Raw genomic sequence first — 71,681 nt, 5'->3', positions numbered from 1 at the left:
ATTAAGTCATGGGTCCTTTGCATTATACCCAACATCGACTGCCACTCCCTGTTCAGGGCACCATTATGCTGGGATGGCTTCACGGGTGGGAGACAGAGGATCAGGGACTCGTGGCTCAGCTGAGAAGCAGTATCTTTCTATTCATGGGGAAGGCCACACAATCTAAGCGATCTAAACTATCTATAATCTCAATCCTGTCCTTATATATATATACTCGCCAAGTAGGGTGGAAACAGGCTGTGAAGTTGAGACGGTGGAGTGAAAAGCCACTGGTGCAAATCAGGCTGTGCTACTAGACGGGGGGCGGAGCAAAAAAGACATCATGAATGAGTGGGGATTAAACAAATGCCCTGCAGGCTGGGCAGTGCTTAGTTAACAGTGGTTACGTAAATAGAATACAGTGTGAAGCAGGGGGGGATTAAAGCAATGGAACAAAAGGGGATTTAGAAGCATACCAACAATAGTCCTACTTGCTCTTTCCAAAACAGAGACTCCACATCTTCACTTGCACTATGCCAGCCTTTAGGTTCGTGGTTAATCAACTATTAGCTGTGCTTTTGATCGACCTTAACTCTTTTTCAGCCACCAGCTTCCACATAGTACCATCATGCCAAGCTGGATTTCTTTGGTAGAGGACCCCACCATGGGTCTTAGATCTCCACATCCCCAGATCCCTGCACCACTAGGGAAATTGACACAAAACCTGGGAGTATGCATCTACCTGGCAACACACATCATCTGTCGAGAAGCACTTTCAGAGGCCAGACCTTCCACCTTCTACACCCCCACAAGGATCCTGGGCCCATCCTCTCTTAGGGTTAAAGAATTGGGAAGATTGCAAGGGCGGGATTGGATAGGGAGCTCTAGGGGTGGGAAAATTTAGGAAATGTACCCCCCGTAATCAATAGTCTTGACAATATTTCCACGTTATCAATAAGTTAAAAAAAAATGTCCACTAATTTACACTGACTACCATGTCCCTAAAATACAATTCAAAAATCTGTACTATGACATAATCACAGGAGTCACTCGGTAGAATGCAGTTTTTAAGACATGAAAACACTAACGATAAAGGAAACAAAGTTTGAATCTGTGGCATGAGCAAAGGCCATAACTCACCCAGTTCTGATAGAAAAGAAGGAAACAGAAATGACATGAAACATAATAGGAATGTCAACAGAAGGTGTGCTAAACAACGACAGTCGAATTTCACTTCTCTTTCCAATGTAAAAAAATAGCTGATGTCCAATACACAGTAGATGTCAAATCGTTGGAAGCAAATAGTAGGTTCTCTATTCCTAGACACTATGCCAGCACATTGCTGATGAGAATAGGGTTTGCATTAGAGAAGCCTGTGTCCAGGAGCCTGAGGGCATATAGAGGGGGATGTAGTGCAAAGCACAGAGTGGGTGTGTCTGTGAGGGGATTTCTATTGGCTCTAAGGAAACTGAGGGGGGGTATAAAAAGCCAGGTCAATGGGCTGTGTCTCAGTGCATCCAGGAACAGAAGGAGTGAAGATGGCAGCGTTCAGTTCTCCTCAGGGTGAGTCTGGGCATCCAGGATGCAGGGGGACTGAGGGTTGTAGAGAGGGGATGACACTGGGCTCCCCACTAAGTCTCAAGTCTGACCAATTGGACTTCTTGGGCTCATCGGAGCCTATCTTCCCCACACTAGGAGTGTTGCCAATGCAGCAGAGCACCCTGAAGCAGAAGAGGCGAGAGCGCACTTTCTTCACAGATGAACAGCTGCAAGAGCTTCGGGATTACTTTGAGCACAACAGGTACCCCAGGTTCTGCGAGCAACAGGCCCTAGCACAGAAACTGAACCTCAAGGAGGACATCGTGAGGGTAAGACCTACCCCCCCACCAAAATGCTGCTTCCTCTCTATTTCTGCCTACACCCAATGTGCCTCAGAGAGGCTTCTAGTCGGCCCTGTACACCTAATGAGAGGCCAGACCCCGAGCATCTTCACTGACCACGCTTTACGAACAAGGGCTCCATCCCCTTAGGGCACCCTCCAGAGTCTCTGAGGGTGCCATCTACCAGTGTGGGAGAATTGAACCAAGAATCCCAGCCCAGCCCAGTCCCAGAGAGTCTCTGATATTGAACTCCAGTGCCGGCAAGCACTGAAACCACCACCGGGACCATCTTGGAGCAGAGCTGAAGCAGGGAAGCTTCCAACTCTTTCAAGACTCAGGGCTCTGCCCTGCACGGGGGTGTGGGGTATTTTTCTACACACATATTTGTGTGTGTGTGTGTGTGTGTGTGTGTGTCTCTGTGTGTGTGTGCTCATAGGGAAGTAGCAATAAGCATCATAGTCTTGTGGCTTTCACAGGCTACATGTTCCTCCCCTATTTCTGTAAAGAATGGTACAATACTTAACATCTCGCGCTGTTCTCGGGGGAGGTGACACTTAGAATTGTTGTTGACTTTTGCTGAGGGCTCTTTCTATCATTAATCTTCTATGGGGGGCATACGGATCTTTGCCTAGTCGTGGGCCACTGCTCATCTAGATCTGGTAACGTTTAACTATTAATCTTTCTTTGTTTCGATACGTCAACTTGTACCTGGGAGGCCTCAATCTCTGCATTCTTTCTTTGAGGGGCACGTCATAACATGACTTCTTTCGTCTCTCTATGTGGACCCATTTTCATAATGTAACTTTCTAATATGCCCCTGTGTAAGGGAGAGGGGGTGCTTCAGACTCTCCCTTCCCACCAGGCACTGCCAAAGTGTTATGAATCAATTGTGACAGTATAATTATTGGTAAGAATAATGGGGGGAGAATGCGTCGTCCCAATTCTCACCCTTTCTGCCCAGCTTCCGGGAAGTCTGAATGCAGGTCCAGAGGAGATGACGGTGTCAGGATCCCTGGCGAACTTGATGGGGTGCCGCACGCATCTGACGTCACCCTTGATGGTAAAGCCAGGACGGCCTGCACTGCACAGACTGCCATGGTCTAACAGACCACACCTTAGGGTCTCCAGGAGCTGGAGACTCCCTGGAGACTGGCCCTCAACAGAACCCTAAGGGAAGAAAGAGACTGTGCTCTCTCCATTCAGGAATGTTCCAGAGTCATCCGGGAGTCAGTGCTTCTGACAGTCTCGTGTTTGGACACTGCATGTGCTTAGGCCTCTCACATAGCCCTTGCGTCCGTCCTTTCTCTGCAGGTTTGGTTTAAGAACCAGCGCGCCAAGCTCTCGAGAGCAAAGAGCAAAGCCCCAGGACCAGCACAGGGGCTGGTGGTGCACCAGCCCATCACCACAAATCCTGCTGTCCTCCAGTCTCCAGTGGGCCCTACAACCGACAACCCAAGCGCCGAGTGCTCAGCTCCTGCTGCTTGGGTGAGAATCCAGAGGGCCACCCCCGTTGCCCCAGCCCCTCCCTGCATGGGGCAGACCAAGACCCAGAGGAAGCGCACGTTCTTCACTCAACAACAGCTGCAGGGGCTCAAGAGCTCCTTTCAGCACAACCAGCACCCAGGCTATGGAGAGATCCTGGCCTTGGCACAGAGGCTGCAGCTGAAGGAGGACCGAGTCTCCGTAAGTATGCACACTGCCCTCTCCCCTCGGGCTCCAACACACACACCCTCAGTATCACCCAGTAGGTGACTGCCACCTCCAGAGACCCCAGACAGGCAGCTGAGAGCCCAACCCAATGAAACAGTCCCTTGTCAAAGAGTCCCCGCAGTGCAGTCAACACAGGGTCTCCCTAGTCTCATACAGCCCATGGTCTCCGTTGGAAACACAATAGTTGGATGAGGTCTCTGAGCCCAACTCTCAGGGCCTCTCCATAGAGAGCCTCTAGGGAGACAAAGCCTGGACCAGTGTACTGAGGATTGAGTTCTGCCTCCTCTCCCCAGGGCTCAGGGCTCAGGCCTCCAGTTAGGATGAAAGTGTAGGGGTGAGGGGAGGTGGGAAGCTGGCTCTCTCAGAGCACATTCTTGAACGGGGGTTGCTGTGAGCCCAGGCCGCTCACACACTCTTTGTATCCTTACTCTGCAGGTGTGGTTCTCCAACCACAGGGCCCGGGCAAAGGACAAGTCGACGACTCAGCCTCCAGGCCTTCAGGATACCCATGTTTATTTCCCAGCAATGACCCCCACTGATGGACGTCCCCTGAGGCAAACTGCTGCTGTGCACCAAAGCCCTGGATTCCAGGTTTCAGAAGAGCCCATGGTTTCAATGGACCCAGCACCTGCCTGCGGCTCCAGAGCCATACCATCAACTCCAGACCCTGCAGGCCCCACCAGCACAGAGTGCCTGGAACCCAACAGTGGCAGCACCCCATTCTGGGGCCCTGAGAACACAGTGGACCCTTCTCCGTCACCATCCACCGCCTATCCTGTGGACCCCTCAGACCTAGGATTATTACCGCCGGATAACCAGCTACTCTACAAGGAAATCGACGACCTGCTGGCATACTATGATTTGGACTCCCGCTTCCCCTCCTCAGTTGAGACCCCTGACATAGCGGATGAGATGGCTTCTTGCCCGCAGAAGGCTGAGACCCTGGGCCTTGGAGATGTGCAGAGCCCATATGCCCCCGGCTTGTGCTGGCCTTTCACCCCAGCATTGGCCCCTTCCCCTGTGGAGCCTGCCTTCTCAGCTGCCCCAGTGGCCTGTGGTCTCACTCTGCTCAGCCCTGTGGCCAGCTGCTCCACCCAGGAGCCCAGTCTCTCTATGCAAGGCCAGGCCTTGGGGGTGCCTTTTCAGGGAGCCCAGGCATACCCTACCCCTGACTGCAAGGAAGAGGACACCCCGAGGCCACTCCTCCCCCTGATCCCACTCGTCTTCCCAGACCTCCTGCCCGACATCCAAGACCAACACATCTTTGACTGCTTCTGGGAGCAGATATATTCTGCTGGGTTCTCAGGGGAACCCTACATTCCCCTGACCTAGACACCTGAATAACCCCGAGACAGCTGCCCCTGTGCTCATTAACCCCAGGTGACTGGACCCCAGAACGAGCTGATGGGAAACCTGCGAGGGAGGCCTTGCCACTCCCATGAAGACATGTTATCTCAGGCTACTTCAGGCAGGGCTTCTACTGGTGTCCCTCCTAAGCAAGGCCTAGCCAGTCCTGGGGACACCGTGGATGCCTCCCTTCTACCTGGAGACCCTGGACATCATCTCAGCCTGAGATGTCTGCCCACGGAACTTTGTCAAGAACCCATCATCCACTCAGTCGTCCTCTGAACCCCAACCCCAGGAGGGAGTGCACAGTATGGACTAGAAGAACGGAAACCTGCCTGACTTGGGCTGCCGCCCTGTTTGGGGAGTTCCTCAGAGCAAGGCCTCTTCCTCACAGGGGAGCTCTTTCCATGAGCTCCCTGGGGAGGGGCCCCAGGGCTACCTGGAACCTCTGAGCTCTGCCTTCTCTGACCAGGTGCTGACTGACATCTGGCCCTTTCTGGGATTTGAAGGGCGCTGGGGGGGTCTTGACTCATGGACTTGCTTGTTTGCCTGTACTACACAGTCTCCAGTGCCTCTGAAACACTCACTGCTCTTTGACTGTGATTGGTTGCTACTGTGATTGAAACTCAAAATCCGGTGCTTGGGGGACGTGGGGGGGGGAACTGTGGAGGCGAATGCCACTCCTCTCAGACACTCATGTCCATGTAGTGTGTCGATTTTACCATCTATTTTGTGCTGAGAACTCAGTTCACGTTCCACTTGTTTCCCTTGTCTCTTGTCCAGACATTGGAGTGATAAGCACTGACTCCAGACATTGGAGTGATAAGCACTCAACTCAATAAAGTTTTGAACATAAACGGCTGTGGTCATTGTGTCTCTTTCCTTGACTCCACCTGGAAAGAGTCCCAGGATCTGGATCTGCAGGTTGAGCCCCCAGTTTGGTATGAACACCTTCGCCCCCTCGCTGGTTGGTTAGGCTTCTTGCATTTATGGCGGCTCTGTGGTTGCTGTGTGTACTACTGCACATGAAACTGAGCTTTCACCACATCCCCCACCCCTTTCTTCTCCAACACCCATGCTCAGCTGTCAGCATCAGATCCTAAGCTCCCAAACCTCTGTTTCTTCTGGTTTCACAATAAGGATTTATACCCATTAGTCTGCCATTTGCAAAAGTTCATTGCCGCTTGGTGCACTTCCCTACCTACCATAGCTGAGAGAAGCAAGAGAGACAGAGACGCCACAGCACCAGTCCCACAGGCATGGAGTCTGTCTTGCTGTCCTCTACGGTCCTGCCATGAAACAGGCTGTGGAATCCATCTAGAAACCCCCCCATCCCCGCACAACCCACTCATCATTAGGGTGCAGTGGCTCTCCATTGCTTGCACGTGGGAGCGGTGAGACGTTTATTTCCCTTTCTTAGGGAAATCGCATTTTCTACTTTGGAGACGTGATTCATTTTTCAGGGTGTGTACATCTAGCACGATTTGATTTTACTCTTACTCTCGAGATTGTCCCTTATGGGACCTACAGCCTCCAACCCTGCTGCCGGAGTCCTGCTCCCCTGTGTCCTCTTTCGGGCTTTGTGTGCTGCACCCTAGTGGTCACAGTGCGTTTCACACTCTGACTCTGCCCTGTGTCCTGGGAGCTGATGCTCCATCCTCTGTCTCTACACAGCTGTCTTAGCAGAACATGGAGAATGAGCAGGCCTGGGCATGGACTGGGCACTGCCTGTGTCTGTATGGAGGTGGCCACAGCCATGGATCCTGAGACTACCATGCTGCACAGACACCCAGGTGGGATGGGGCTTGAACTCACAAACGTACAAACTGTGGACCACCCAAACAGTGAGAGGAAAACCATCTGCCACACACACAAACACACACATAGACACACACTCACCCACAAACAGTGAGAGAGACACACACACAAACCAAGAGAGACACACACTCCTTTCCCCAAGTTTCTGAGCAGGTTCAGTACTCTCAGCTGTGCTGAACAGCTCTCCTGCTTTGTGTGGCTGAGTGGAACGGGCTGGCGATGTTGGTTAGGATGCTATCTGTATCCCTCCCTGCGGGGCTAGCTTCTCGGCCAGGAGTCACACGACCAGGGACTCAGGCCTGAGTCAGACACAGTTCAATCTTTATGACCAGGCTAGCATCGAAAGACACAGACCCTAGGCCTCTCGGAGCCAGAAGGCAATTCGATATATGTTTCATCAGAAGAGCAGCTTTATTGATACTCGCCAAGTAGGGTGCAAACAGGAAGTGACATAGAGTGGGTGGAGTGAAAAAGAATGCAAACCTGTGGTGGAAAAGAGGTGTGAGCAGGAGAGGGGGCAGAGCAAAAAGAGAGTGCAAACCAGTGGGAAGAAACCAATGGCCGGCAGGCAGGGCGATTCCCATGTAACACAGTGATTGTGACATAGACCACAGCGTTAAGCAGTGCAACAGAAGTGGTTTTAGAAGCAGAAGTTTAGAAGCAGACCGACACCTCCCTCCCCAGCTAATAGTAATGGTGCCCTCAGACACCCGGCTGCTGGCTTCACTTCTTGGGAAAATGATGAAGATCCACTGTGATGGGGAGCACTTTACTCTCTCAGGCCCTTCTTTCTTCTGCCTGATTTTTGTAAGTCTGGTCTGCTGGCATGTTAGCATTGATTCATAGGTGCCTCCACCTACACTTGCAAGTATGAAGCAGAGAAGAGAAATCACCTATTGTGTGTACCGCACTCAGGGTGCGTAACCATATAAATCATTAAAAACCCTTGGGTCCTTTCTTCGTTTCATGGATTCTATTGAATTTTCTCTTGCATTTCATTTCCTTTCATTCCATTTCATACTACTTCAGTTGATTCCACCTTCCTTTGTTTTGTTTGTTTTGTCTTATTTTCTTTTATTGTATTTCTTCCTCTGACATCAACAATTGGGCTCTGCAACTCTACTCCCAATCCCCTTCCACGGCCAGCCATCTTTTTCCATTTTATTGGATAGGACAGACAGCCAAAGAGAGAGGAGGTTGGAGGGAGGGAGGCAGGGAGAGCCAAAGAAAGTCACTTGTTCAGGAAGTGGACCCCTTCATGTGTGGACAGGTTCTCAAACCCACACCCCTGTGCAAGTCCTTGAGCTCTGAACAATGTGCACTGGACTCAGCGTGACACCACCCGGTCCCTACTCATTTCACTTGCAGGGTAAATTATCATATAAATCCAAGCACCCTAAGGACATGCATCTCAAATATTACAAAAGAAAATCTATACAAGTTCTGTTGGAAAACCACTATCAATATACATTGTTAGAGAATTTGTAGACACTATCAGCATTTGCTCTATTTTGAGAAGTAAACTTCTTTCCATAATAAGAAGGAGTAGTAATACCTGGCAATAACGTATAACCGTTGTAATAAAAATCACTCTCTCTTCTCTCTCTCTCTGATTTGACATTTCTCTCTCTCACTCTTTCTATCTCTCCTTGTGTGTGTATGTGTGTGTCTTTGTATGTGTGGTGTGTGTGTGTATCTCATATGTCACTCTGTGTCACTTCTACTCTCAGCGTTCTATTTGAGCAGATAAATATTCATTGTAAAGAACTGTTGGTATGCATGAGACTCCTTCTGTATCATTTGGTTTAAATCCCCCCTGCTTAACACTATTCTATTTACATAACCACTTCATTCTATTTACATAACCACTGCTAACAAGTTCCACCCTCCCTCCAGGGCATTTGTGGTTCAGTGATAGGATTCTTGCCTAATCTGCCCCTCCTTATCACACTCTGATTTTCTCCAGTCACTTTTCTCTCCACTTTTCTCTCTATGTCACATCCTGTTTCCACCCTACATGGCAAGTATATATATAGACAGCATTGTGAGTTTTACAGTACTGTACTTTGAGTTTAACTTAGCTCGTCTTAGATTGTGCTGCGTCCTGCGTGAATAAAGAGATACTGCCTACAGCTCAACCATGAGTCCCTGGTCGTCTGTTACCAGCCGGTGAAGCTAGCCCGGCGAAAACAATAAACCCATTGAAAAAAACCAAGAACTATCATAATCTCTGGAATGTCGGCATGAGATTGTACTTGACTATGCTCCCTGGATGAAGCCCATGATAGTCTTTGAGAGAAAGAACTGTTCTATCACATAATGATAGGAGACCTAAGCTTCATCAGACCTTACACTGGCAGGCTAGTGTTGTGAGAGAGAGAGAGAGAGAGAGAGAGAGATTGAGAGAGAGAGAATGAGACTCCGGGACTCATGGAATGGGATGGGAATACAATGCTATCCTATATTGATCAGAGAAAAATGCCTTTGACATCTTCTGTCGAGAAAGTGGCAGTTGCTGCCGGGCTAGACTGAGGGTGCTTCTTCTCGAGCAAGTGCTCTCTGGATTGGAGAGAACTCAACTGAGCCAAGCTATGCTCCTGCGTGGGAGAGGGATCAGGAACTCCTGCCGAGCTAGCATTGCAGAAGATAGACTCTGGCACTCTCAGAACCAACCGGAATGCAATCCCAAGTGTTTTTACTCCGAAAAGCAGCTTGTCTATATACTCGCCATGTAGGGTGGAAACAGGTTGTGACATCGAGAGGGTGGAGCCAAAAAAAGGCTGGTGCAGATCTGGTGTAGTAGGAGGGGGATGGGAGCAAACAGACATCGTGAATCAGTGGGGATTAAACCAATAGCATGGAGACAGGGTGGCTCTTAGTTACCATTGGTTTATGTAAATAGACTGCAACTTTAAGTGGGATGAACCCAATGACCTGCAGGCATGCCAGTGCTTTGTTGAGCAGGGTTAGAGACAGAAGCTTTAAGCCGGAGGAGCTGGCATACTACCCAACAAGTGGGAAACGGAAATGGCTAGGAAATGAGGTGGAGCACACACACACACACACACACACACACACACACACACACACACACAAGAGCACGTGGCTGCCATAGTGGCTGTATGGCGAAGGTTCTAACCCGTGGGGATTAAACCAATACACTGTAGGCAGGGCGGGGCTCATGCAAAACGGTGATTATGTCAATAGACAATAGCAATGCAAGGCAGGTGACCTGGTGGGATGACCTGAAGACGTCTTTAGAAGCAGAATAGGCCAAGGGAAAAATGATGACCAACATTGCACAACACTCAAGGAAAAGTGAACTGAAGCAGACCACCTTCTGGGAGAGAGGTAATGTGACCACAGTCACATTTCACACAGCGGGAAGAAAGATCATGCCAAAGCAGTCAGAGCACTGCTAAATACAGGCTTGCAGTGCTGCTGTGGATGGATGCTGCGACCTCAAGCCTCAGGCTGGAAAGTCTATGTGCATAATCGCTCGACTTTCTCCCCAGCCCAGAGAACTGACAGCTTTTGAAGGAACCCCCATGGGAGAGACCAATCCCTGCCAGCAGTGGGTCCAGATTCACAAGTGGTGAAGCATTTCTGCCAATGTTGCTCTGAATGTCTTCCACGTGGTCAGCCCTTATCAAATACCTATCAATGATTTGGTGAATATCCTCGCTGAAATCTTCCATCATGACTGAATCATTACAGGGGACAGCAACAGTACTCCAACTTTGATACACGACATTACTCGGCACTAGGGCTTTGCTTTGAGCTCTCTTTTCTAAACCTGGAGCATGCATGCAGTCACTGGTCCTGGGAAACTCTCCATTCCAACCAAACTGATAGAAAGACTGCAAAGACATTACACAAAAGGTTCCCTACGCTCATAGGCTGAATTGGGACCCTGGTCAAATCAATGGGATTTGCAGTCAACAATTGTTACAAACATATGCCAGTTTTGGGGAGCTACTCTCTTCCCTGATCCAGCTTTCTTGCCCCTTTTCCAGCCAGGACACCCTCTCTCCAGACAAGAGCCTGGGGCCACCTGCATATTAGATATGTGGCTCAGGCCACAATTAATTAAGTCATGGGTCCTTTGCATTATGCCCAACATCGACTGCCACTCCCTGTTCAGGGCACCATTATGCTGGGCTGGCTTCACGGGTGGGAGACAGAGGATCAGGGACTCGTGGCTGAGCTGAGAAGCAGTATCTCTCTATTCATGGGGAAGGCCGCACAATCTAAGCGATCTAAACTATCTATAATCTCAATCCTGTCCTTATATATATATACTCGCCAAGTAGGGTGGAAACAGGCTGTGAAGTTGAGACGGTGGAGTGAAAAGCCACTGGTGCAAATCAGGCTGTGCTACTAGACGGGGGGCGGAGCAAAAAAGACATCATGAAAGAGTGGGGATTAAACAAATGCCCTACAGGCTGGGCAGTGCTTAGTTAACAGTGGTTATGTAAGTAGAATACAGTGTGAAGCAGGGGGGGATTAAAGCAATGGAACAAAAGGGGATTTAGAAGCATACCAACAATAGTCCTACTTGCTCTATCCGAAACAGTGACTCCACATCTTCACTTGCACTATTCCAGCCTTTAGGTTCGTGGTTAATCAACTATTAGCTGTGCTTTTGATCGACCTTAACTCTTTCAGCCACCGGCTTCCACATAGTACCATCATGCCAAGCTGGATTTCTTTGGTAGAGGACCCCACCATGGGTCTTACATCTACACATGTCCAGATCCCTGCAACACTAGGGAAATTGACACAAAGCCTGGGAGTATGCATCTACCTGGCAACACACATCATCTGTCGAGAAGAACTTTCAAAGGCCAGACCTTCCACCTTCTACACCCCCACAAGGATCCTGGGCCCATCCTCTCTTAGGGTTAAAGAATAGGGAAGATTGCAAGGGCGGGATTGGATAGGGAGCTCTCGTGGTGGGAAAAATTAGGAAATGTACCCCTCGTAATCAATAGTCTTGACAATATTTCCACGTTATCAATAAGTTTAAAAAAAGTCCACTAATTTACACTGACTACCATGTCCCTAAAATACAATTCAAAAATCTGTACTATGACATAATCACAAGAGTCACTCGGTAGAATGCAGTGTTTAAGACATGAAAACACTGATGATAAAGGAAACAAAGTTTGAATCTGTGGCATGAGCAAAGGCCATAACTCACCCAGTTCTGATAGAAAAGAAGGAAACAGAAATGACATGAAACATAATAGGAATGTCAACAGAAGGTGTGCTAAACAACGACAGTCAAATTTCACTTCTCTTTCCAATGTAAAAAAATAGCTGATGTCCAATACACAGTAGATGTCAAATCGTTGGAAGCAAATAGTAGGTTCTCTATGCCTAGACACTATGCCAGCACATTGCTGATGAGAATAGGGTGTGCATTAGAGAAGCCTGTGTCCAGGAGCCTGAGGGCATATAGAGGGGGATGTAGTGCAAAGCACAGAGTGGGTGTGTCTGTGAGGGGATTTCTATTGGCTCTAAGGAAACTGAGGGGGGGTATAAAAAGCCAGGTCAATGGGCTGTGTCTCAGTGCATCCAGGAACAGAAGGAGTGAAGATGGCAGCGTTCAGTTCTCCTCAGGGTGAGTCTGGGCATCCAGGATGCAGGGGGACTGAGGGTTGTAGAGAGGGAACGACAGTGGGCTCCCAACTAAGCCTCAAGTCTGACCAATTGGACTTGTTGGGCTCATCGGAGCCTATCTCCCCCACACCAGGAGTGTTGCCAATGCAGCAGAGCACCCTGAAGCAGAAGAGGCGAGAGCGCACTTTCTTCACAGATGAACAGCTGCAAGAGCTTCGAGATTACTTTGAGCACAACAGGTACCCCAGGTTCTGCGAGCAAGAGGCCCTAGCACAGAAACTGAACCTCAAGGAGGACATCGTGAGGGTAAGACCTACCCCCCCACCAACATGCTGCTTCCCCTCTATTTCTGCCTACACCCAATGTGCCTCAGACAGGCTTCTAGTCGGCCCTGTACACCTAATGAGAGGCCAGACCCCCGAGCATCTTCACTGACCAGGCTTTAAGAACAAGGGCTCCATCCCCTTAGGGCACCCTCGAGAGTCTCTGAGGGTGCCCTCTACCAGTGTGGTAGAATCGAACCCAGAATCCCAGCCCAGCCCAGACCCAGAGAGTCTCTGATATTGAACTCCAGTGCCGGCAAGCACTGAAGCCACCTCCAGGACCATCTTGGAGCAGAGCTGAAGCAGGGAAGCTTCCAACTCTTTCAAGACTCAGGGCTTCTGCCCTGCATGGGGGGGGGTATTTTTCGACACACATATTTGTGTGTGTGTGAGTGTCTCTGTGTGTGTGTGCTCCTAGGGAAGTAGCAATAAGCATCATAGTCTTGTGGCTTTCGCAGGCTACATGTTCCTCCCCTATTTCTGTAAAGAATGGTACAATACTTAATATCTCGCACTGTTCTCAGGGGAGGTCATACTTAGAATTGTTTTTTACTTTTGCTGAGGGCTCTTTCTATCATTAATCTTCTATGTGGGGCATACAGATCTTTGCCTAGTTATGGGCCACTGCTCATCTAGATCTGGTAACGTTTAACTATTAATCTTTCTTTGTTTCGATACGTCAACTTGTACCTGGGAGGCCTCAATCTCTGCATTCTTTCTTTCTTTTTTTTTTTTTATCCTCCAGGGTTATTACTGGGCTCAGTGCCTGCACCATGAATCCACCACTCCTGGAAGCCATTTTTCCCCCTTTTGTTGCCCTTGTTGTAGCTTCGTTGTGGTTATTATTATTGCCCTTGTTGATGCAATTCGTTGTTGGATAGGACAGAGAGATATGGAGAGAGGAGGGGAAGACAGAGAAGGGGAGAGAAAGATAGACACCTGCAGACCTGCTTCACCGCCTGTGAAGAGACTCCCCTGCAGGTGGGGAGCCGGGGGCTCGAACCGGGATCCTTACGGTGGTCCTTGCGCTTTGCGCCACATGCGCTTAACCCACTGCGCCAATGCACGACACCCCTCTGCATTCTTTCTTTGAGGGGCAGGTCATAAGATGACTTCTTTCGTCCGTCTATGTGGACCCACTTTCATAATATAACTTTCTAATATGCCCCTGTGTAAGGGAGAGGGGGTGCTACAGACTCTCCCTTCCCACCAGGCACTGCCAAAGTGTTATGAATCAATTGTGACAGTATAATTATTTGTAACAATAATGGGGGGAGAATGCGTCGTCCCAATTCTCACCCTTTCTGCCCAGCTTCCGGGAAGTCTGAATGCAGGTCCAGAGGAGATGACGGTGTCAGGATCCCTGGCGAACTTGACGGGGTGCCTCACGCATCTGACGTCACCCTTGATGGTAAAGCCAGGCCGGCCTGCACTGCACAGACTGCCATGGTCTAACAGACCACACCTTAGGCTCTCCAGGAGCTGGAGACTCCCTGGAGACTGGCCCTCAACAGAACCCTAAAGGAAGAAAGAGACTGTCCCCTCTCCATTCAGGAACGTTCCAGAGTCATCAGGGAGTCAGTGCTTCTGACAGTCTCGTGTTTGGACACTGCATGTGCTTAGGCCTCTCACACAGCCCTTGCGTCCGTCCTTTCTCTGCAGGTTTGGTTTAAGAACCAGCGCGCCAAGCTCTTGAGAGCAAAGAGCAAAGCCCCAGGACCAGCACAGGGGCTGGCAGTGCACCAGCCCATCACCACAAATCCTGCTGTCCTCCAGTCTCCAGTGGCCCCTACAACCGACAACCCAAGCGCCGAGTGCTCAGCTCCTGCTGCTTGGGTGAAAATCCAGAAGGCCACCCCCATTGCCCCAGCCCCTCCCTGCATGGGGCAGACCAAGACCCAGAGGAAGCGCACGTTCTTCACTCAACAACAGCTGCAGGGGCTCAAGAGCTCCTTTCAGCACAACCAGCACCCAGGCTATGGAGAGATCCTGGCCTTGGCACAGAAGCTGCAGCTGAAGGAGGACCGAATCTCCGTAAGTATGCACACTGCCCTCTCCCCTCGGGCCCCAACCCACACACCCTCAGTATCACCCAGTAGGTGACAGCCACCTCCAGAGACCCCCAGACAGGCAGCTGAGAGCCCAACCCAATGAAACAGTCCCTTGTCAAAGAGTCCCCGCAGTGCAGTCAACACTGGGCGTCTCTAATCTCATACAGCCCATGGTCTCCGTAGGAAACACAATAGTTGGATGAGGTCTCTGAGTCCAACTCGCAGGGCTTCTCCATAGAGAGCCTCTTGGGAGACATAGCCTGGACCAGAGTACTGAGGATTGAGTTCTGCCTCCTCTCCCCAGGGCTCAGGGCTCAGGGCTCCAGTTAGGATGAAAGTGTAGGGGTGAGGGGAGGGGGGAAGCTGGCTCTCTCAGAGCACATTCTGGAACCCGGGTTCCTGTGAGCCCAGGCCTCTCACACACTCTTTGTATCCTTACTCTGCAGGTGTGGTTCTCCAACCAGAGGGCCCGGGCAAAGGACAAGTCGACGACTCAGCCTCAAGGCCTTCAGGATACCCATGTTTATGTCCCAGCAATGACCCCCACTGATGGACGTCCCCTGAGGCAAACTGCTGCTGTGCCCCAAAGCCCTGGATGCCAGCTTTCAGATGCGCCCATGGTTTCATTGGACCCAGCACCTGCCTGCGGCTCCAGAGCCATACCATCAACTCCAGACCCTGCAGGCACCACCAGCACAGAGTGCCTGGAACCCAACAGTGGCAGTACCCCATTCTGGGGCCCTGAGAACACAGTGGACCCTTCTCCGTCGCCATCCACCGCCTATCCTGTGGACCCCTCGGACCTACGGTTGTTACCGCCAGATAACCAGCTACTCTACAAGGAAATCGACGACCAGCTGGAATACTATGATTTGGACTCCCGCCTCCCCTCCTCAGTTGAGAACCCTGACATAGCGGATGAGAGAGCTTCTTGCCCGCAGGAGGCTGACACCCTGGGCCTTGGAGATGTGCAGAGCCCATATGCCCACGGCTTGTGCTGGCCTTTCACCCCAGCATTGGCCCCTTCCCCTGTGGAGCCTGCCTTCTCAGCTGCCCCAATGGCCTGTGGTCTCACTCTGCTCATCCCTGTGGCCAGCTGCTCCACCCAGGAGCCCAGTCTCTCTATGCAAGGCCAGGCCTTCGGGGCGCCTTCGCAGGGAGCACAGGCATACCCTACCCCTGAGTGCAAGGAAGAGGACACCCCGAGGCCACTCCTCCCCCTGATCCCACTTGTCTTCCCAGAGCTCCTGCCCGACATCCAAGACGAACACATCTTTGACTACTTCTGGGAGCAGAAATAGTCTGCTGGGTTCTCAGGGGAACCCTACATTCCCCTGACCTAGACACCTGAACAACCCAGTGACAGCTGCCCCTGTGCTCATGAACCCCAGGTGACTGGACCCCAGAACGACCTGATCGGAAACCTGCGAGGGAGGCCTTGCCACTCCCATGAAGACATGTTATCTCAGGCTACTTCAGGCAGGGCTTCTCCTGGTGTCCCACCTAAGCAAGGCCTAGCCAGTCCTGGGGACACCGTGGACGACTCCCTTCTACCTGGAGACCCTGGACATCGTCTCAGCCTGAGATCTCTGCCCACGGAACTTTGTCATGACCCCATCATCCACTCAGTCGTCCTCTGAACCCCAACCCCAGGAGGGAGTGCACAGTATGGACTAGAAGAACGGAAACCTGCCTGACTTGGGCTGCCGCCCTGTTTGAGGACTTCCTCAGAGCAAGGCCTCTTCCTCACAGGGGAGCTCTTTCCATGAGCACCCTGGGGAGGGGCCCCATGGGCTACCTGGAACCTCTGAGCTCTGCCTACTCTCACCAGGTGCTGACTGACATCTGGCCCTTTCTGGGATTTGAAGGGCGCTGCGGGGGGGTGGGGGGGTTGACTCATGGACTTCCTTGTTTGCCTGTACCACACAGTCTCCAGTGCCTCTGAAACACTCACAGCTCTTTGACTGTGATTGGTTGCTACTGTGATTGAAACTCAAAATCCGGTGCTTGGGGAAGGTGGAGGGGAGGGGGTAACTGTGGAGGCGAATGCCACTCCTCTCAGACACTCATGTCCATGTAGTGTGTTGATTTTACCATCTGTTTTGTGCTGAGAACTCAGTTCACGTTCCACTTGTTTCCCTTGTCTCTTGTCCAGACATTGGAGTGATCAACACTGACTGATAGGTCAACTCAATAAAGTTTTGAACATAAACGGCTGTGTTCATTGTGTCTCTTTCCTTGACTCCACCTGGAAATAGTCCCAGGATCTGGATCTGCAGGTTGAGCCCCCAGCTCGGTATCAACACCTTCTCCCCCTCGCTGGGTGGTTAGGCTTCTTGCATTTATGGTGGCTCTGTGGTTGTTGTGTGTACTACTGCACATGAAACTGAGCTTTCTCCACATCCCCCACCCCTTTCTTCTCCAACACCCATGCTCAGCTGTCAGCATCAGATCCTAAGGTCCCAAACCTCTGTTTCTTCTGGTTTCACAATAAGGATTTATACCCATTAGTCTGCCATTTGCAAAAGTTCATTGCCGCTTGGTGCACTTCCCTACCTACCATAGCTGAGAGAAGCAAGAGAGACAGAGAGACGCCACAGCACCAGTCCCACAGGCATGGAGTCTGTCTTGCTGTCCTCTACGGTCCTGCCATGAAACAGGCTGAGGAATCCATCTGCAGACCCCCCCTCATCCCCGCACCACCCACTCATCATTAGGGTTCAGTGGCTCTCCATTGCTTGCAAGTGGTAGCGGTGAGAAGTTTATTTCCCTTTCTCAGGGAAATCGCATTTTCTACTTTGAAGACGTGATTCATTTTTTAGCATGTGTACATCTAGCACGATTTGATTTTACTCTTACTCTCGAGATTGTCCCTTATGGGACCTAAAGCCTCCAACCCTGCTGCCAGAGCCCTGCTCCCCTGTGTCCTCTTTCGGGCTTTGTGTGCTGCACCCTAGTGGTCACAGTGCCTTTCACTCTCTGACTCTGCCCTGTGTCCTGGGAGCTGATGCTCCATCCTCTGTCTCTACACAACTATCTTAGCAGAACATGGAGAATGAGCAGGCCTGGGGATGGACTGGGCACTGCCTGTGTCTCTATGGAGGTGGCCACAGCCATGGATCCTGAGACTACCATGCTGCACAGACACCCAGGTGGGATGGGGCTTGAACTCACAAACGCACAAACTGTGGACCACCCAAACAGTGAGAGGAAAACCATCTGCCACACACACACACACATAGACACACACTCACCCACAAACAGTGAGACAGACACACACACAAACCAACAGAGACACACACTCCTTTGCCCAAGTTTCTGAGCAGGTTCAGTACTCTCAGCTGTGCTGAACAGCTCTCCTGCTTTGTGTGGCTGAGTGGAGCAGGCTGGCGATGTTGGTTAGGATGCTATCTGTATCCCTCCCTGTGGGGCTAGCTTCGCGGCCAGGAGACAGCTGACCAGGGACTCATGGCTGAGTCGGACGCAGTTCAATCTTTATTACCGGGCTAGCATCGAAAGACACAGACCCTAGGCCTCTCAGAGCCAGAAGGCAATGTTGGTATGCATGAGACCCCTTCTGTTTCATTTGGTTTAAATCCCCCCTGCTTAACACTATTCTATTTACATAACCACTTCATTCTATTTATATAACCGCTGTTAACAAGTACCTCCCTCCAGGGCATTGGTTCAATCCCCACTGTTTCATGATATGTTTTTGCCCCACCCCCCCTCCTTGTCACACCCTGATCCTCTCCTTGTCACACTCTGATTGTCACCAGTCACTTTTCTCTCCACCCTCTCTATGTCACACCCTGTTTCCACCCTACTTGCCAAGTATATATAAAGACAGCATTGTGAGTTTTAGAGTATTTTACCTTGAGTTTAGCTTAGCTCGTCTTAGATTGTGCTGCATCCTGCATGAATAAAGAGATACTGCCTACAGCTAAGCTATGAGTCCCTGGTCGTCTGCTACCCACCCGTGAAGCCAGCCTGGTGAAAACAACATAACCCAGCGAAAACGACAAGGCAATTCGATATATGTTTCATCAGAAGACCAGCTTTACTGATACTCGCCAAGTAGGGTGCAAACAGGAAGTGACATAGAGTGGGTGGAGTAAACAAGAATGCAAACCTGTGGTGGAAAAGAGGTGTGAGCAGGAGAGGGGGCAGAGCAAAAAGAGAGTGCAAACCAGTGGGAAGAAACCAGTGGCCGGCAGGCAGGGCGATTCCCACGTAACACAGTGATTGTGACATAGACCACAGCGTTAAGCAGTGCAACAGAAGGGGTTTTAGACGCAGAAGTTTAGAAGCAGACCGACACCTCCCTCCCCAGCTAATAGTAATGATGCCCTCAACACCCGGCTGCTGGCTTCACTTCTTGGGAAAATGATGAAGATCCACTGTGATGGGGAGCACTTTACTCTCTCAGGCCCTTCTTTCTTCTGCCTGATTTTTGTAAGTCTGGTCTGCTGGCATGTTAGCATTGATTCATAGGTGCCTCCACCTACACTTGCAAGTATGAGGCAGAGAAGAGAAATCACCTATTTTGTGTACCACACTCAGGGTGCGTAACCATATAAATCATTAAAAACCCTTGGTTCCTTTCTTCGTTTCATGGTTTCTATTGAATTTTTCTCTTGCATTTCATTTCCTTTCATTCCATTTCATAGTACTTCAGTTGATTCCACCTTCCTTTGTTTTGTTTTCTTTTGTCTTATTTTCTTTTATTGTATTTCTTCCTCTCACATCAACAATTGGGCTCTGCAACTCTACTCCCAATCCCCTTCCACGGCCAGCAATCTTTTTCCATTTTATTGGATAGGACAGACAGCCAAAGAGAGAGTAGGTTGGAGGGAGGGAGGCAGGGAGAGCCAAAGAAAGTCGCTTGCTCAGGAAGTGGACCCCTGCATGTGTGGACAGGTTCTCAAACCCACACCCCTGTGCAAGTCCTTGAGCTCTGAACAATGTGCACTGGACTCAGCGTGACACCACCCGGTCCCTACTCATTTCACTTGCAGGTTAAATTATCATATAAATTCAAGCACCCTAAGGACATGCATCTCAAATATTACAAAAGAAAATCTAGACAAGTTCTGTTGGAAAACCATTATCAATATACATTGTTAGAGAATTTGTAGACACTATCAGCATTTGCTCTATTTTGAGAAGTAAACTTCTTTCCATAATAAGAAGGAGTAGTAATACCTGGCAATAACGTATAACCGTTGTAATAAAAATCACTCTCTCTTCTCTCTCTCTCTGATTAGACATTCCTCTCTCTCACTCTTTCTCTCTCTCCTTGTGTGTGTATGTGTGTGTGTTTGTATGTGTGTGGTTTGTGTGTGTATCTCATATGTCACTCTGTGTAACTTCTGCTCTCAGCGTTCTATTTGAGCAGTTAAATATTCTTTGTAAAGAACTATCATAATCTCTGGAATGTCAGCATGAGATTGTACTTGACTATGCTCCCTGGATGAAGCCCATGGTAGTCTTTGAGAGAAAGAACTGTTCTATCACATAATGATAGGCGACCTAAGCTTCATCAGACCTTACACTGGCATGCTAGTGTTGCGAGAGAGAGAGAGAGAGAGAGAGAGAGAGAGAGAGATTGAGAGATAGAGAATGAGACTCCGGGACTCATGGGATGGGATGGGAATACAATGCTATCCTATATTGATCAGAGAAAAATGCCTTTGACATCTTCTGTCAAGAAAGTGGCAGTTGCTGCCGGGATAGACTGAGGGTGCTTCTTCTAGAGCAAGTGCTCTCTGGATTGGAGAGAACTCAACTGAGCCAAGCTATGCTCCTGCGTGGGAGAGGGATCAGGAACTCCTGCCGAGCTAGCATTGCAGAAGATAGACTCTGGCACTCTCAGAAATCAACCGGAATGCAATCCCAAGTGTTTTTACTCCGAAAAACAGCTTGTCTATATACGCGCCATGTAGGGTGGAAACAGGTGGTGACATCGAGAGGGTGGAGCCAAAAAAAGGCTGGTGGAGATCTGGTGTAGTAGGAGGGGGATGGGAGCAAACAGACATCGTGAATCAGTGGGGATTAAACCAATACCATGGAGACAGGGTGGCTCTTAGTTATCAGTGGTTTATGTAAATAGACTACAACTTTAAGTGGGATGAACCCAATGACCTGCAGGCATGCCAGTGCTTTGTTGAGCAGGGTTAGAGACAGAAGCTTTAAGCCGGAGGAGCTGGCATACTACCCAACAAGTGGGAAACGGAAATGGATAGGAAAGGAGGTGGAGCACACCCACCCACACACACACACACACACACACACACACACACAAACAAAGAGCACGTGGCTGCCATAGTGGCTGTATGGCGAAGGTTCTAACCCGTGGGGATTAAACCAATACACTGTAGGCAGGGCGGGGCTCATGCAAAACGGTGATTATGTCAATAGACAACAGCAATGCAAGGCAGGTGACCTGGTGGGATGACCTGAAGACGTCTTTAGAAGCAGAATAGGCCAAGGGAAAAATGATGACCAACATTGCACAACACTCAAGGAAAAGTGAACTGAAGCAGACCACCTTCTGGGAGAGAGGTAATGTGACCACAGTCACATTGCACACAGCGGGAAGAAAGATCATGCCAAAGCAGTCAGAGCACTGCTAAATACAGGCTTGCAGTGCTGCTGTGGATGGATGCTGCGACCTCAAGCCTCAGGCTGGAAAGTCTATGTGCATAATCGCTCGACTTTCTCCCCAGCCCAGAGAACTGACAGCTTTTGAAGGCACCCCCATGGGAGAGACCAATCCCTGCCAGCAGTGGGTCCAGATTCACAAGTGGTGAAGCATTTCTGCCAATGTTCCTCTGAATGTCTTCCACCTGGAAAGCCCTTATCAAATACCTATCAATGATTTGGTGAATATCCTCGCTGAAATCTTCCATCATGACTGAATCATTACAGGGGACAGCAACAGTACTCCAACTTTGATACACGACATTACTCGGCACTAGGGCTTTGCTTTGAGCTCTCTTTTCTAAACCTGGAGCATGCATGCAGTCACTGGTCCTGGGAAACTCTCCATTCCAACCAAACTGATAGAAAGACTGCAAAGACATTACACAAAAGGTTCCCTAGGCTCATAGGCTGAATTGGGACCCTGGTCAAATCAATGGGATTTGCAGTCAACAATTGTTACAAACATATGCCAGTTTTGGGGAGCTACTCTCTTCCCTGATCCAGCTTTCTTGCCCCTTTTCCAGCCAGGACACCCTCTCTCCAGACAAGAACCTGGGGCCACCTGCATATTAGATATGTGGCTCAGGCCACAATTAATTAAGTCATGGGTCCTTTGCATTATGCCCAACATCGACTGCCACTCCCTGTTCAGGGCACCATTATGCTGGGCTGGCTTCACGGGTGGGAGACAGAGGATCAGGGACTCGTGGCTGAGCTGAGAAGCAGTATCTCTCTATTCATGGGGAAGGCCGCACAATCTAAGCGATCTAAACTATCTATAATCTCAATCCTGTCCTTATATATATATACTCGCCAAGTAGGGTGGAAACAGGCTGTGAAGTTGAGACGGTGGAGTGAAAAGCCACTGGTGCAAATCAGGCTGTGCTACTAGACGGGGGGCGGAGCAAAAAAGACATCATGAAAGAGTGGGGATTAAACAAATGCCCTACAGGCTGGGCAGTGCTTAGTTAACAGTGGTTATGTAAGTAGAATACAGTGTGAAGCAGGGGGGGATTAAAGCAATGGAACAAAAGGGGATTTAGAAGCATACCAACAATAGTCCTACTTGCTCTATCCGAAACAGAGACTCCACATCTTCACTTGCACTATTCCAGCCTTTAGGTTCGTGGTTAATCAACTATTAGCTGTGCTTTTGATCGACCTTAACTCTTTCAGCCACCGGCTTCCACATAGTACCATCATGCCAAGCTGGATTTCTTTGGTAGAGGACCCCACCATGGGTCTTATATCTACACATGTCCAGATCCCTGCAACACTAGGGAAATTGACACAAAGCCTGGGAGTATGCATCTACCTGGCAACACACATCATCTGTCGAGAAGCACTTTCAAAGGCCAGACCTTCCACCTTCTACACCCCCACAAGGATCCTGGGCCCATCCTCTCTTAGGGTTAAAGAATAGGGAAGATTGCAAGGGCGGGATTGGATAGGGAGCTCTCGTGGTGGGAAAATTTAGGAAATGTACCCCTCGTAATCAATAGTCTTGACAATATTTCCACGTTATCAATAAGTTTAAAAAAAAGTCCACTAATTTACACTGACTACCATGTCCCTAAAATACAATTCAAAAATCTGTACTATGACATAATCACAAGAGTCACTCGGTAGAATGCAGTGTTTAAGACATGAAAACACTGATGATAAAGGAAACAAAGTTTGAATCTGTGGCATGAGCAAAGGCCATAACTCACCCAGTTCTGATAGAAAAGAAGGAAACAGAAATGACATGAAACATAATAGGAATGTCAACAGAAGGTGTGCTAAACAACGACAGTCAAATTTCACTTCTCTTTCCAATGTAAAAAAATAGCTGATGTCCAATACACAGTTGATGTCAAATCGTTGGAAGCAAATAGTAGGTTCTCTATGCCTAGACACTATGCCAGCACATTGCTGATGAGAATAGGGTGTGCATTAGAGAAGCCTGTGTCCAGGAGCCTGAGGGCATATAGAGGGGGATGTAGTGCAAAGCACAGAGTGGGTGTGTCTGTGAGGGGATTTCTATTGGCTCTAAGGAAACTGAGGGGGGGTATAAAAAGCCAGGTCAATGGGCTGTGTCTCAGTGCATCCAGGAACAGAAGGAGTGAAGATGGCAGCGTTCAGTTCTCCTCAGGGTGAGTCTGGGCATCCAGGATGCAGGGGGACTGAGGGTTGTAGAGAGGGAACGACAGTGGGCTCCCAACTAAGCCTCAAGTCTGACCAATTGGACTTGTTGGGCTCATCGGAGCCTATCTCCCCCACACCAGGAGTGTTGCCAATGCAGCAGAGCACCCTGAAGCAGAAGAGGCGAGAGCGCACTTTCTTCACAGATGAACAGCTGCAAGAGCTTCGAGATTACTTTGAGCACAACAGGTACCCCAGGTTCTGCGAGCAAGAGGCCCTAGCACAGAAACTGAACCTCAAGGAGGACATCGTGAGGGTAAGACCTACCCCCCCACCAACATGCTGCTTCCCCTCTATTTTGGCCTACACCCAATGTGCCTCAGACAGGCTTCTAGTCGGCCCTGTACACCTAATGAGAGGCCAGACCCCCGAGCATCTTCACTGACCAGGCTTTAAGAACAAGGGCTCCATCCCCTTAGGGCACCCTCGAGAGTCTCTGAGGGTGCCCTCTACCAGTGTGGCAGAATCGAACCCAGAATCCCAGCCCAGCCCAGACCCAGAGAGTCTCTGATATTGAACTCCAGTGCCGGCAAGCACTGAAGCCACCCCCAGGACCATCCTGGAGCAGAGCTGAAGCAGGGAAGCTTCCAACTCTTTCAAGACTCAGGGCTTCTGCCCTGCATGGGGGGGGGGGTATTTTTCGACACACATATTTGTGTGTGTGTGAGTGTCTCTGTGTGTGTGTGCTCCTAGGGAAGTAGCAATAAGCATCATAGTCTTGTGGCTTTCGCAGGCTACATGTTCCTCCCCTATTTCTGTAAAGAATGGTACAATACTTAATATCTCGCACTGTTCTCAGGGGAGGTCATACTTAGAATTGTTTTTTACTTTTGCTGAGGGCTCTTTCTATCATTAATCTTCTATGTGGGGCATACAGATCTTTGCCTAGTTATGGGCCACTGCTCATCTAGATCTGGTAACGTTTAACTATTAATCTTTCTTTGTTTCGATACGTCAACTTGTACCTGGGAGGCCTCAATCTCTGCATTCTTTCTTTCTTTTTTTTTTTTTTATCCTCCAGGGTTATTACTGGGCTCAGTGCCTGCACCATGAATCCACCACTCCTGGAAGCCATTTTTCCCCCTTTTGTTGCCCTTGTTGTAGCTTCGTTGTGGTTATTATTATTGCCCTTGTTGATGCAATTCGTTGTTGGATAGGACAGAGAGATATGGAGAGAGGAGGGGAAGACAGAGAAGGGGAGAGAAAGATAGACACCTGCAGACCTGCTTCACCGCCTGTGAAGAGACTCCCCTGCAGGTGGGGAGCCGGGGGCTCGAACCGGGATCCTTACGGTGGTCCTTGCGCTTTGTGCCACATGCGCTTAACCCACTGCGCCAATGCACGACACCCCTCTGCATTCTTTCTTTGAGGGGCAGGTCATAAGATGACTTCTTTCGTCCGTCTATGTGGACCCACTTTCATAATATAACTTTCTAATATGCCCCTGTGTAAGGGAGAGGGGGTGCTACAGACTCTCCCTTCCCACCAGGCACTGCCAAAGTGTTATGAATCAATTGTGACAGTATAATTATTTGTAACAATAATGGGGGGAGAATGCGTCGTCCCAATTCTCACCCTTTCTGCCCAGCTTCCGGGAAGTCTGAATGCAGGTCCAGAGGAGATGACGGTGTCAGGATCCCTGGCGAACTTGATGGGGTGCCTCACGCATCTGACGTCACCCTTGATGGTAAAGCCAGGCCGGCCTGCACTGCACAGACTGCCATGGTCTAACAGACCACACCTTAGGCTCTCCAGGAGCTGGAGACTCCCTGGAGACTGGCCCTCAACAGAACCCTAAGGGAAGAAAGAGACTGTCCCCTCTCCATTCAGGAACGTTCCAGAGTCATCAGGGAGTCAGTGCTTCTGACAGTCTCGTGTTTGGACACTGCATGTGCTTAGGCCTCTCACACAGCCCTTGCGTCCGTCCTTTCTCTGCAGGTTTGGTTTAAGAACCAGCGCGCCAAGCTCTTGAGAGCAAAGAGCAAAGCCCCAGGACCAGCACAGGGGCTGGCAGTGCACCATCCCATCACCACAAATCCTGCTGTCCTCCAGTCTCCAGTGGCCCCTACAACCGACAACCCAAGCGCCGAGTGCTCAGCTCCTGCTGCTTGGGTGAAAATCCAGAAGGCCACCCCCATTGCCACAGCCCCTCCCTGCATGGGGCAGACCAAGACCCAGAGGAAGCGCACGTTCTTCACTCAACAACAGCTGCAGGGGCTCAAGAGCTCCTTTCAGCACAACCAGCACCCAGGCTATGGAGAGATCCTGGCCTTGGCACAGAAGCTGCAGCTGAAGGAGGACCGAATCTCCGTAAGTATGCACACTGCCCTCTCCCCTCGGGCCCCAACCCACACACCCTCAGTATCACCCAGTAGGTGACAGCCACCTCCAGAGACCCCCAGACAGGCAGCTGAGAGCCCAACCCAATGAAACAGTCCCTTGTCAAAGAGTCCCCGCAGTGCAGTCAACACTGGGCGTCTCTAATCTCATACAGCCCATGGTCTCCGTAGGAAACACAATAGTTGGATGAGGTCTCTGAGTCCAACTCGCAGGGCTTCTCCATAGAGAGCCTCTTGGGAGACATAGCCTGGACCAGAGTACTGAGGATTGAGTTCTGCCTCCTCTCCCCAGGGCTCAGGGCTCAGGGCTCCAGTTAGGATGAAAGTGTAGGGGTGAGGGGAGGGGGGAAGCTGGCTCTCTCAGAGCACATTCTGGAACCCGGGTTCCTGTGAGCCCAGGCCTCTCACACACTCTTTGTATCCTTACTCTGCAGGTGTGGTTCTCCAACCAGAGGGCCCGGGCAAAGGACAAGTCGACAACTCAGCCTCAAGGCCTTCAGGATACCCATGTTTATGTCCCAGCAATGACCCCCACTGATGGACGTCCCCTGAGGCAAACTGCTGCTGTGCCCCAAAGCCCTGGATGCCAGCTTTCAGATGCGCCCATGGTTTCATTGGACCCAGCACCTGCCTGCGGCTCCAGAGCCATACCATCAACTCCAGACCCTGCAGGCCCCACCAGCACAGAGTGCCTGGAACCCAACAGTGGCAGTACCCCATTCTGGGGCCCTGAGAACACAGTGGACCCTTCTCCGTCGCCATCCACCGCCTATCCTGTGGACCCCTCGGACCTACGGTTGTTACCGCCAGATAACCAGCTACTCTACAAGGAAATCGACGACCAGCTGGAATACTATGATTTGGACTCCCGCCTCCCCTCCTCAGTTGAGAACCCTGACATAGCGGATGAGAGAGCTTCTTGCCCGCAGGAGGCTGACACCCTGGGCCTTGGAGATGTGCAGAGCCCATATGCCCACGGCTTGTGCTGGCCTTTCACCCCAGCATTGGCCCCTTCCCCTGTGGAGCCTGCCTTCTCAGCTGCCCCAATGGCCTGTGGTCTCACTCTGCTCATCCCTGTGGCCAGCTGCTCCACCCAGGAGCCCAGTCTATCTATGCAAGGCCAGGCCTTCGGGGCGCCTTCGCAGGGAGCACAGGCATACCCTACCCCTGAGTGCAAGGAAGAGGACACCCCGAGGCCACTCCTCCCCCTGATCCCACTTGTCTTCCCAGAGCTCCTGCCCGACATCCAAGACGAACACATCTTTGACTACTTCTGGGAGCAGAAATAGTCTGCTGGGTTCTCAGGGGAACCCTACATTCCCCTGACCTAGACACCTGAACAACCCAGTGACAGCTGCCCCTGTGCTCATGAACCCCAGGTGACTGGACCCCAGAACGACCTGATCGGAAACCTGCGAGGGAGGCCTTGCCACTCCCATGAAGACATGTTATCTCAGGCTACTTCAGGCAGGGCTTCTCCTGGTGTCCCACCTAAGCAAGGCCTAGCCAGTCCTGGGGACACCGTGGACGACTCCCTTCTACCTGGAGACCCTGGACATCGTCTCAGCCTGAGATCTCTGCCCACGGAACTTTGTCATGACCCCATCATCCACTCAGTCGTCCTCTGAACCCCAACCCCAGGAGGGAGTGCACAGTATGGACTAGAAGAACGGAAACCTGCCTGACTTGGGCTGCCGCCCTGTTTGAGGACTTCCTCAGAGCAAGGCCTCTTCCTCACAGGGGAGCTCTTTCCATGAGCACCCTGGGGAGGGGCCCCATGGGCTACCTGGAACCTCTGAGCTCTGCCTTCTCTCACCAGGTGCTGACTGACATCTGGCCCTTTCTGGGATTTGAAGGGCGCTGCGGGGGGGTGGGGGGGTTGACTCATGGACTTGCTTGTTTGCCTGTACCACACAGTCTCCAGTGCCTCTGAAACACTCACAGCTCTTTGACTGTGATTGGTTGCTACTGTGATTGAAACTCAAAATCCGGTGCTTGGGGAAGGTGGAGGGGAGGGGGTAACTGTGGAGGCGAATGCCACTCCTCTCAGACACTCATGTCCATGTAGTGTGTTGATTTTACCATCTGTTTTGTGCTGAGAACTCAGTTCACGTTCCACTTGTTTCCCTTGTCTCTTGTCCAGACATTGGAGTGATCAACACTGACTGATAGGTCAACTCAATAAAGTTTTGAACATAAACGGCTGTGTTCATTGTGTCTCTTTCCTTGACTCCACCTGGAAATAGTCCCAGGATCTGGATCTGCAGGTTGAGCCCCCAGCTCGGTATCAACACCTTCTCCCCCTCGCTGGGTGGTTAGGCTTCTTGCATTTATGGCGGCTCTGTGGTTGTTGTGTGTACTACTGCACATGAAACTGAGCTTTCTCCACATCCCCCACCCCTTTCTTCTCCAACACCCATGCTCAGCTGTCAGCATCAGATCCTAAGGTCCCAAACCTCTGTTTCTTCTGGTTTCACAATAAGGATTTATACCCATTAGTCTGCCATTTGCAAAAGTTCATTGCCGCTTGGTGCACTTCCCTACCTACCATAGCTGAGAGAAGCAAGAGAGACAGAGAGACGCCACAGCACCAGTCCCACAGGCATGGAGTCTGTCTTGCTGTCCTCTACGGTCCTGCCATGAAACAGGCTGAGGAATCCATCTGCAGACCCCCCCTCATCCCCGCACCACCCACTCATCATTAGGGTTCAGTGGCTCTCCATTGCTTGCAAGTGGTAGCGGTGAGAAGTTTATTTCCCTTTCTCAGGGAAATCGCATTTTCTACTTTGGAGACGTGATTCATTTTTCAGCATGTGTACATCTAGCACGATTTGATTTTACTCTTACTCTCGAGATTGTCCCTTATGGGACCTAAAGCCTCCAACCCTGCTGCCAGAGCCCTGCTCCCCTGTGTCCTCTTTCGGGCTTTGTGTGCTGCACCCTAGTGGTCACAGTGCCTTTCACTCTCTGACTCTGCCCTGTGTCCTGGGAGCTGATGCTCCATCCTCTGTCTCTACACAACTATCTTAGCAGAACATGGAGAATGAGCAGGCCTGGGGATGGACTGGGCACTGCCTGTGTCTCTATGGAGGTGGCCACAGCCATGGATCCTGAGACTACCATGCTGCACAGACACCCAGGTGGGATGGGGCTTGAACTCACAAACGCACAAACTGTGGACCACCCAAACAGTGAGAGGAAAACCATCTGCCACACACACAAACACACACATAGACACACACTCACCCACAAACAGTGAGACAGACACACACACAAACCAACAGAGACACACACTCCTTTGCCCAAGTTCTGAGCAGGTTCAGTACTCTCAGCTGTGCTGAACAGCTCTCCTGCTTTGTGTGGCTGAGTGGAGCAGGCTGGCGATGTTGGTTAGGATGCTATCTGTATCCCTCCCTGTGGGGCTAGCTTCACGGCCAGGAGACAGCTGACCAGGGACTCATGGCTGAGTCGGACGCAGTTCAATCTTTATTACCGGGCTAGCATCGAAAGACACAGACCCTAGGCCTCTCGGAGCCAGAAGGCAATGTTGGTATGCATGAGACCCCTTCTGTTTCATTTGGTTTAAATCCCCCCTGCTTAACACTATTCTATTTACATAACCACTTCATTCTATTTATATAACCGCTGTTAACAAGTACCTCCCTCCAGGGCATTGGTTCAATCCCCACTGTTTCATGATATGTTTTTGCTCCACCCCCCCTCCTTGTCACACCCTGATCCTCTCCTTGTCACACTCTGATTGTCACCAGTCACTTTTCTCTCCACCCTCTCTATGTCACACCCTGTTTCCACCCTACTTGCCAAGTATATATAAAGACAGCATTGTGAGTTTTAGAGTATTTTACCTTGAGTTTAGCTTAGCTCGTCTTAGATTGTGCTGCATCCTGCATGAATAAAGAGATACTGCCTACAGCTAAGCTATGAGTCCCTGGTCGTCTGCTACCCGCCCGTGAAGCCAGCCTGGTGAAAACAACATAACCCAGCGAAAACGACAAGGCAATTCGATATATGTTTCATCAGAAGACCAGCTTTACTGATACTCGCCAAGTAGGGTGCAAACAGGAAGTGACATAGAGTGGGTGGAGTAAACAAGAATGCAAACCTGTGGTGGAAAAGAGGTGTGAGCAGGAGAGGGGGCAGAGCAAAAAGAGAGTGCAAACCAGTGGGAAGAAACCAGTGGCCGGCAGGCAGGGCGATTCCCACGTAACACAGTGATTGTGACATAGACCACAGCGTTAAGCAGTGCAACAGAAGGGGTTTTAGACGCAGAAGTTTAGAAGCAGACCGACACCTCCCTCCCCAGCTAATAGTAATGATGCCCTCAACACCCGGCTGCTGGCTTCACTTCTTGGGAAAATGATGAAGATCCACTGTGATGGGGAGCACTTTACTCTCTCAGGCCCTTCTTTCTTCTGCCTGATTTTTGTAAGTCTGGTCTGCTGGCATGTTAGCATTGATTCATAGGTGCCTCCACCTACACTTGCAAGTATGAGGCAGAGAAGAGAAATCACCTATTTTGTGTACCACACTCAGGGTGCGTAACCATATAAATCATTAAAAACCCTTGGTTCCTTTCTTCGTTTCATGGTTTCTATTGAATTTTTCTCTTGCATTTCATTTCCTTTCATTCCATTTCATAGTACTTCAGTTGATTCCACCTTCCTTTGTTTTGTTTTCTTTTGTCTTATTTTCTTTTATTGTATTTCTTCCTCTCACATCAACAATTGGGCTCTGCAACTCTACTCCCAATCCCCTTCCACGGCCAGCAATCTTTTTCCATTTTATTGGATAGGACAGACAGCCAAAGAGAGAGTAGGTTGGAGGGAGGGAGGCAGGGAGAGCCAAAGAAAGTCGCTTGCTCAGGAAGTGGACCCCTGCATGTGTGGACAGGTTCTCAAACCCACACCCCTGTGCAAGTCCTTGAGCTCTGAACAATGTGCACTGGACTCAGCGTGACACCACCCGGTCCCTACTCATTTCACTTGCAGGTTAAATTATCATATAAATTCAAGCACCCTAAGGACATGCATCTCAAATATTACAAAAGAAAATCTAGACAAGTTCTGTTGGAAAACCATTATCAATATACATTGTTAGAGAATTTGTAGACACTATCAGCATTTGCTCTATTTTGAGAAGTAAACTTCTTTCCATAATAAGAAGGAGTAGTAATACCTGGCAATAACGTATAACCGTTGTAATAAAAATCACTCTCTCTTCTCTCTCTCTCTGATTAGACATTCCTCTCTCTCACTCTTTCTCTCTCTCCTTGTGTGTGTATGTGTGTGTGTTTGTATGTGTGTGGTTTGTGTGTGTATCTCATATGTCACTCTGTGTAACTTCTGCTCTCAGCGTTCTATTTGAGCAGTTAAATATTCTTTGTAAAGAACTATCATAATCTCTGGAATGTCAGCATGAGATTGTACTTGACTATGCTCCCTGGATGAAGCCCATGGTAGTCTTTGAGAGAAAGAACTGTTCTATCACATAATGATAGGCGACCTAAGCTTCATCAGACCTTACACTGGCATGCTAGTGTTGCGAGAGAGAGAGAGAGAGAGAGAGAGAGAGATTGAGAGATAGAGAATGAGACTCCGGGACTCATGGGATGGGATGGGAATACAATGCTATCCTATATTGATCAGAGAAAAATGCCTTTGACATCTGTCAAGAAAGTGGCAGTTGCTGCCGGGATAGACTGAGGGTGCTTCTTCTAGAGCAAGTGCTCTCTGGATTGGAGAGAACTCAACTGAGCCAAGCTATGCTCCTGCGTGGGAGAGGGATCAGGAACTCCTGCCGAGCTAGCATTGCAGAAGATAGACTCTGGCACTCTCAGAAATCAACCGGAATGCAATCCCAAGTGTTTTTACTCCGAAAAACAGCTTGTCTATATACGCGCCATGTAGGGTGGAAACAGGTGGTGACATCGAGAGGGTGGAGCCAAAAAAAGGCTGGTGGAGATCTGGTGTAGTAGGAGGGGGATGGGAGCAAACAGACATCGTGAATCAGTGGGGATTAAACCAATACCATGGAGACAGGGTGGCTCTTAGTTATCAGTGGTTTATGTAAATAGACTACAACTTTAAGTGGGATGAACCCAATGACCTGCAGGCATGCCAGTGCTTTGTTGAGCAGGGTTAGAGACAGAAGCTTTAAGCCGGAGGAGCTGGCATACTACCCAACAAGTGGGAAACGGAAATGGATAGGAAAGGAGGTGGAGCACACCCACCCACACACACACACACACACACACACACACACACAAACAAAGAGCACGTGGCTGCCATAGTGGCTGTATGGCGAAGGTTCTAACCCGTGGGGATTAAACCAATACACTGTAGGCAGGGCGGGGCTCATGCAAAACGGTGATTATGTCAATAGACAACAGCAATGCAAGGCAGGTGACCTGGTGGGATGACCTGAAGACGTCTTTAGAAGCAGAATAGGCCAAGGGAAAAATGATGACCAACATTGCACAACACTCAAGGAAAAGTGAACTGAAGCAGACCACCTTCTGGGAGAGAGGTAATGTGACCACAGTCACATTGCACACAGCGGGAAGAAAGATCATGCCAAAGCAGTCAGAGCACTGCTAAATACAGGCTTGCAGTGCTGCTGTGGATGGATGCTGCGACCTCAAGCCTCAGGCTGGAAAGTCTATGTGCATAATCGCTCGACTTTCTCCCCAGCCCAGAGAACTGACAGCTTTTGAAGGCACCCCCATGGGAGAGACCAATCCCTGCCAGCAGTGGGTCCAGATTCACAAGTGGTGAAGCATTTCTGCCAATGTTCCTCTGAATGTCTTCCACCTGGAAAGCCCTTATCAAATACCTATCAATGATTTGGTGAATATCCTCGCTGAAATCTTCCATCATGACTGAATCATTACAGGGGACAGCAACAGTACTCCAACTTTGATACACGACATTACTCGGCACTAGGGCTTTGCTTTGAGCTCTCTTTTCTAAACCTGGAGCATGCATGCAGTCACTGGTCCTGGGAAACTCTCCATTCCAACCAAACTGATAGAAAGACTGCAAAGACATTACACAAAAGGTTCCCTAGGCTCATAGGCTGAATTGGGACCCTGGTCAAATCAATGGGATTTGCAGTCAACAATTGTTACAAACATATGCCAGTTTTGGGGAGCTACTCTCTTCCCTGATCCAGCTTTCTTGCCCCTTTTCCAGCCAGGACACCCTCTCTCCAGACAAGAACCTGGGGCCACCTGCATATTAGATATGTGGCTCAGGCCACAATTAATTAAGTCATGGGTCCTTTGCATTATGCCCAACATCGACTGCCACTCCCTGTTCAGGGCACCATTATGCTGGGCTGGCTTCATGGGTGGGAGACAGAGGATCAGGGACTCGTGGCTGAGCTGAGAAGCAGTATCTCTCTATTCATGGGGAAGGCCGCACAATCTAAGCGATCTAAACTATCTATAATCTCAATCCTGTCCTTATATATATATACTCTCCAAGTAGGGTGGAAACAGGCTGTGAAGTTGAGACGGTGGAGTGAAAAGCCACTGGTGCAAATCAGGCTGTGCTACTAGACGGGGGGCGGAGCAAAAAAGACATCATGAAAGAGTGGGGATTAAACAAATGCCCTACAGGCTGGGCAGTGCTTAGTTAACAGTGGTTATGTAAGTAGAATACAGTGTGAAGCAGGGGGGGATTAAAGCAATGGAACAAAAGGGGATTTAGAAGCATACCAACAATAGTCCTACTTGCTCTATCCGAAACAGAGACTCCACATCTTCACTTGCACTATTCCAGCCTTTAGGTTCGTGGTTAATCAACTATTAGCTGTGCTTTTGATCGACCTTAACTCTTTCAGCCACCGGCTTCCACATAGTACCATCATGCCAAGCTGGATTTCTTTGGTAGAGGACCCCACCATGGGTCTTACATCTACACATGTCCAGATCCCTGCAACACTAGGGAAATTGACACAAAGCCTGGGAGTATGCATCTACCTGGCAACACACATCATCTGTCGAGAAGCACTTTCAAAGGCCAGACCTTCCACCTTCTACACCCCCACAAGGATCCTGGGCCCATCCTCTCTTAGGGTTAAAGAATAGGGAAGATTGCAAGGGCGGGATTGGATAGGGAGCTCTCGTGGTGGGAAAATTTAGGAAATGTACCCCTCGTAATCAATAGTCTTGACAATATTTCCACGTTATCAATAAGTTTAAAAAAAAGTCCACTAATTTACACTGACTACCATGTCCCTAAAATACAATTCAAAAATCTGTACTATGACATAATCACAAGAGTCACTCGGTAGAATGCAGTTTTTAAGACATGAAAACACTGATGATAAAGGAAACAAAGTTTGAATCTGTGGCATGAGCAAAGGCCATAACTCACCCAGTTCTGATAGAAAAGAAGGAAACAGAAATGACATGAAACATAATAGGAATGTCAACAGAAGGTGTGCTAAACAACGACAGTCAAATTTCACTTCTCTTTCCAATGTAAAAAAATAGCTGATGTCCAATACACAGTAGATGTCAAATCGTTGGAAGCAAATAGTAGGTTCTCTATGCCTAGACACTATGCCAGCACATTGCTGATGAGAATAGGGTGTGCATTAGAGAAGCCTGTGTCCAGGAGCCTGAGGGCATATAGAGGGGGATGTAGTGCAAAGCACAGAGTGGGTGTGTCTGTGAGGGGATTTCTATTGGCTCTAAGGAAACTGAGGGGGGGGTATAAAAAGCCAGGTCAATGGGCTGTGTCTCAGTGCATCCAGGAACAGAAGGAGTGAAGATGGCAGCGTTCAGTTCTCCTCAGGGTGAGTCTGGGCATCCAGGATGCAGGGGGACTGAGGGTTGTAGAGAGGGAACGACAGTGGGCTCCCAACTAAGCCTCAAGTCTGACCAATTGGACTTGTTGGGCTCATCGGAGCCTATCTCCCCCACACCAGGAGTGTTGCCAATGCAGCAGAGCACCCTGAAGCAGAAGAGGCGAGAGCGCACTTTCTTCACAGATGAACAGCTGCAAGAGCTTCGAGATTACTTTGAGCACAACAGGTACCCCAGGTTCTGCGAGCAAGAGGCCCTAGCACAGAAACTGAACCTCAAGGAGGACATCGTGAGGGTAAGACCTACCCCCCCACCAACATGCTGCTTCCCCTCTATTTTGGCCTACACCCAATGTGCCTCAGACAGGCTTCTAGTCGGCCCTGTACACCTAATGAGAGGCCAGACCCCCGAGCATCTTCACTGACCAGGCTTTAAGAACAAGGGCTCCATCCCCTTAGGGCACCCTCGAGAGTCTCTGAGGGTGCCCTCTACCAGTGTGGTAGAATCGAACCCAGAATCCCAGCCCAGCCCAGACCCAGAGAGTCTCTGATATTGAACTCCAGTGCCGGCAAGCACTGAAGCCACCCCCAGGACCATCCTGGAGCAGAGCTGAAGCAGGGAAGCTTCCAACTCTTTCAAGACTCAGGGCTTCTGCCCTGCATGGGGGGGGGTATTTTTCGACACACATATTTGTGTGTGTGTGAGTGTCTCTGTGTGTGTGTGCTCCTAGGGAAGTAGCAATAAGCATCATAGTCTTGTGGCTTTCGCAGGCTACATGTTCCTCCCCTATTTCTGTAAAGAATGGTACAATACTTAATATCTCGCACTGTTCTCAGGGGAGGTCATACTTAGAATTGTTTTTTACTTTTGCTGAGGGCTCTTTCTATCATTAATCTTCTATGTGGGGCATACAGATCTTTGCCTAGTTATGGGCCACTGCTCATCTAGATCTGGTAACGTTTAACTATTAATCTTTCTTTGTTTCGATACGTCAACTTGTACCTGGGAGGCCTCAATCTCTGCATTCTTTCTTTCTTTTTTTTTTTTTTATCCTCCAGGGTTATTACTGGGCTCAGTGCCTGCACCATGAATCCACCACTCCTGGAAGCCATTTTTCCCCCTTTTGTTGCCCTTGTTGTAGCTTCGTTGTGGTTATTATTATTGCCCTTGTTGATGCAATTCGTTGTTGGATAGGACAGAGAGATATGGAGAGAGGAGGGGAAGACAGAGAAGGGGAGAGAAAGATAGACACCTGCAGACCTGCTTCACCGCCTGTGAAGAGACTCCCCTGCAGGTGGGGAGCCGGGGGCTCGAACCGGGATCCTTACGGTGGTCCTTGCGCTTTGTGCCACATGCGCTTAACCCACTGCGCCAATGCACGACACCCCTCTGCATTCTTTCTTTGAGGGGCAGGTCATAAGATGACTTCTTTCGTCCGTCTATGTGGACCCACTTTCATAATATAACTTTCTAATATGCCCCTGTGTAAGGGAGAGGGGGTGCTACAGACTCTCCCTTCCCACCAGGCACTGCCAAAGTGTTATGAATCAATTGTGACAGTATAATTATTTGTAACAATAATGGGGGGAGAATGCGTCGTCCCAATTCTCACCCTTTCTGCCCAGCTTCCGGGAAGTCTGAATGCAGGTCCAGAGGAGATGACGGTGTCAGGATCCCTGGCGAACTTGATGGGGTGCCTCACGCATCTGACGTCACCCTTGATGGTAAAGCCAGGCCGGCCTGCACTGCACAGACTGCCATGGTCTAACAGACCACACCTTAGGCTCTCCAGGAGCTGGAGACTCCCTGGAGACTGGCCCTCAACAGAACCCTAAGGGAAGAAAGAGACTGTCCCCTCTCCATTCAGGAACGTTCCAGAGTCATCAGGGAGTCAGTGCTTCTGACAGTCTCGTGTTTGGACACTGCATGTGCTTAGGCCTCTCACACAGCCCTTGCGTCCGTCCTTTCTCTGCAGGTTTGGTTTAAGAACCAGCGCGCCAAGCTCTTGAGAGCAAAGAGCAAAGCCCCAGGACCAGCACAGGGGCTGGCAGTGCACCATCCCATCACCACAAATCCTGCTGTCCTCCAGTCTCCAGTGGCCCCTACAACCGACAACCCAAGCGCCGAGTGCTCAGCTCCTGCTGCTTGGGTGAAAATCCAGAAGGCCACCCCCATTGCCACAGCCCCTCCCTGCATGGGGCAGACCAAGACCCAGAGGAAGCGCACGTTCTTCACTCAACAACAGCTGCAGGGGCTCAAGAGCTCCTTTCAGCACAACCAGCACCCAGGCTATGGAGAGATCCTGGCCTTGGCACAGAAGCTGCAGCTGAAGGAGGACCGAATCTCCGTAAGTATGCACACTGCCCTCTCCCCTCGGGCCCCAACCCACACACCCTCAGTATCACCCAGTAGGTGACAGCCACCTCCAGAGACCCCCAGACAGGCAGCTGAGAGCCCAACCCAATGAAACAGTCCCTTGTCAAAGAGTCCCCGCAGTGCAGTCAACACTGGGCGTCTCTAATCTCATACAGCCCATGGTCTCCGTAGGAAACACAATAGTTGGATGAGGTCTCTGAGTCCAACTCGCAGGGCTTCTCCATAGAGAGCCTCTTGGGAGACATAGCCTGGACCAGAGTACTGAGGATTGAGTTCTGCCTCCTCTCCCCAGGGCTCAGGGCTCAGGGCTCCAGTTAGGATGAAAGTGTAGGGGTGAGGGGAGGGGGGAAGCTGGCTCTCTCAGAGCACATTCTGGAACCCGGGTTCCTGTGAGCCCAGGCCTCTCACACACTCTTTGTATCCTTACTCTGCAGGTGTGGTTCTCCAACCAGAGGGCCCGGGCAAAGGACAAGTCGACGACTCAGCCTCAAGGCCTTCAGGATACCCATGTTTATGTCCCAGCAATGACCCCCACTGATGGACGTCCCCTGAGGCAAACTGCTGCTGTGCCCCAAAGCCCTGGATGCCAGCTTTCAGATGCGCCCATGGTTTCATTGGACCCAGCACCTGCCTGCGGCTCCAGAGCCATACCATCAACTCCAGACCCTGCAGGCCCCACCAGCACAGAGTGCCTGGAACCCAACAGTGGCAGTACCCCATTCTGGGGCCCTGAGAACACAGTGGACCCTTCTCCGTCGCCATCCACCGCCTATCCTGTGGACCCCTCGGACCTACGGTTGTTACCGCCAGATAACCAGCTACTCTACAAGGAAATCGACGACCAGCTGGAATACTATGATTTGGACTCCCGCCTCCCCTCCTCAGTTGAGAACCCTGACATAGCGGATGAGAGAGCTTCTTGCCCGCAGGAGGCTGACACCCTGGGCCTTGGAGATGTGCAGAGCCCATATGCCCACGGCTTGTGCTGGCCTTTCACCCCAGCATTGGCCCCTTCCCCTGTGGAGCCTGCCTTCTCAGCTGCCCCAATGGCCTGTGGTCTCACTCTGCTCATCCCTGTGGCCAGCTGCTCCACCCAGGAGCCCAGTCTCTCTATGCAAGGCCAGGCCTTCGGGGCGCCTTCGCAGGGAGCACAGGCATACCCTACCCCTGAGTGCAAGGAAGAGGACACCCCGAGGCCACTCCTCCCCCTGATCCCACTTGTCTTCCCAGAGCTCCTGCCCGACATCCAAGACGAACACATCTTTGACTACTTCTGGGAGCAGAAATAGTCTGCTGGGTTCTCAGGGGAACCCTACATTCCCCTGACCTAGACACCTGAACAACCCAGTGACAGCTGCCCCTGTGCTCATGAACCCCAGGTGACTGGACCCCAGAACGACCTGATCGGAAACCTGCGAGGGAGGCCTTGCCACTCCCATGAAGACATGTTATCTCAGGCTACTTCAGGCAGGGCTTCTCCTGGTGTCCCACCTAAGCAAGGCCTAGCCAGTCCTGGGGACACCGTGGACGACTCCCTTCTACCTGGAGACCCTGGACATCGTCTCAGCCTGAGATCTCTGCCCACGGAACTTTGTCATGACCCCATCATCCACTCAGTCGTCCTCTGAACCCCAACCCCAGGAGGGAGTGCACAGTATGGACTAGAAGAACGGAAACCTGCCTGACTTGGGCTGCCGCCCTGTTTGAGGACTTCCTCAGAGCAAGGCCTCTTCCTCACAGGGGAGCTCTTTCCATGAGCACCCTGGGGAGGGGCCCCATGGGCTACCTGGAACCTCTGAGCTCTGCCTTCTCTCACCAGGTGCTGACTGACATCTGGCCCTTTCTGGGATTTGAAGGGCGCTGCGGGGGGGGTGGGGGGGTTGACTCATGGACTTGCTTGTTTGCCTGTACCACACAGTCTCCAGTGCCTCTGAAACACTCACAGCTCTTTGACTGTGATTGGTTGCTACTGTGATTGAAACTCAAAATCCGGTGCTTGGGGAAGGTGGAGGGGAGGGGGTAACTGTGGAGGCGAATGCCACTCCTCTCAGACACTCATGTCCATGTAGTGTGTTGATTTTACCATCTGTTTTGTGCTGAGAACTCAGTTCACGTTCCACTTGTTTCCCTTGTCTCTTGTCCAGACATTGGAGTGATCAACACTGACTGATAGGTCAACTCAATAAAGTTTTGAACATAAACGGCTGTGTTCATTGTGTCTCTTTCCTTGACTCCACCTGGAAATAGTCCCAGGATCTGGATCTGCAGGTTGAGCCCCCAGCTCGGTATCAACACCTTCTCCCCCTCGCTGGGTGGTTAGGCTTCTTGCATTTATGGCGGCTCTGTGGTTGTTGTGTGTACTACTGCACATGAAACTGAGCTTTCTCCACATCCCCCACCCCTTTCTTCTCCAACACCCATGCTCAGCTGTCAGCATCAGATCCTAAGGTCCCAAACCTCTGTTTCTTCTGGTTTCACAATAAGGATTTATACCCATTAGTCTGCCATTTGCAAAAGTTCATTGCCGCTTGGTGCACTTCCCTACCTACCATAGCTGAGAGAAGCAAGAGAGACAGAGAGACGCCACAGCACCAGTCCCACAGGCATGGAGTCTGTCTTGCTGTCCTCTACGGTCCTGCCATGAAACAGGCTGAGGAATCCATCTGCAGACCCCCCCTCATCCCCGCACCACCCACTCATCATTAGGGTTCAGTGGCTCTCCATTGCTTGCAAGTGGTAGCGGTGAGAAGTTTATTTCCCTTTCTCAGGGAAATCGCATTTTCTACTTTGGAGACGTGATTCATTTTTCAGCATGTGTACATCTAGCACGATTTGATTTTACTCTTACTCTCGAGATTGTCCCTTATGGGACCTAAAGCCTCCAACCCTGCTGCCAGAGCCCTGCTCCCCTGTGTCCTCTTTCGGGCTTTGTGTGCTGCACCCTAGTGGTCACAGTGCCTTTCACTCTCTGACTCTGCCCTGTGTCCTGGGAGCTGATGCTCCATCCTCTGTCTCTACACAACTATCTTAGCAGAACATGGAGAATGAGCAGGCCTGGGGATGGACTGGGCACTGCCTGTGTCTCTATGGAGGTGGCCACAGCCATGGATCCTGAGACTACCATGCTGCACAGACACCCAGGTGGGATGGGGCTTGAACTCACAAACGCACAAACTGTGGACCACCCAAACAGTGAGAGGAAAACCATCTGCCACACACACAAACACACACATAGACACACACTCACCCACAAACAGTGAGACAGACACACACACAAACCAACAGAGACACACACTCCTTTGCCCAAGTTCTGAGCAGGTTCAGTACTCTCAGCTGTGCTGAACAGCTCTCCTGCTTTGTGTGGCTGAGTGGAGCAGGCTGGCGATGTTGGTTAGGATGCTATCTGTATCCCTCCCTGTGGGGCTAGCTTCACGGCCAGGAGACAGCTGACCAGGGACTCATGGCTGAGTCGGACGCAGTTCAATCTTTATTACCGGGCTAGCATCGAAAGACACAGACCCTAGGCCTCTCGGAGCCAGAAGGCAATGTTGGTATGCATGAGACCCCTTCTGTTTCATTTGGTTTAAATCCCCCCTGCTTAACACTATTCTATTTACATAACCACTTCATTCTATTTATATAACCGCTGTTAACAAGTACCTCCCTCCAGGGCATTGGTTCAATCCCCACTGTTTCATGATATGTTTTTGCTCCACCCCCCCTCCTTGTCACACCCTGATCCTCTCCTTGTCACACTCTGATTGTCACCAGTCACTTTTCTCTCCACCCTCTCTATGTCACACCCTGTTTCCACCCTACTTGCCAAGTATATATAAAGACAGCATTGTGAGTTTTAGAGTATTTTACCTTGAGTTTAGCTTAGCTCGTCTTAGATTGTGCTGCATCCTGCATGAATAAAGAGATACTGCCTACAGCTAAGCTATGAGTCCCTGGTCGTCTGCTACCCGCCCGTGAAGCCAGCCTGGTGAAAACAACATAACCCAGCGAAAACGACAAGGCAATTCGATATATGTTTCATCAGAAGACCAGCTTTACTGATACTCGCCAAGTAGGGTGCAAACAGGAAGTGACATAGAGTGGGTGGAGTAAACAAGAATGCAAACCTGTGGTGGAAAAGAGGTGTGAGCAGGAGAGGGGGCAGAGCAAAAAGAGAGTGCAAACCAGTGGGAAGAAACCAGTGGCCGGCAGGCAGGGCGATTCCCACGTAACACAGTGATTGTGACATAGACCACAGCGTTAAGCAGTGCAACAGAAGGGGTTTTAGACGCAGAAGTTTAGAAGCAGACCGACACCTCCCTCCCCAGCTAATAGTAATGATGCCCTCAACACCCGGCTGCTGGCTTCACTTCTTGGGAAAATGATGAAGATCCACTGTGATGGGGAGCACTTTACTCTCTCAGGCCCTTCTTTCTTCTGCCTGATTTTTGTAAGTCTGGTCTGCTGGCATGTTAGCATTGATTCATAGGTGCCTCCACCTACACTTGCAAGTATGAGGCAGAGAAGAGAAATCACCTATTTTGTGTACCACACTCAGGGTGCGTAACCATATAAATCATTAAAAACCCTTGGTTCCTTTCTTCGTTTCATGGTTTCTATTGAATTTTTCTCTTGCATTTCATTTCCTTTCATTCCATTTCATAGTACTTCAGTTGATTCCACCTTCCTTTGTTTTGTTTTCTTTTGTCTTATTTTCTTTTATTGTATTTCTTCCTCTCACATCAACAATTGGGCTCTGCAACTCTACTCCCAATCCCCTTCCACGGCCAGCAATCTTTTTCCATTTTATTGGATAGGACAGACAGCCAAAGAGAGAGTAGGTTGGAGGGAGGGAGGCAGGGAGAGCCAAAGAAAGTCGCTTGCTCAGGAAGTGGACCCCTGCATGTGTGGACAGGTTCTCAAACCCACACCCCTGTGCAAGTCCTTGAGCTCTGAACAATGTGCACTGGACTCAGCGTGACACCACCCGGTCCCTACTCATTTCACTTGCAGGTTAAATTATCATATAAATTCAAGCACCCTAAGGACATGCATCTCAAATATTACAAAAGAAAATCTAGACAAGTTCTGTTGGAAAACCATTATCAATATACATTGTTAGAGAATTTGTAGACACTATCAGCATTTGCTCTATTTTGAGAAGTAAACTTCTTTCCATAATAAGAAGGAGTAGTAATACCTGGCAATAACGTATAACCGTTGTAATAAAAATCACTCTCTCTTCTCTCTCTCTCTGATTAGACATTCCTCTCTCTCACTCTTTCTCTCTCTCCTTGTGTGTGTATGTGTGTGTGTTTGTATGTGTGTGGTTTGTGTGTGTATCTCATATGTCACTCTGTGTAACTTCTGCTCTCAGCGTTCTATTTGAGCAGTTAAATATTCTTTGTAAAGAACTATCATAATCTCTGGAATGTCAGCATGAGATTGTACTTGACTATGCTCCCTGGATGAAGCCCATGGTAGTCTTTGAGAGAAAGAACTGTTCTATCACATAATGATAGGCGACCTAAGCTTCATCAGACCTTACACTGGCATGCTAGTGTTGCGAGAGAGAGAGAGAGAGAGAGAGAGAGAGAGATTGAGAGATAGAGAATGAGACTCCGGGACTCATGGGATGGGATGGGAATACAATGCTATCCTATATTGATCAGAGAAAAATGCCTTTGACATCTTCTGTCAAGAAAGTGGCAGTTGCTGCCGGGATAGACTGAGGGTGCTTCTTCTAGAGCAAGTGCTCTCTGGATTGGAGAGAACTCAACTGAGCCAAGCTATGCTCCTGCGTGGGAGAGGGATCAGGAACTCCTGCCGAGCTAGCATTGCAGAAGATAGACTCTGGCACTCTCAGAAATCAACCGGAATGCAATCCCAAGTGTTTTTACTCCGAAAAACAGCTTGTCTATATACGCGCCATGTAGGGTGGAAACAGGTGGTGACATCGAGAGGGTGGAGCCAAAAAAAGGCTGGTGGAGATCTGGTGTAGTAGGAGGGGGATGGGAGCAAACAGACATCGTGAATCAGTGGGGATTAAACCAATACCATGGAGACAGGGTGGCTCTTAGTTATCAGTGGTTTATGTAAATAGACTACAACTTTAAGTGGGATGAACCCAATGACCTGCAGGCATGCCAGTGCTTTGTTGAGCAGGGTTAGAGACAGAAGCTTTAAGCCGGAGGAGCTGGCATACTACCCAACAAGTGGGAAACGGAAATGGATAGGAAAGGAGGTGGAGCACACCCACCCACACACACACACACACACACACACACACACACAAACAAAGAGCACGTGGCTGCCATAGTGGCTGTATGGCGAAGGTTCTAACCCGTGGGGATTAAACCAATACACTGTAGGCAGGGCGGGGCTCATGCAAAACGGTGATTATGTCAATAGACAACAGCAATGCAAGGCAGGTGACCTGGTGGGATGACCTGAAGACGTCTTTAGAAGCAGAATAGGCCAAGGGAAAAATGATGACCAACATTGCACAACACTCAAGGAAAAGTGAACTGAAGCAGACCACCTTCTGGGAGAGAGGTAATGTGACCACAGTCACATTGCACACAGCGGGAAGAAAGATCATGCCAAAGCAGTCAGAGCACTGCTAAATACAGGCTTGCAGTGCTGCTGTGGATGGATGCTGCGACCTCAAGCCTCAGGCTGGAAAGTCTATGTGCATAATCGCTCGACTTTCTCCCCAGCCCAGAGAACTGACAGCTTTTGAAGGCACCCCCATGGGAGAGACCAATCCCTGCCAGCAGTGGGTCCAGATTCACAAGTGGTGAAGCATTTCTGCCAATGTTCCTCTGAATGTCTTCCACCTGGAAAGCCCTTATCAAATACCTATCAATGATTTGGTGAATATCCTCGCTGAAATCTTCCATCATGACTGAATCATTACAGGGGACAGCAACAGTACTCCAACTTTGATACACGACATTACTCGGCACTAGGGCTTTGCTTTGAGCTCTCTTTTCTAAACCTGGAGCATGCATGCAGTCACTGGTCCTGGGAAACTCTCCATTCCAACCAAACTGATAGAAAGACTGCAAAGACATTACACAAAAGGTTCCCTAGGCTCATAGGCTGAATTGGGACCCTGGTCAAATCAATGGGATTTGCAGTCAACAATTGTTACAAACATATGCCAGTTTTGGGGAGCTACTCTCTTCCCTGATCCAGCTTTCTTGCCCCTTTTCCAGCCAGGACACCCTCTCTCCAGACAAGAACCTGGGGCCACCTGCATATTAGATATGTGGCTCAGGCCACAATTAATTAAGTCATGGGTCCTTTGCATTATGCCCAACATCGACTGCCACTCCCTGTTCAGGGCACCATTATGCTGGGCTGGCTTCACGGGTGGGAGACAGAGGATCAGGGACTCGTGGCTGAGCTGAGAAGCAGTATCTCTCTATTCATGGGGAAGGCCGCACAATCTAAGCGATCTAAACTATCTATAATCTCAATCCTGTCCTTATATATATATACTCGCCAAGTAGGGTGGAAACAGGCTGTGAAGTTGAGACGGTGGAGTGAAAAGCCACTGGTGCAAATCAGGCTGTGCTACTAGACGGGGGGCGGAGCAAAAAAGACATCATGAAAGAGTGGGGATTAAACAAATGCCCTACAGGCTGGGCAGTGCTTAGTTAACAGTGGTTATGTAAGTAGAATACAGTGTGAAGCAGGGGGGGATTAAAGCAATGGAACAAAAGGGGATTTAGAAGCATACCAACAATAGTCCTACTTGCTCTATCCGAAACAGAGACTCCACATCTTCACTTGCACTATTCCAGCCTTTAGGTTCGTGGTTAATCAACTATTAGCTGTGCTTTTGATCGACCTTAACTCTTTCAGCCACCGGCTTCCACATAGTACCATCATGCCAAGCTGGATTTCTTTGGTAGAGGACCCCACCATGGGTCTTACATCTACACATGTCCAGATCCCTGCAACACTAGGGAAATTGACACAAAGCCTGGGAGTATGCATCTACCTGGCAACACACATCATCTGTCGAGAAGCACTTTCAAAGGCCAGACCTTCCACCTTCTACACCCCCACAAGGATCCTGGGCCCATCCTCTCTTAGGGTTAAAGAATAGGGAAGATTGCAAGGGCGGGATTGGATAGGGAGCTCTCGTGGTGGGAAAATTTAGGAAATGTACCCCTCGTAATCAATAGTCTTGACAATATTTCCACGTTATCAATAAGTTTAAAAAAAAGTCCACTAATTTACACTGACTACCATGTCCCTAAAATACAATTCAAAAATCTGTACTATGACATAATCACAAGAGTCACTCGGTAGAATGCAGTTTTTAAGACATGAAAACACTGATGATAAAGGAAACAAAGTTTGAATCTGTGGCATGAGCAAAGGCCATAACTCACCCAGTTCTGATAGAAAAGAAGGAAACAGAAATGACATGAAACATAATAGGAATGTCAACAGAAGGTGTGCTAAACAACGACAGTCAAATTTCACTTCTCTTTCCAATGTAAAAAAATAGCTGATGTCCAATACACAGTAGATGTCAAATCGTTGGAAGCAAATAGTAGGTTCTCTATGCCTAGACACTATGCCAGCACATTGCTGATGAGAATAGGGTGTGCATTAGAGAAGCCTGTGTCCAGGAGCCTGAGGGCATATAGAGGGGGATGTAGTGCAAAGCACAGAGTGGGTGTGTCTGTGAGGGGATTTCTATTGGCTCTAAGGAAACTGAGGGGGGGTATAAAAAGCCAGGTCAATGGGCTGTGTCTCAGTGCATCCAGGAACAGAAGGAGTGAAGATGGCAGCGTTCAGTTCTCCTCAGGGTGAGTCTGGGCATCCAGGATGCAGGGGGACTGAGGGTTGTAGAGAGGGAACGACAGTGGGCTCCCAACTAAGCCTCAAGTCTGACCAATTGGACTTGTTGGGCTCATCGGAGCCTATCTCCCCCACACCAGGAGTGTTGCCAATGCAGCAGAGCACCCTGAAGCAGAAGAGGCGAGAGCGCACTTTCTTCACAGATGAACAGCTGCAAGAGCTTCGAGATTACTTTGAGCACAACAGGTACCCCAGGTTCTGCGAGCAAGAGGCCCTAGCACAGAAACTGAACCTCAAGGAGGACATCGTGAGGGTAAGACCTACCCCCCCACCAACATGCTGCTTCCCCTCTATTTTGGCCTACACCCAATGTGCCTCAGACAGGCTTCTAGTCGGCCCTGTACACCTAATGAGAGGCCAGACCCCCGAGCATCTTCACTGACCAGGCTTTAAGAACAAGGGCTCCATCCCCTTAGGGCACCCTCGAGAGTCTCTGAGGGTGCCCTCTACCAGTGTGGTAGAATCGAACCCAGAATCCCAGCCCAGCCCAGACCCAGAGAGTCTCTGATATTGAACTCCAGTGCCGGCAAGCACTGAAGCCACCCCCAGGACCATCCTGGAGCAGAGCTGAAGCAGGGAAGCTTCCAACTCTTTCAAGACTCAGGGCTTCTGCCCTGCATGGGGGGGGGGTATTTTTCGACACACATATTTGTGTGTGTGTGAGTGTCTCTGTGTGTGTGTGCTCCTAGGGAAGTAGCAATAAGCATCATAGTCTTGTGGCTTTCGCAGGCTACATGTTCCTCCCCTATTTCTGTAAAGAATGGTACAATACTTAATATCTCGCACTGTTCTCAGGGGAGGTCATACTTAGAATTGTTTTTTACTTTTGCTGAGGGCTCTTTCTATCATTAATCTTCTATGTGGGGCATACAGATCTTTGCCTAGTTATGGGCCACTGCTCATCTAGATCTGGTAACGTTTAACTATTAATCTTTCTTTGTTTCGATACGTCAACTTGTACCTGGGAGGCCTCAATCTCTGCATTCTTTCTTTCTTTTTTTTTTTTTTATCCTCCAGGGTTATTACTGGGCTCAGTGCCTGCACCATGAATCCACCACTCCTGGAAGCCATTTTTCCCCCTTTTGTTGCCCTTGTTGTAGCTTCGTTGTGGTTATTATTATTGCCCTTGTTGATGCAATTCGTTGTTGGATAGGACAGAGAGATATGGAGAGAGGAGGGGAAGACAGAGAAGGGGAGAGAAAGATAGACACCTGCAGACCTGCTTCACCGCCTGTGAAGAGACTCCCCTGCAGGTGGGGAGCCGGGGGCTCGAACCGGGATCCTTACGGTGGTCCTTGCGCTTTGTGCCACATGCGCTTAACCCACTGCGCCAATGCACGACACCCCTCTGCATTCTTTCTTTGAGGGGCAGGTCATAAGATGACTTCTTTCGTCCGTCTATGTGGACCCACTTTCATAATATAACTTTCTAATATGCCCCTGTGTAAGGGAGAGGGGGTGCTACAGACTCTCCCTTCCCACCAGGCACTGCCAAAGTGTTATGAATCAATTGTGACAGTATAATTATTTGTAACAATAATGGGGGGAGAATGCGTCGTCCCAATTCTCACCCTTTCTGCCCAGCTTCCGGGAAGTCTGAATGCAGGTCCAGAGGAGATGACGGTGTCAGGATCCCTGGCGAACTTGATGGGGTGCCTCACGCATCTGACGTCACCCTTGATGGTAAAGCCAGGCCGGCCTGCACTGCACAGACTGCCATGGTCTAACAGACCACACCTTAGGCTCTCCAGGAGCTGGAGACTCCCTGGAGACTGGCCCTCAACAGAACCCTAAGGGAAGAAAGAGACTGTCCCCTCTCCATTCAGGAACGTTCCAGAGTCATCAGGGAGTCAGTGCTTCTGACAGTCTCGTGTTTGGACACTGCATGTGCTTAGGCCTCTCACACAGCCCTTGCGTCCGTCCTTTCTCTGCAGGTTTGGTTTAAGAACCAGCGCGCCAAGCTCTTGAGAGCAAAGAGCAAAGCCCCAGGACCAGCACAGGGGCTGGCAGTGCACCATCCCATCACCACAAATCCTGCTGTCCTCCAGTCTCCAGTGGCCCCTACAACCGACAACCCAAGCGCCGAGTGCTCAGCTCCTGCTGCTTGGGTGAAAATCCAGAAGGCCACCCCCATTGCCCCAGCCCCTCCCTGCATGGGGCAGACCAAGACCCAGAGGAAGCGCACGTTCTTCACTCAACAACAGCTGCAGGGGCTCAAGAGCTCCTTTCAGCACAACCAGCACCCAGGCTATGGAGAGATCCTGGCCTTGGCACAGAAGCTGCAGCTGAAGGAGGACCGAATCTCCGTAAGTATGCACACTGCCCTCTCCCCTCGGGCCCCAACCCACACACCCTCAGTATCACCCAGTAGGTGACAGCCACCTCCAGAGACCCCCAGACAGGCAGCTGAGAGCCCAACCCAATGAAACAGTCCCTTGTCAAAGAGTCCCCGCAGTGCAGTCAACACTGGGCGTCTCTAATCTCATACAGCCCATGGTCTCCGTAGGAAACACAATAGTTGGATGAGGTCTCTGAGTCCAACTCGCAGGGCTTCTCCATAGAGAGCCTCTTGGGAGACATAGCCTGGACCAGAGTACTGAGGATTGAGTTCTGCCTCCTCTCCCCAGGGCTCAGGGCTCAGGGCTCCAGTTAGGATGAAAGTGTAGGGGTGAGGGGAGGGGGGAAGCTGGCTCTCTCAGAGCACATTCTGGAACCCGGGTTCCTGTGAGCCCAGGCCTCTCACACACTCTTTGTATCCTTACTCTGCAGGTGTGGTTCTCCAACCAGAGGGCCCGGGCAAAGGACAAGTCGACGACTCAGCCTCAAGGCCTTCAGGATACCCATGTTTATGTCCCAGCAATGACCCCCACTGATGGACGTCCCCTGAGGCAAACTGCTGCTGTGCCCCAAAGCCCTGGATGCCAGCTTTCAGATGCGCCCATGGTTTCATTGGACCCAGCACCTGCCTGCGGCTCCAGAGCCATACCATCAACTCCAGACCCTGCAGGCCCCACCAGCACAGAGTGCCTGGAACCCAACAGTGGCAGTACCCCATTCTGGGGCCCTGAGAACACAGTGGACCCTTCTCCGTCGCCATCCACCGCCTATCCTGTGGACCCCTCGGACCTACGGTTGTTACCGCCAGATAACCAGCTACTCTACAAGGAAATCGACGACCAGCTGGAATACTATGATTTGGACTCCCGCCTCCCCTCCTCAGTTGAGAACCCTGACATAGCGGATGAGAGAGCTTCTTGCCCGCAGGAGGCTGACACCCTGGGCCTTGGAGATGTGCAGAGCCCATATGCCCACGGCTTGTGCTGGCCTTTCACCCCAGCATTGGCCCCTTCCCCTGTGGAGCCTGCCTTCTCAGCTGCCCCAATGGCCTGTGGTCTCACTCTGCTCATCCCTGTGGCCAGCTGCTCCACCCAGGAGCCCAGTCTCTCTATGCAAGGCCAGGCCTTCGGGGCGCCTTCGCAGGGAGCACAGGCATACCCTACCCCTGAGTGCAAGGAAGAGGACACCCCGAGGCCACTCCTCCCCCTGATCCCACTTGTCTTCCCAGAGCTCCTGCCCGACATCCAAGACGAACACATCTTTGACTACTTCTGGGAGCAGAAATAGTCTGCTGGGTTCTCAGGGGAACCCTACATTCCCCTGACCTAGACACCTGAACAACCCAGTGACAGCTGCCCCTGTGCTCATGAACCCCAGGTGACTGGACCCCAGAACGACCTGATCGGAAACCTGCGAGGGAGGCCTTGCCACTCCCATGAAGACATGTTATCTCAGGCTACTTCAGGCAGGGCTTCTCCTGGTGTCCCACCTAAGCAAGGCCTAGCCAGTCCTGGGGACACCGTGGACGACTCCCTTCTACCTGGAGACCCTGGACATCGTCTCAGCCTGAGATCTCTGCCCACGGAACTTTGTCATGACCCCATCATCCACTCAGTCGTCCTCTGAACCCCAACCCCAGGAGGGAGTGCACAGTATGGACTAGAAGAACGGAAACCTGCCTGACATGGGCTGCCGCCCTGTTTGAGGACTTCCTCAGAGCAAGGCCTCTTCCTCACAGGGGAGCTCTTTCCATGAGCACCCTGGGGAGGGGCCCCATGGGCTACCTGGAACCTCTGAGCTCTGCCTTCTCTCACCAGGTGCTGACTGACATCTGGCCCTTTCTGGGATTTGAAGGGCGCTGCGGGGGGGTGGGGGGGTTGACTCATGGACTTGCTTGTTTGCCTGTACCACACAGTCTCCAGTGCCTCTGAAACACTCACAGCTCTTTGACTGTGATTGGTTGCTACTGTGATTGAAACTCAAAATCCGGTGCTTGGGGAAGGTGGAGGGGAGGGGGTAACTGTGGAGGCGAATGCCACTCCTCTCAGACACTCATGTCCATGTAGTGTGTTGATTTTACCATCTGTTTTGTGCTGAGAACTCAGTTCACGTTCCACTTGTTTCCCTTGTCTCTTGTCCAGACATTGGAGTGATCAACACTGACTGATAGGTCAACTCAATAAAGTTTTGAACATAAACGGCTGTGTTCATTGTGTCTCTTTCCTTGACTCCACCTGGAAATAGTCCCAGGATCTGGATCTGCAGGTTGAGCCCCCAGCTCGGTATCAACACCTTCTCCCCCTCGCTGGGTGGTTAGGCTTCTTGCATTTATGGCGGCTCTGTGGTTGTTGTGTGTACTACTGCACATGAAACTGAGCTTTCTCCACATCCCCCACCCCTTTCTTCTCCAACACCCATGCTCAGCTGTCAGCATCAGATCCTAAGGTCCCAAACCTCTGTTTCTTCTGGCTTCACAAAAGGGATTTATACCCATTAGTCTGCCATTTGCAAAAGTTCATTGCCCCTTGGTCCACATCCCTACCTACCATAGCTGAGAGAAGCAAGAGAGACAGAGAGACGCCACAGCACCAGTCCCACAGGCATGGAGTCTGTCTTGCTGTCCTCTACGGTCCTGCCATGAAACAGGCTGAGGAATCCATCTGCAGACCCCCCCTCATCCCCGCACCACCCACTCATCATTAGGGTGCAGTGGCTCTCCATTGCTTGCAAGTGGTAGCGGTGAGAAGTTTATTTCCCTTTCTCAGGGAAATCGCATTTTCTACTTTGGAGACGTGATTCATTTTTCAGCATGTGTACATCTAGCACGATTTGATTTTACTCTTACTCTCGAGATTGTCCCTTATGGGACCTACAGCCTCCAACCCCGCTGCCAGAGCCCTGCTCCCCTGTGTCCTCTTTCGGGCTTTGTGTGCTGCACCCTAGTGGTCACAGTGCGTTTCACTCTCTGACTCTGCCCTGTGTCCTGGGAGCTGATGCTCCATCCTCTGTCTCTACACAACTATCTTAGCAGAACATGGAGAATGAGCAGGCCTGGGGATGGACTGGGCACTGCCTGTGTCTGTATGGAGGTGGCCACAGCCATGGATCCTGAGACTACCATGCTGTACAGACACCCAGGTGGGAAGGGGCTTGAACTCACAAACGCACAAACTGTGGACCACCCAAACAGTGAGAGGAAAACCATCTGCCACACACACAAACACACACATAGACACACACTCACCCACAAACAGTGAGAGAGACACACACACAAACCAACAGAGACACACACTCCTTTGCCCAAGTTTCTGAGCAGGTTCAGTACTCTCAGCTGTGCTGAACAGCTCTCCTGCTTTGTGTGGCTGAGTGGAGCGGGCTGGCGATGTTGGTTAGGATGCTATCTGTATCCCTCCCTGCAGGGCTAGCTTCGTGGCCAGGAGACAGACGACCAGGGATTCAGGGCGGAGTCAGACGCAGTTCAATCTTTATTACCGGGCTAGCATCGAAAGACACAGGCCTCTCAGAGCCAGAAGGCAATTCGAGATATGTTTCATCAGAAGAGCAGATTTATTGACGCTCGCCAAGTAGGGTGCAAACAGGAAGCGACATAGAGTGCGTGGAGTGAAAAAGAATGCAATCCTCTGGTGGAAAAGAGGTGTGAGCAGGAGAGGGGGCAGAGCAAAAAGAGAGTGCAAACCAGTGGGAAGAAACCAATGGCCGGCAGGCAGGGTGATTCCCATGTAACGCAGTGATTGTGACATAGACCACAGCGTTAAGTAGTGCAACAGAAGGGGTTTTAGAAGAAGAATTTTAGAAGTAGACCTACACCTCCCTCCCCAGCTAATAGTAATGGTGCCCTCAGACACCCGGCTGCTGGCTTCACTTCTTGGGAAAATGATGAAGATCCACTGTGATGGGGAGCACTTTGCTCTCTCAGGCCCTTCTTTCTTCTGCCTGATTTTTGTAAATCTGGTCTGCTGGCATGTTAGCATTGATTCATAGGTGCCTCCACCTACACTTGCAAGTATGAAGCAGAGAAGAGAAATCACCTATTGTGTGTACCGCACTCAGGGTGTGTAACCATAGAAATCATTAAAAACCCTTGGGTCCTTTCTTCGTTTCATGGTTTCTATTGAATTTTTCTCTTGCATTTCATTTCCTTTCATTCCATTTCATACTACTTCAGTTGATTCCACCTTCCTTTGTTTTGTTTTCTTTTGTCTTATTTTCTTTTATTGTATTTCTTCCTCTCACATCAACAATTGGGCTCTGCAACTCTACTCCAAACCCCTTCCATGGCCAGCCATCTTTTTCCATTTTATTGGATAGGACAGACAGCCAAAGAGAGAGGAGTTTGGAGGGAGGGAGGCAGGGAGAGCCAAAGAAAGTCACTTGCTCAGGAAGTGGACCCCTGCATGTGTGGACAGGTTCTCAAACCCACACCCCTGTGCAAGTCCTTGAGCTCTGAACAATGTGCACTGGACTCAGCGTGACACCACCCGGTCCCTACTCATTTCACTTGCAGGTTAAATTATCATATAAATCCAAGCACCCTAAGGACATGCATCTCAAATATTACAAAAGAAAATCTGTACAAGTTCTGTTGGAAAACCACTATCAATATACATTGTTAGAGAATCTGTAAACACTATCAGCATTTGCTCTATTTTGAGAAGTAAACTTCTTTCCATAATAAGGAGTAGTAATACCTGGCAATAAGTATAACCGTTGTAATAAAAATCACTCTCTCTTATCTCTCTCTCTCTCTGTCATTTGACATTTCTCTCTCTCACTCTTTCTCTCTCTCCTTGTGTGTATATGTGTGTTTGTTTGTATGTGTGGTGTGTGTGTGTGTATCTCATATGTCACTCTGTGTAACTTCTACTCTCAGCGTTCTATTTGAGCAGATAAATATTCTTTGTAAAGAAGTGTTGGTATGCATGAGTCTCCTTCTGTTTCATTTGGTTTAAATCCCCCCTGCTTAACACTATTCTATTTACATAACCACTTCATTCTATTTACATAACCACTCCTAACAAGTTCCACCCTCCCTCCAGGGCGTTTGTGGTTCAGTGATAGGATTCTTGCCTAATCTGCCCCATCCTTGTCACACTCTGATTTTCGCCAGTCACTTTTCTCTCCAACCTCTCTATGTCACATCCTGTTTCCACCCTACTTGTCAAGTATATATAGACAGCACTGTGAGTTTTACAGTAATGTACTTTGAGTTTAACTTAGCTCGTCTTAGATTGTGCTGCGTCCTTCATGAATAAAGAGATACTGCCTACAGCTCAACCATGAGTCCCTGGTCGTCTGTTACCCACCGGTGAAGCTAGCCCGGCGAAAACAACATAACCCATTGAAAACAACAAAGAAATATCATAATCTCTGGAATGTCGGCAGGAGATTGTACTTGACTATGCTCCCTGGATGAAGCCCATGATAGTCTTTGAGAGAAAGTACTGTTCTATCACATAATGATAGGAGACCTAAGCTTCATCAGACCTTACACTGGCAGGCTAGTGTTGCGAGAGAGAGAGAGAGAGAGAGAGAGAGAGAGATTGAGAGAGAGAGAATGAGACTCCGGGACTCATGGACTGGGATGGGAATACAATGCTATCCTATATTGATCAGAGAAAAATGCCTTTGACATCTTCTGTCGAGAAAGTGGCAGTTGCTGCCGGGATAGGCTGAGGGTGCTTCTTCTCGAGCAAGTGCTCTCTAGATTGGAGAGAACTCAACTGAGACAAGCTAGGCTGCTGCGTGGGAGAGGGATCAGGAACTCCTGCCAAACTAGCATTGCAGGAGATAGAGTCTGGCACTCTCGGAACCAACCGGAATGCAATCCCAAGTGTTTTTATTCCTAAAAGCAGCTTGTCTATATACTCGCCATGTATGGTGGAAACAGGTTGTGACATCGAGAGGGTGGAGCCAAAAAAGGCTGGTGGAGATCTGGTGTAGTAGGACGGGGATGGGAGCAAACAGACATCGTGAATCAGTGGGGATTAAACCAATACCATGGAGACAGGGTGGCTCTTAGTTAGCAGTGGTTTATGTAAATAGACTGCAACTTTAATTGGATCAACCCAATGCCCTGCAGGCATGCCAGTGCTTATTTGAGCAGGGTTAGAGACAGAAGCTTTAAGCCGGAGGAGCGGGCATACTACCCAACAAGTGGGAAATGGAAATGGCTAGGAAAGGAGGTGGATCACACACACACACACACACACAAACAAAGAGCACGTGGCTGCCATAGTGGCTGTAAGGCGAAGGTTCTAACCCGTGGGGATTAAACCAATACACTGTAGGCAGGGCTGGGCTCATGCAAAACGGTGATTATGTCAATAGACAATAGCAATGCAAGGCAGGTGACCTGGTGAGATGACCTGAAGACGTCTTTAGAAGCAGAATAGGCCAAGGGAAAAATGATGACCAACATTGCACAACACTCAAGGAAAAGTGAACTTAAGCAGACCACCTTCTGGGAGAGAGGTAATGTGACCACAGTCACATTGCACACAGCGGGAAGAAAGATCATGCCAAAGCAGTCAGAGCACTGCTAAATACAGGCTTGCAGTGCTGCTGTGGCTGGATGCTGCGACCTCAAGCCTCAGGCTGGAAAGTCTATGTGCATAATCGCTCGACTTTCTCCCCAGCCCAGAGAACTGACAGCTTTTGAAGGAACCCCCATGGGAGAGACCAATCCCTGCCAGCAGTGGGTCCAGATTCACAAGTGGTGAAGCATTTCTGCCAATGTTGCTCTGAATGTCTTCCACCTGGTCAGCCCTTATCAAATACCTATCAATGATTTGGTGAATATCCTCGCTGAAATCTTCCATCATGACTGAATCATTACAGGGGACAGCAACAGTACTCCAACTTTGATACACGACATTACTCGGCACTAGGGCTTTGCTTTGAGCTCTCTTTTCTAAACCTGGAGCATGCATGCAGTCACTGGTCCTGGGAAACTCTCCATTCCAACCAAACTGATAGAAAGACTGCAAAGACATTACACAAAAGGTTCCCTACGCTCATAGGCTGAATTGGGTCCGGGTCAAATCAATGGGGTTTGCAGTCAACAGTTGTTACAAACATATGCCAGTTATGGGGAGCTACTCTCTTGCCTGATCCAGCTTTCTTGCCCCTTTTCCAGCCAGGACACCCTCTCTCCAGACAAGAGCCTGGGGCCACCTGCATATTAGATATGTGGCTCAGGCCACAATTAATTAAGTCATGGGTCCTTTGCATTATACCCAACATCGACTGCCACTCCCTGTTCAGGGCACCATTATGCTGGGATGGCTTCACGGGTGGGAGACAGAGGATCAGGGACTCGTGGCTCAGCTGAGAAGCAGTATCTTTCTATTCATGGGGAAGGCCGCACAATCTAAGCGATCTAAACTATCTATAATCTCAATCCTGTCCTTATATATATATACTCGCCAAGTAGGGTGGAAACAGGCTGTGAAGTTGAGACGGTGGAGTGAAAAGCCACTGGTGCAAATCAGGCTGTGCTACTAGACGGGGGGCGGAGCAAAAAAGACATCATGAATGAGTGGGGATTAAACAAATGCCCTGCAGGCTGGGCAGTGCTTAGTTAACAGTGGTTACGTAAATAGAATACAGTGTGAAGCAGGGGGGGATTAAAGCAATGGAACAAAAGGGGATTTAGAAGCATACCAACAATAGTCCTACTTGCTCTTTCCAAAACAGAGACTCCACATCTTCACTTGCACTATTCCAGCCTTTAGGTTCGTGGTTAATCAACTATTAGCTGTGCTTTTGATCGACCTTAACTCTTTTTCAGCCACCAGCTTCCACATAGTACCATCATGCCAAGCTGGATTTCTTTGGTAGAGGACCCCACCATGGGTCTTAGATCTCCACATGCCCATATCCCTGCACCACTAGGGAAATTGACACAAAACCTGGGAGTATGCATCTACCTGGCAACACACATCATCTGTCGAGAAGCACTTTCAGAGGCCAGACCTTCCACCTTCTACACCCCCACAAGGATCCTGGGCCCATCCTCTCTTAGGGTTAAAGAATTGGGAAGATTGCAAGGGCGGGATTGGATAGGGAGCTCTAGGGGTGGGAAAATTTAGGAAATGTACCCCCCGTAATCAATAGTCTTGACAATATTTCCACGTTATCAATAAGTTAAAAAAAATGTCCACTAATTTACACTGACTACCATGTCCCTAAAATACAATTCAAAAATCTGTACTATGACATAATCACAAGAGTCACTCGGTAGAATGCAGTTTTTAAGACATGAAAACACTGATGATAAAGGAAACAAAGTTTGAATCTGTGGCATGAGCAAAGGCCATAACTCACCCAGTTCTGATAGAAAAGAAGGAAACAGACATGACATGAAAGATAATAGGAATGTCAACAGAAGGTGTGCTAAACAACGACAGTCGAATTTCACTTCTCTTTCCAATGTAAAAAAATAGCTGTTGTCCAATACACAGTAGATGTCAAATCGTTGGAAGCAAATAGTAGGTTCTCTATGCCTAGACACTATGCCAGCACATTGCTGATGAGAATAGGGTGTGCATTAGAGAAGCCTGTGTCCATGAGCCTGAGGGCATATAGAGGGGGATGTAGTGCAAAGCACAGAGTGGGTGTGTCTGTGAGGGGATTTCTATTGGCTCTAAGGAAACTGAGGGGGGGTATAAAAAGCCAGGTCAATGGGCTGTGTCTCAGTGCATCCAGGAACAGAAGGAGTGAAGATGGCAGCGTTCAGTTCTCCTCAGGGTGAGTCTGGGCATCCAGGATGCAGGGGGACTGAGGGTTGTAGAGAGGGAATGACAGTGGGCTCCGAACTAAGTCTCAAGTCTGGCCAATTGGACTTGTTGGGCTCATCAGAGCCTATCTCCCCCACACCAGGAGTGTTGCCAATGCAGCAGAGCACCCTGAAGCAGAAGAGGCGAGAGCGCACTTTCTTCACAGATGAACAGCTGCAAGAGCTTCGGGATTACTTTGAGCACAACAGGTACCCCAGGTTCTGCGAGCAACAGGCCCTAGCACAGAAACTGAACCTCAAGGAGGACATCGTGAGGGTAAGACCTACCCCCCCACCAACATGCTGCTTCCCCTCTATTTCTGCCTACACCCAATGTGCCTCAGACAGGCTTCTAGTCGGCCCTGTACACCTAATGAGAGGCCAGACCCCGAGCATCTTCACTGACCAGGCTTTAAGAACAAGGGCTCCATCCCCTTAGGGCACCCTCGAGAGTCTCTGAGGGTGCCCTCTACCAGTGTGGGAGAATCGAACCCAGAATCCCAGCCCAGCCCAGACCCAGAGAGTCTTTGATATTGAACTCCAGGCCGGCAAGCACTGAAGCCACCCCCGGGACCATCCTGGAGCAGAGCTGAAGCAGGGAAGCTTCCAACTCTTTCAAGACTCAGGGCTTCTGCCCTGCACGCGGGGGCGGGGGGTATTTTTCGACACACATATTTGTGTGTGTGTGTGTGCTCATAAGGAAGTAGCAATAAGCATCATAGTCTTGTGACTTTTGCAGGATAAATGTTACTCCCCTATTTCTGTAAAAATGGTACAATACTTAATGTCTCGCACCGTTCTCAGGGGAGGTCATACTTAGAATTGTTTTTGACTTTTGCTGAGGGCTCTTTCTATCATTAATCTTCTATGGGGGGCATACGGATCTTTGCCTAGTCATGGGCCACTGCTCATCTAGATCTGGTAACGTTTAACTATTAATCTTTCTTTGTTTCGATACGTCAACTTGTACCTGGGAGGCCTCAATCTCTGCATTCTCTTTCTTTTTTTTTTTCCTCTTCCAGGGTTATTACTGGGCTCGGTGTCTGCACCATGAATCCACCGCTCCTGGAAGCCATTTTTTCCCCCTTTTGTTGCCCTTGTTGTAGCTTCGTTGTGGTTATTATTATTGCCCTTGTTGATGCAATTCGTTGTTGGATAGGACAGAGAGATATGGAGAGAGGAGGGGAAGACAGAGAAGGGGAGAGAAAGATAGACACCTGCAGACCTGCTTCACCGCCTGTGAAGAGACTCCCCTGCAGGTGGGGAGCCGGGGGCTCGAACCGGGATCCTTACGCCGGTCGTTGTGCTTTGCGTCACATGCGCTTAACCCACTGCGCCACTGCACGACACCCCTCTGCATTCTTTCTTTGAGGGACAGGTCATAAGATGACTTCTTTCGTCCGTCTATGTGGACCCACTTTCATAATCTAACTTTCTAATATGCCCCTGTGTAAGGGAGAGGGGGTGCTTCAGACTCTCCCTTCCCACCAGGCACTGCCAAAGTGTTATGAATCAATTGTGACAGTATAATTATTTGTAACAATAATGGGGGGAGAATGCGTCGTCCCAATTCTCACCCTTTCTGCCCAGCTTCCGGGAAGTCTGAATGCAGGTCCAGAGGAGATGACGGTGTCAGGATCCCTGGCGAACTTGATGGGTTGCCGCAGGCATCTGACGTCACCCTTGATGGTGAAGCCAGGCCGGCCTGCACTGCACAGACTGCCATGGTCTAACAGACCACACCTTAGGCTCTCCAGGAGCTGGAGACTCCCTGGAGACTGGCCCTCAACAGAACCCTAAGGGAAGAAAGAGACTGTCCCCTCTCCATTCAGGAACGTTCCAGAGTCATCAGGGAGTCAGTGCTTCTGACAGTCTCGTGTTTGGACACTGCATGTGCTTAGGCCTCTCACACAGCCCTTGCGTCCGTCCTTTCTCTGCAGGTTTGGTTTAAGAACCAGCGCGCCAAGCTCTCGAGAGCAAAGAGCAAAGCCCCAGGACCAGCACAGGGGCTGGCAGTGCACCAGCCCATCACCACAAATCCTGCTGTCCTCCAGTCTCCAGTGGCCCCTACAACCGACAACCCAAGCGCCGAGTGCTCAGCTCCTGCTGCTTGGGTGAAAATCCAGAAGGCCACCCCCATTGCCCCAGCCCCTCCCTGCATGGGGCAGACCAAGACCCAGAGGAAGCGCACGTTCTTCACTCAACAACAGCTGCAGGGGCTCAAGAGCTCCTTTCAGCACAACCAGCACCCAGGCTATGGAGAGATCCTGGCCTTGGCACAGAGGCTGCAGCTGAAGGAGGACCGAGTCTCCGTAAGTATGCACACTGCCCTCTCCCCTCGGGCCCCAACCCACACACCCTCAGTATCACCCAGTAGGTGTCAGCCACCTCCAGAGACCCCCAGACAGGCAGCTGAGAGCCCAACCCAATGAAACACTCCCTTGTCAAAGAGTCCCCGCAGTTCAGTCAACACTGCGCCTCTCTAGTCTCATACAGCCCATGGTCTCCATTGGAAACACAATAGTTGGATGAGGTCTCTGAGCCCAACTCTCAGGGCCTCTCCATAGAGAGCCTCTTGGGAGACATAGCCTGGACCAGAGTACTGAGGATTGAGTTCTGCCTCCTCTCCCCAGGGATCAGGGCTCAGGGTTCAGGGCTCCAGTTAGGATGAAAGTGTAGGGGTGAGGGGAGGGGGGAAGCTGGCTCTCTCAGAGCACATTCTGGAACCCGGGTTGCTGTGAGACCAGGCCTCTCACACACTCTTTGTATCATTACTCTGCAGGTGTGGTTCTCCAATCAGAGGGCCCAGGCAAAGGACAAGTCGACGACTCAGCCTCAAGGCCTTCAGGATACCCATGTTTATGTCCCAGCAATGACCCCCACTAATGGATGTCCCCTGAGGCAAACTGCTGCTGTGCCCCAAAGCCCTGGATGCCAGGTTTCAGATGAGCCCATGGTTTCTTTGGACCCAGCACCTTCCTGCGGCTCCAGAGCCACACCATCAACTCCAGACCCTGCAGGCCCCACCAGCACAGAGTGCCTGGAACCCAACAGTGGCAGTACCCCATTCTGGGGCCCTGAGAACACAGTGGACCCTTCTCCGTCGCCATCCACCGCCTATCCTGTGGACCCCTCGGACCTACGATTGTTAACGCCGGATAAACAGCTACTCTACAAGGAAATCGACGACCAGCTGGAATACTATGATTTGGACTCCCGCCTCCCCTCCTCAGTTGAGAACCCTGACATAGCGGATGAGATGGCTTCTTGCCCGCAGGAGGCTGACACCCTGGGCCTTGGAGATGTGCAGAGCCCATATGCCCCCGGCTTGTGCTGGCCTTTCACCCCAGCATTGGCCCCTTCCCCTGTGGAGCCTGCCTTCTCAGCTGCCCCAATGGCCTGTGGTCTCACTCTGCTCAGCCCTGTGGCCAGCTGCTCCACCCAGGAGCCCAGTCTCTCTATGCAAGGCCAGGCCTTCGGGGCGCCTTCGCAGGGAGCCCAGGCATACCCTACCCCTGAGTGCAAGGAAGAGGACACCCCGAGGCCACTCCTCCCCCTGATCCCACTTGTCTTCTCAGAGCTCCTGCCAGACATCCAAGACGAACACATCTTTGACTACTTCTGGGAGCAGAAATAGTCTGCTGGGTTCTCAGGGGAACCCTACATTCCCCTGACCTAGACACCTGAACAACCCCGTGACAGCTGCCCCTGTGCTCATGAACCCCAGGTGACTGGACCCCAAAACGACCTGATGGGAAACCTGCGAGGGAGGCCTTGCCACTCCCATGAAGACATGTTATCTCAGGCTACTTCAGGCAGGGCTTCTCCTGGTGTCCCACCTAAGCAAGGCCTAGCCAGTCCTGGGGACACCGTGGATGCCTCCCTTCTACCTGGAGACCCTGGACATCGTCTCAGCCTGAGATCTCTGCCCACGGAACTTTGTCATGACCCCATCATCCACTCAGTCGTCCTCAGAACCCCAACCCCAGGAGGGAGTGCACAGTATGGACTAGAAGAACGGAAACCTGCCTGACTTGGGCTGCCGCCCTGTTTGAGGACTTCCTCAGAGCAAGGCCTCTTCCTCACAGGGGAGCTCTTTCCATGAGCACCCTGGGGAGGGGCCCCATGGGCTACCTGGAACCTCTGAGCTCTGCCTTCTCTCACCAGGTGCTGACTGACATCTGGCCCTTTCTGGGATTTGAAGGGCGCTGCGGGGGGGTGGGGGGGTTGACTCATGGACTTGCTTGTTTGCCTGTACCACACAGTCTCCAGTGCCTCTGAAACACTCACAGCTCTTTGACTGTGATTGGTTGCTACTGTGATTGAAACTCAAAATCCGGTGCTTGGGGAAGGTGGAGGGGAGGGGGTAACTGTGGAGGCGAATGCCACTCCTCTCAGACACTCATGTCCATGTAGTGTGTTGATTTTACCATCTGTTTTGTGCTGAGAACTCAGTTCACGTTCCACTTGTTTCCCTTGTCTCTTGTCCAGACATTGGAGTGATCAACACTGACTGATAGGTCAACTCAATAAAGTTTTGAACATAAACGGCTGTGGTCATTGTGTCTCTTTCCTTGACTCCACCTGGAAATAGTCCCAGGATCTGGATCTGCAGGTTGAGCCCCCAGCTCGGTATCAACACCTTCTCCCCCTCGCTGGGTGGTTAGGCTTCTTGCATTTATGGCGGCTCTGTGGTTGTTGTGTGTACTACTGCACATGAAACTGAGCTTTCTCCACATCCCCCACCCCTTTCTTCTCCAACACCCATGCTCAGCTGTCAGCATCAGATCCTAAGGTCCCAAACCTCTGTTTCTTCTGGCTTCACAATAGGGATTTATACCCATTAGTCTGCCATTTGCAAAAGTTCATTGCCCCTTGGTCCACTTCCCTACCTACCATAGCTGAGAGAAGCAAGAGAGACAGAGAGACGCCACAGCACCAGTCCCACAGGCATGGAGTCTGTCTTGCTGTCCTCTACGGTCCTGCCATGAAACAGGCTGTGGAATCCATCTGCAGACGCCCCCTCATCCCCGCACCACCCACTCATCATTAGGGTGCAGTGGCTCTCCATTGCTTGCACTTGGTAGCGGTGAGAAGTTTATTTCCCTTTCTCAGGGAAATCGCATTTTCTACTTTGGAGACGTGATTCACTTTTCAGCGTGTGTACATCTAGCACGATTTGATTTTACTCTTACTCTCGAGATTGTCCCTTATGGGACCTACAGCCTCCAACCCTGCTGCCAGAGCCCTGCTCCCCTGTGTCCACTTTCGGGCTTTGTGTGCTGCACCCTAGTGGTCACAGTGCGTTTCACACTCTGACTCTGCCCTGTGTCCTGGGAGCTGATGCTCCATCCTCTGTCTCTACACAACTATCTTAGCAGAACATGGAGAATGAGCAGGCCTGGGCATGGACTGGGCACTGCCTGTGTCTGTATGGAGGTGGCCACAGCCATGGATCCTGAGACTACCATGCTGTACAGACACCCAGGTGGGAAGGGGCTTGAACTCACAAACGCACAAACTGTGGACCACCCAAACAGTGAGAGGAAAACCATCTGCCACACACACAAACACACACATAGACACACACTCACCCACAAACAGTGAGAGAGACACACACACAAACCAACAGAGACACACACTCCTTTCCCCAAGTTTCTGAGCAGGTTCAGTACTCTCAGCTGTGCTGAACAGCTCTCCTGCTTTGTGTGGCTGAGTAAAGCGGGCTGGTGATGTTGGTTAGGATGCTATATGTATCGCACCCTGTGGGGCTAGCTTCGCGGCCAGGAGACAGCTGACCAGGGACTCATGGCTGAGTCGGACGCAGTTCAATCTTTATTACCGGGCTAGCATCGAAAGACACAAACCCTAGGCCTCTCGGAGCCAGAAGGCAATTCGATATATGTTTCATCAGAAGAGCAGCTGTATTGACACTCGCCAAGTAGGGTGCAAACAGGAAGTGACATAGAGTGGGTGGAGTGAAAAAGAATGCAAACCTGTGGTGGAAAAGAGGTGTGAGCAGGAGAGGGGGCAGAGCAAAAAGAGAGTGCAAACCAGTGGGAAGAAACCAATGGCCGGCAGGCAGGGCGATTCCCACGTAACACAGTGATTGTTAACACATAGACCACAGCGTTAAGCAGTGCAACAGAAGGGGTTTTAGAAGCAGAATTTTAGAAGCAGACCGACACCTCCCTCCCCAGCTAATAGTAATGATGCCCTCAGACACCCGGCTGCTGGCTTCACTTCTTGGGAAAATGATGAAGATCCACTGTGATGGGGAGCACTTTACTCTCTCAGGCCCTTCTTTCTTCTGCCTGATTTTTGTAAGTCTGGTCTGCTGGCATGTTAGCATTGATTCATATGTGCCTCCACCTACACTTGCAAGTATGAAGCAGAGAAGAGAAATCACCTATTGTGTGTACCACACTCAGGGTGCGTAACCATATAAATCATTGAAAAACCCTTGGTTCCTTTCTTCGTTTCATGGTTTCTATTTAATTTTTCTCTTGCATTTCATTTCCTTTCATTCCATTTCATACTACTTCAGTTGATTCCACCTTCCTTTGTTTCGTTTTCTTTTGTCTTATTTTCTTTTATTGTATTTCTTCCTCTCACATCAACAATTGGGCTCTGCAACTCTACTCCCAATCCCCTTCCACGGCCAGCCATCTTTTTCCATTTTATTGGATAGGACAGACAGCCAAAGAGAGAGGAGTTTGGAGGGAGGGAGGCAGGGAGAGCCAAAGAAAGTCACTTGCTCAGGAAGTGGACCCCTGCATGTGTGGACAGGTTCTCAAACCCACACCCCTGTGCAAGTCCTTGAGCTCTGAACAATGTGCACTGGACTCAGCGTGACACCACCCGGTCCCTACTCATTTCACTTGCAGGGTAAATTATCATATAAATCCAAGCACCCTAAGGACATGCATCTCAAATATTACAAAAGAAAATCTAGACAAGTTCTGTTGGAAAACCATTATCAATATACATTGTTAGAGAATTTGTAGACACTATCAGCATTTGCTCTATTTTGAGAAGTAAACTTCTTTCCATAATAAGAAGGAGTAGTAATACCTGGCAATAACGTATAACCGTTGTAATAAAAATCACTCTGTCTTCTCTCTCTCTCTGATTAGACATTTCTCTCTCTCACTCTTTCTCTCTCTCCTTGTGTGTGTATGTGTGTGTGTTTGTATGTGTGTGGTGTGTGTGTGTATCTCATATGTCACTCTGTGTAACTTCTACTCTCAGCGTTCTATTTGAGCAGTTAAATATTCTTTGTAAAGAACTATCATAATCTCTGGAATGTCGGCATGAGATTGTACTTGACTATGCTCCCTGGATGAAGCCCATGATAGTCTTTGAGAGAAAGAACTGTTCTATCACATAATGATAGGAGACCTTAGCTTCATCAGACCTTACACTGGCATGCTAGTGTTGCGAGAGAGAGAGAGAGAGAGAGAGAGAGAGAGAGAGAGAGAGAGAGATTGAGAGAGAGAGAGAATGAGACTCCGGCACTCATGGACTGGGATGGGAATACAATGCTATCCTATATTGATCAGAGAAAAATGCCTTTGACATCTTCTGTCGAGAAAGTGGCAGTTGCTGCCGGGATAGACTGAGGGTGCTTCTTCTCGAGCAAGTGCTCTCTGGATTGGAGAGAACTCAACTGAGACAAGCTAGGCTGCTGCGTGGGAGAGGGATCAGGAACTCCTGCCGAGCTAGCATGGCAGGAGATAGAGTCTGGCACTCTCGGAACCAACCGGAATGCAATCCCAAGTGTTTTTACTCCGAAAAGCAGCTTGTCTATATACTCGCCATGTAGGGTGGAAACAGGTTGTGACATCGAGAGGGTGGAGCCAAAAAAAGGCTGGTGCAGATCTGGTGTAGTAGGAGGGGGATGGGAGCAAACAGACATCGTGAATCAGTGGGGATTAAACCAATAGCATGGAGACTGGGTGGCTCTTAGTTATCAGTGCTTTATGTAAATAGACTGCAACTTTAAGTGGGATGAACCCAATGACCTGCAGGCATGCCAGTGCTTTGTTGAGCAGGGTTAGAGACAGAAGCTTTAAGCCGGAGGAGCTGGCATACTACCCAACAAGTGGGAAACGGAAATGGCTAGGAAAGGAGGTGGAGCACACACACACACACACACACACACACACACACACACACACACACACACACACAGAGCACGTGGCTGCCATAGTGGCTGTATGGCGAAGGTTCTAACCCGTGGGGATTAAACCAATACACTGTAGGCAGGGCGGGGCTCATCCAAAACGGTGATTTTGTCAATAGACAATAGCAATGCAAGGCAGGTGACCTGGTGAGATGACCTGAAGACGTCTTTAGAAGCAGAATAGGCCAAGGGAAAAATGATGACCAACATTGCACAACACTCAAGGAAAAGTGAACTTAAGCAGACCACCTTCTGGGAGAGAGGTAATGTGACCACAGTCACATTGCACACAGCGGGAAGAAAGATCATGCCAAAGCAGTCAGAGCACTGCTTAATACAGGCTTGCAGTACTGCTGTGGATGGATGCTGCGACCTCAAGCCTCAGGCTGGAAAGTCTATGTGCATAATCGCTCGACTTTCTCCCCAGCCCAGAGAACTGACAGCTTTTGAAGGAACCCCCATGGGAGAGACCAATCCCTGCCAGCAGTGGGTCCAGATTCACAAGTGGTGAAGCATTTCTGCCAACGTTGCTCTGAATGTCTTCCACCTGGTCAGCCCTTATCAAATACCTATCAATGATTTGGTGAATATCCTCGCTGAAATCTTCCATCATGACTGAATCATTACAGGGGACAGCAACAGTACTCCAACTTTGATACACGACATTACTCGGCACTAGGGCTTTGCTTTGAGCTCTCTTTTCTAAACCTGGAGCATGCATGCAGTCACTGGTCCTGGGAAACTCTCCATTCCAACCAAACTGATAGAAAGACTGCAAAGACATTACACAAAAGGTTCCCTACGCTCATAGGCTGAATTGGGTCCCTGTTCAAATCAATGGGGTTTGCAGTCAACAATTGTTACAAACATATCCCAGTTTGGGGGAGCTACTCTCTTCCCTGATCCAGCTTTCTTGCCCCTTTTCCAGCCAGTACACCGTCTCTCCAGACAAGAGCCTGTGGCCACCTGCATATTAGATATGTGGCTCAGGCCACAATTAATTAAGTCATGGGTCCTTTGCATTATACCCAACATCGACTGCCTCTCCCTGTTCAGGGCACCATTATGCTGGGCTGGCTTCACGGGTGGGAGACAGAGGATCAGGGACTCGTGGCTGAGCTGAGAAGCAGTATCTCTCTATTCATGGGGAAGGCCGCACAATCTAAGCGATCTAAACTATCTATAATCTCAATCCTGTCCTTATATATATATACTCGCCAAGTAGGGTGGAAACAGGCTGTGAAGTTGAGACGGTGGAGTGAAAAGCCACTGGTGCAAATCCGGCTGTGCTACTAGACGGGGGGCGGAGCAAAAAAGACATCATGAATGAGTGGGGATTAAACAAATGCCCTGCAGGCTGGGCAGTGCTTAGTTAACAGTGGTTACGTAAATAGAATACAGTGTGAAGCAGGGGGGGATTAAAGCAATGGAACAAAAGGGGATTTAGAAGCATACCAACAATAGTCCTACTTGCTCTTTCCAAAACAGAGACTCCACATCTTCACTTGCACTATTCCAGCCTTTAGGTTCGTGGTTAATCAACTATTAGCTGTGCTTTTGATCGACCTTAACTCTTTTTCAGCCACCGGCTTCCACATAGTACCATCATGCCAAGCTGGATTTCTTTGGTAGAGGACCCCACCATGGGTCTTAGATCTCCACATGCCCAGATCCCTGCAACACTAGGGAAATTGACACAAAACCTGGGAGTATGCATCTACCTGGCAACACACATCATCTGTCGAGAAGCACTTTCAAAGGCCAGACCTTCCACCTTCTACACCCCCACAAGGATCCTGGGCCCATACTCTCTTAGGGTTAAAGAATAGGGAAGATTGCAAGGGCGGGATTGGATAGGGAGCTCTAGGGGTGGGAAAATTTAGGAAATGTACCCCTCGTAATCAATAGTCTTGAAAATATTTCCACGTTATCAATAAGTTAAAAAAAAGTCCACTAATTTACACTGACTACCATGTCCCTAAAATACAATTCAAAAATCTGTACTATGACATAATCACAAGAGTCACTCGGTAGAATGCAGTTTTTAAGACATGAAAACACTGATGATAAAGGAAACAAAGGTTGAATCTGTGGCATGAGCAAAGGCCATAACTCACGCAGTTCTGATAGAAAAGAAGGAAACAGAAATGACATGAAACATAATAGGAATGTCAACAGAAGGTGTGCTAAACAACGACAGTCGAATTTCGCTTCTCTTTCCAATGTAAAAAAATAGCTGTTGTCCAATACACAGTAGATGTCAAATCGTTGGAAGCAAATAGTAGGTTCTCTATGCCTAGACACTATGCCAGCATATTGCTGATGAGAATAGGGTGTGCATTAGAGAAGCCTGTGTCCAGGAGCCTGAGGGCATATAGAGGGGGATGTAGTGCAAAGCACAGAGTGGGTGTGTCTGTGAGGGGATTTCTATTGGCCCTAAGGAAACTGAGGGAGGGTATAAAAAGCCAGGTCAATGGGCTGTGTCTCAGTGCAGCCAGGAACAGAAGGAGTGAAGATGGCAGCGTTCAGTTCTCCTCAGGGTGAGTCTGGGCATCCAGGATGCAGGGGGACTGAGGGTTGTAGAGAGGGAATGACAGTGGGCTCCCAACTAAGTCTCAAGTCTGACCAATTGGACTTGTTGGGCTCATCGGAGCCTATCTCCCCCACACCAGGAGTGTTGCCAATGCAGCAGAGCACCCTGAAGCAGAAGAGGCGAGAGCGCACTTTCTTCACAGATGAACAGCTGCAAGAGCTTCGAGATTACTTTGAGCACAACAGGTACCCCAGGTTCTGCGAGCAAGAGGCCCTAGCACAGAAACTGAACCTCAAGGAGGACATCGTGAGGGTAAGACCTACCCCCCCACCAACATGCTGCTTCCCCTCTATTTCGGCCTACACCCAATGTGCCTCAGACAGGCTTCTAGTCGGCCCTGTACACCTAATGAGAGGCCAGACCCCCGAGCATCTTCACTGACCAGGCTTTAAGAACAAGGGGTCCATCCCCTTAGGGCACCCTCGAGAGTCTCTGAGTGTGCCCTCTACCAGTGTGGGAGAATCAAACCCAGAATCCCAGCCCAGCCCAGACCCAGAGAGTCTCTGATATTGAACTCCAGGCCGGCAAGCACTGAAGCCACCCTCGGGACCATCCTGGAGCAGAGCTGAAGCAGGGAAGCTTCCAACTCTTTCAAGACTCAGGGCTTCAGCCCTGCACGGGGGGGGTATTTGTCGACATACATATTTGTGTGTTTGTGTGTGGGTGTGTGTGTGTGTGTGTGTGTGTGTGTGTGTGCTCATAAGGAAGTAGCAATAAGCATCATAGTCTTGTGGCTTTCGCAGGTTAAATGTTACTCCCCTATTTCTGTAAAGAATGGTACAATACTTAATATCTCGCACTGTTCTCAGGGGAGGTCATACTTAGAATTGTTTTTGACTTTTGCTGAGGGCTCTTTCTATCATTAATCTTCTATGTGGGGCATACGGATCTTTGCCTAGTTGTGGGCCACTGCTCATCTAGATCTGGTAACGTTTAACTATTAATCTTTCTTTGTTTCGATACGTCAACTTGTACCTGGGAGGCCTCAATCTCTGCATTCTTTCTTTCTTTTTTTTTTTCCTCCTCCAGGGTTATTACTGGGCTCGGTGCCTGCACCATGAATCCACCGCTCCTGGAAACCATTTTTCCCCCTTTTGTTGCCCTTGTTGTAGCTTCGTTGTGGTTATTATTTATTGCCCTTGTTGATGGAATTCGTTGTTGGATAGGACAGAGAGATATGGAGAGAGGAGGGGAAGACAGAGAAGGGGAGAGAAAGATAGACACCTGCAGACCTGCTTCACCGCCTGTGAAGAGACTCCCCTGCAGGTGGGGAGCTGGGGGCTCGAACCGGGATCCTTACGCAGGTCCTTGCGCTTTGCGCCACATGCGCTTAACCCACTGCGCCACTGCACGACACCCCTCTGCATTCTTTCTTTGAGGGGCAGGTCATAAGATGACTTCTTTCGTCCGTCTATGTGGACCCACTTTCATAATGTAACTTTCTAATATGCCCCTGTGTAAGGGAGAGGGGGGTGCTTCAGACTCTCCCTTCCCACCAGGCACTGCCAAAGTGTTATGAATCAATTGTGACAGTATAATTATTTGTAACAATAATGGGGGGAGAATGCGTCGTCCCAATTCTCACCCTTTCTGCCCAGCTTCCAGGAAGTCTGAATGCAGGTCCAGAGGAGATGACGGTGTCAGGATCCCTGGCGAATTTGATGGGGTGCCGCAGGCATCTGACGTCACCCTTGATGGTAAAGCCAGGCCGGCCTGCACTGCACAGACTGCCATGGTCTAACAGACCACACCTTAGGCTCTCCAGGAGCTGGAGACTCCCTGGAGACTGGCCCTCAACAGAACCCTAAGGGAAGAAAGAGACTGTCCCCTCTCCATTCAGGAACGTTCCAGAGTCATCAGGGAGTCAGTGCTTCTGACAGTCTCGTGTTTGGACACTGCATGTGCTTAGGCCTCTCACACAGCCCTTGCGTCCGTCCTTTCTCTGCAGGTTTGGTTTAAGAACCAGCGCGCCAAGCTCTTGAGAGCAAAGAGCAAAGCCCCAGGACCAGCACAGGGGCTGGCAGTGCACCAGCCCATCACCACAAATCCTGCTGTCCTCCAGTCTCCAGTGGCCCCTACAACCGACAACCCAAGCGCCGAGTGCTCAGCTCCTGCTGCTTGGGTGAAAATCCAGAAGGCCACCACCATTGCCCCAGCCCCTCCCTGCATGGGGCAGACCAAGTCCCAGAGGAAGCGCATGTTCTTCACTAAACAACAGCTGCAGGGGCTCAAGAGCTCCTTTCAGCACAACCAGCACCCAGGCTATGGAGAGATTCTGGCCTTGGCACAGAGGCTGCAGCTGAAGGAGGACCGAGTCTCCGTAAGTATGCACACTGCCCTCTCCCCTCGGGCCCCAACCCACACACCCTCAGTATCACCCAGTAGGTGACAGCCACCTCCAGAGACCCCCAGACAGGCAGCTGAGAGCCCAACCCAATGAAACAGTCCCTTGTCAAAGAGTCCCCGCAGTGCAGTCAACACTGGGCCTCTCTAGTCTCATACAGCCCATGGTCTCCGTAGGAAACACAATAGTTGGATGAGGTCTCTGAGCCCAACTCTCAGGGCCTCTCCATAGAGAGCCTCTTGGGAGACATAGCCTGGACCAGAGTACTGAGGATTGAGTTCTGCCTCCTCTCCCCAGGGCTCAGGGCTCAGGGCTCAGGGCTCCAGTTAGGATGAAAGTGTAGGGGTGAGGGGAGGGGGGAAGCTGGCTCTCTCAGAGCACATTCTGGAACCCGGGTTGCTGTGAGCCCAGGCTGCTCACACACTCTTTGTATCCTTACTCTGCAGGTGTGGTTCTCCAACCAGAGGGCCCGGGCAAAGGACAAGTCGACGACTCAGCCTCAAGGCCTTCAGGATACCCATGTTTATGTCCCAGCAATGACCCCCACTGATGGACATCCCCTGAGGCAAACTGCTGTGCCCCAAAGCCCTAGATTCCAGGGTTCAGATGAGCCCATGGTTTCATTGGACCCAGCACCTGCCTGCGGCTCCAGAGCCACACCATCAACTCCAGACCCTGCAGGCCCCACCAGCACAGAGTGCCTGGAACCCAACAGTGGCAGTACCCCATTCTGGGACCCTGAGAACACAGTGGACCCTTCTCCGTCGCCATCCACCACCTATCCTGTGGACCCCTCGGACCTACGATTGTTACCGCCGGATAACCAGCTATTGTACAAGGAAATCGACGACCACCTGGAATACTATGATTTGGACTCCCGCCTCCCCTCCTCAGTTGAGAACCTTGACATAGTGGATGAGATGGCTTCTTGCCGGCAGGAGGCTGACACCCTGGGCCTTGGAGATGTGCAGAGCCCATATGCCCACGGCTTGTGCTGGCCTTTCACCCCAGCATTGGCCCCTTCCCCTGTAGAGCCTGCCTTCTCAGCTGCCCCAATGGCCTGTGGTCTCACTCTGCTCAGCCCTGTGGCCAGCTGCTCCACCCAGGAGCCCAGTCTCTCTATGCAAGGCCAGGCCATCGGGGCGCCTTCGCAGGGAGCCCAGGCATACCCTACCCCTGAGTGCAAGGAAGAGGACACCCCGAGGCCACTCCTCCCCCTGATCCCACTCGTCTTCCCAGAGCTCCTGCCCGACATCCAAGACGAAGACATCTTTGACTACTTCTGGGAGCAGAAATAGTCTGCTGGGTTCTCAGGGGAACCCTACATTCCCCTGACCTAGACACCTGAACAACCCCGTGACAGCTGCCCCTGTGC

At 50.2% G+C, this 71,681-nt stretch overlaps 2 protein-coding genes across 2 annotated transcripts; both read left to right on the top strand.

Moving 5' to 3' along the window:
* Positions 1-34,759: 34,759 nt before the first annotated feature.
* On the top strand, positions 34,760-38,459 carry LOC132537072 (zinc finger homeobox protein 3-like). The gene is made up of 4 exons (XM_060186514.1): positions 34,760-34,784; positions 34,917-35,089; positions 36,770-37,141; positions 37,605-38,459. Exons 1-4 carry the CDS (start codon positions 34,760-34,762, stop codon positions 38,457-38,459), a joined length of 1,425 nt encoding a protein of 474 aa, XP_060042497.1.
* Positions 38,460-45,973: 7,514 nt separating this feature from the next.
* LOC132537071 (zinc finger homeobox protein 3-like) lies at positions 45,974-49,674 on the top strand. The gene is made up of 4 exons (XM_060186513.1): positions 45,974-45,998; positions 46,131-46,303; positions 47,985-48,356; positions 48,820-49,674. Exons 1-4 carry the CDS (start codon positions 45,974-45,976, stop codon positions 49,672-49,674), a joined length of 1,425 nt encoding a protein of 474 aa, XP_060042496.1.
* Positions 49,675-71,681: the final 22,007 nt, after the last annotated feature.

This window comes from Erinaceus europaeus, chromosome 2 (genome assembly GCF_950295315.1).
Source record: "Erinaceus europaeus chromosome 2, mEriEur2.1, whole genome shotgun sequence".
NCBI lineage: Eukaryota > Metazoa > Chordata > Mammalia > Eulipotyphla > Erinaceidae > Erinaceus > Erinaceus europaeus.
The sequence above is the reverse complement of the archived record's forward strand: the minus strand, read 5'-3'. Positions and strand labels throughout refer to the sequence as shown.

Coding starts and splice junctions, on each gene's coding strand:
- LOC132537072 (XM_060186514.1), top strand. CDS start 34,760: ATGGCAGCGTTCAGTTCTCCTCAGG. Junction 34,785..34,916: donor AGCGTTCAGTTCTCCTCAGG/GTGAGTCTGGGC, acceptor CCCCCACACCAG/GAGTGTTGCCAATGCAGCAG. Junction 37,142..37,604: donor TGAAGGAGGACCGAATCTCC/GTAAGTATGCAC, acceptor CTTACTCTGCAG/GTGTGGTTCTCCAACCAGAG.
- LOC132537071 (XM_060186513.1), top strand. CDS start 45,974: ATGGCAGCGTTCAGTTCTCCTCAGG. Junction 45,999..46,130: donor AGCGTTCAGTTCTCCTCAGG/GTGAGTCTGGGC, acceptor CCCCCACACCAG/GAGTGTTGCCAATGCAGCAG. Junction 48,357..48,819: donor TGAAGGAGGACCGAATCTCC/GTAAGTATGCAC, acceptor CTTACTCTGCAG/GTGTGGTTCTCCAACCAGAG.